The sequence below is a fragment of the Nansenia antarctica genome, assembly GCF_963989245.1.
Source record: "Nansenia antarctica genome assembly, chromosome: 15".
Taxonomy (NCBI): Eukaryota; Metazoa; Chordata; class Actinopteri; order Argentiniformes; family Microstomatidae; genus Nansenia; species Nansenia antarctica.
The window spans coordinates 16,888,174-16,960,262 of record NC_137685.1 but is presented as its reverse complement, the minus strand read 5'-3'; the positions used below and the strand labels follow the sequence as shown (position 1 = coordinate 16,960,262).

The 72,089-nt window shown below is 43.9% G+C and overlaps 1 protein-coding gene and 3 pseudogenes across 4 annotated transcripts in view; all 4 read left to right on the top strand.

Annotated features, from left to right (window-relative positions):
* LOC308171199 (inverted formin-2-like) overlaps window positions 1-7,090 on the top strand; it is an 8,337-nt pseudogene extending 1,247 nt beyond the window's left edge. Inside the window, exons 1-3 of the transcript in view lie at window positions 1-611; window positions 4,697-5,361; window positions 6,940-7,090. The exon at window positions 1-611 is cut by the window's left edge and continues 1,247 nt beyond it. The product of the transcript in view is annotated as an inverted formin-2-like (transcript). The remainder of the gene's footprint in view (window positions 612-4,696; window positions 5,362-6,939) is intronic.
* Window positions 7,091-18,414: 11,324 nt separating this feature from the next.
* Window positions 18,415-24,543, top strand: LOC308171197 (annotated as a pseudogene). Its single transcript has 4 exons — window positions 18,415-18,466; window positions 18,610-19,470; window positions 22,293-22,648; window positions 23,686-24,543. The product of its transcript is annotated as an uncharacterized misc_RNA (transcript).
* A 5,891-nt stretch (window positions 24,544-30,434) lies between these two features.
* On the top strand, window positions 30,435-52,392 carry LOC308171196 (inverted formin-2-like; annotated as a pseudogene). The gene is made up of 3 exons: window positions 30,435-30,564; window positions 31,138-32,773; window positions 52,285-52,392. The product of its transcript is annotated as an inverted formin-2-like (transcript).
* A 10,081-nt stretch (window positions 52,393-62,473) lies between these two features.
* Window positions 62,474-63,896, top strand: LOC308171195 (mitochondrial 10-formyltetrahydrofolate dehydrogenase-like; the record flags this gene model as incomplete). Its single annotated transcript, XM_080546047.1, has 3 exons — window positions 62,474-62,593; window positions 62,833-62,922; window positions 63,618-63,896. The coding sequence occupies 3 exons, from the start codon at window positions 62,474-62,476 to the stop codon at window positions 63,894-63,896; spliced, it is 489 nt and encodes a 162-aa protein (XP_080402173.1).
* Window positions 63,897-72,089: the final 8,193 nt, after the last annotated feature.

Below are 72,089 nucleotides of genomic sequence, written 5' to 3'. Positions count from 1 at the left end.
CCAAAGCCAACAAGTCCCGTATCACATTGCTCCATCACATCCTGGAGGAGGCGGAGAAAACCCATGCTGACTTGCTGAACCTTCCGGATGATCTAGAGATCTGTGAAAAGGCTGCTGGAATAAATGTGGATTCTATTCAGGCGGAGTCGAGCTCACTGGTCAAACGGTTGAAGGGTTCTGAGAAAAAAGTGTCCTCTTCTTCTCAGGAGGATATCAAGCAGCAGTATCTCACTGCTATGAAGGGGAACCTGGAGGCCTGTGAGGAGCTGCAGGAGCTCTTTGCCTCCATCGAAAAGAAGAAGGAAGAGCTAGCAGAGTATCTGTGTGAGGACACGTCCCGCCTCTCACTAGAGGAGCTGTTCAACACCATCAAGACCTTCAGAGGACTCTTCCTTAAAGCAATCAAGGACAACCAGACCTGGAGAGAGCAGGCCATCAAGGCAGAGAAGAGGAAGAAACAGCAAGAGGAGGATGACGCCAAGAGACCGAGGGGGGAGAACGGAAAAATAATTCGTAAAGCCCCCCCAGTTCAGGAGGAGGGCTGCATCAAAGACCACCTGTTGGCTGACATCAAGAAGGGCTATGCACTAAGGAAGAACACCAGGGCCCAGGCAGACAGGGGCAGCCTGCCCTCTAATGACAAGAAAAGGGATAGCACCCAGCCTGAACATGCCAAGCTTGAGCGATCATCAGCCGTAGATACCCAAGATGGCATAGAAGTGGACAAGGTGGCATCAACCATTCAGCAAGGATCGCAGGACAGACTGCCACACACAGGGGAGTCCACATCAGGCCTTCCAACAGGACTCAAACTGGATTCATCAGAGACCATCGCCCCCCTCAATCCTGGATTGGATCCCCTGCTCAAGGAGGGATCTTCAGAGAGAGATGAGGGCATGGCTACTGAATCCGGGGTTGAGGTTAAGGATGTGAACCGTAACGAATTATCCTCTACTGGGGATGCTACTAGGGAAGGAAACACAGAAACAAAGGTGATGGATCAGAGAGGGGCTGATGGAACGGTGGTGGATGGGTGTCCAGTGTCAGCACCTACCTTGGCCACAGTTGACGGAGACATAAAGTCCAAAGAAAAGACGCAGCAAAGGAGTAGGGGTAGATTTCAACCATTATGGCTTGCGGCTCTGTTCGAAGGCCTTGGCTTCCAATCGAGTCACACTCGAAAATGAGCCATAGGGGTAGAAAAAGGAATCGGGATTGGCCCTTAATGTATTCCTCTCTACCGGTGCCATACTCTCACACATCCACCAGGGGGACCAAACACTTTTGAGATTGCCAGTCTCAAACCCTTCCAACCTCAAAGCCAGTGCTAATGCTTTTAGTACTTCTTCCTGCCAATTACAATAAATAAACATCAACAAATCTTTGGAAAAAATAAAAATAAATAAAAGAAAGGTTCCAATATTCTAAGTTCATGATTATTATATTTGGTTAGCATTTCCACCTTAAGAGCTAAGCTGTGCGTAATATCACCTGCCACCTTAAGTGCGCAGTGCATTCAGGACCGCATTGATTCAGATCGGAGAAGAAGTTGAAAGTACCACAAGTTTCTCATGTTACAACTCCAGTCAGTTAGCCAGCGGTGTGACATCAACAGTAAGGCAACAGTAACACTACTGTTATTTTATGAAACTCCATTGTCAGATGTTGTTGTAATTGTTATTTCATTTTTATGAATCTGTAATTATGAGTCAACGACGGGTTTTGCAAGAACCACACATACACCCATTGTAGTGTTTGCAATCATCCTACCCATGCCTGAACTGTACCCTGCCTGAACCCACTAAAGAAACCTGAACACAAAGTCAATCTCCTGTCATGTGTGTCCTGATCGACGCCCCGGGGGCGAATGGAGCATACTCTCATTGAACTATTCACCTTATACAGTCCTTTCCCATAACCTCACTAACAGCCTATTTATTTTCAAAGTTTTATTCTATTTTATTTTATCTGATAAAAGGCATATGAACGGAAATTAGGCTAGCCTATGTGTCACGCCAGAAGCCTACATGTAACCTCTTGCACTTTTCAATAAAATGTTATAAATCTAGACATTGTGGTATTTCTTTATATACGTATCCCAGCCTGCCTATCAATTGTTTCTCAATAAACAGTTATGTTCTCCTCATTGTCTTACTCCCGAGTCCGATTAAGTATGATTTGACAGGCAGCTAAACTAAATGCCTTCCCAACCAGCGAGACCTGGTTATAGAAATGACGTTGTTTTATTGATAAAAAAGGGTAAAACTGGAAAGAGAAAATAGAAAACTCACATTAATCCCAAACAATTTAACAGACTTCAGTTAACGTAATGTGGAGTCCGTTCATTGATCGATGCAGTCTGTTCAGTTCCCAGTGTGGCGCGCGTTCAGCGCTGGACATATGGCATAGCGCGCATGCGAATCATGAAAGCCTATATTATTATATTTATTATATAGCTCGCATCTAATCGTATCGGATGAGAAATAGACATTAAACGGCATATATAGGCTACACAACAGTAATCACCGCGACAAACAGCTATATTATATTTTAATATGATGACCGGAATATCTCACGTTTGTCCGGTAAATTGAAATCTTCCCGGACACGTTGACCGACACCAATTTTTTCTAACGGAAACCCTGACACACACACAATAACTTGTGTACGTTCGTACACAACAAACAAAACCACACTAACAAAAAACAAACAAACAAGCTTCTAACAAAGCTAGATAGCTAACAAGCCAACACCTGTGTGGCTAGCCTAGTAAACACTGACACAGCTTAGCATGTAACTCAGTACACTAGTTAACAAACTAACACGTTTGGCTATGGAATGTGATTACATAGTTAACAAACTAACATGTTTGGCTATGGAATGTAACCTACTACATAGTTAACAAACTAACACATTTGGCTATGCCATGTAACTCACTGTCGGTGTGTCGGCAATAAACATACAAACTTGTACATACACACAGCTTAGTAAACAATGCAGGGGGGTATTCCACGTACGTTGATTAGTATATCAGCGATTAAAATAAAAGCCGCGTTCAGGCAACTCGTGAATGGGATTCAAGCCTCAGGTGATTCCTCGAACGAGGATCAGGCTTATGTCATCAGTGTTCACAGAAGACGAAAAATAAGATGTAAAATAGTGCAATACTGCTGCAATTAACAAGGCGAGGGAAATGGTTTGGCAAGAAATTGCTGACCGATTAAATGCGTAGGTCATACTAGCCCCAGTTATTGTTAAATGTTCATATTTTAATGAATGAATATTTACTACTGTGGTGATATCAGTAGCAGGCTACATATAGTCATATTGTCACGATGACATAGTGGTTTTGACCGCTGCCATAGTATTAAATCATAATTTTAAGACGATGGTTCAAATCCCTCTTCAGACACACTTTTTACTGCATTTCGTTGTCTGAATCTAATCTAAAATCTCATCTAAAAAAGTATGTAGGCTATAAAATGATGGTGTAGAGTAGACTCAGAGGATGTGTCAGAGTTGACTGAAGATGGTGCCGTTGCTGATGACAGCGAGGACACACAAGTAAAACAGCTCCAGATTAACCAGTTTCTGATCAGCCAGATGGAGAATCCACAGACCATGCCAAAGTACCAGAGGAACTAGCAGAAGCCTCAGATCTGTATGACAGTGTTATGGCTGCCACCATAACCGGGACAAAGCAAGTGAATTACTCCAGATCATAGCTCAGCGCTTGGAGGCAGAGAAGACAACCTTGGTAGATGACCGGACAGCAGCACTCTGGCCACAGTATATGGAGATGATTGACCTAGTCCGTGCATTCATCAGATTGGAGAAAACTGGAAATTGGGATCAGCACCTTGATACCCTGACAGACATGATGCCATTCATTCCGGCTGCCTCCGGACATAGCTTGTATGTGAAATATACAATAATCCTATAATTCTATACCCGCACCTGCTAACTGTAACTTGAATACACAGCGAAAATGTGGGCCAAATACAATTCTCTTCGTCGTTGATTTGAATGTGAACGATTGATAGCTTTTCCAAATGTCTCTTAACTTTTTCTAGATCTTTGATGGTATTACAAACATGTATTTGATGACATCATTGGTTATTTATTGTTTAACAGATATTATTATTGACAAAATACTAGTGTTCCTTCTTTATTTTACATAAATGAATATTCAGATCTTTTCCATACCTCCAGAAAATGCGCCAAATAGAAGACACACATCCCCAAGTTAACAAAAGATTTCTGGAAGATGGTCTGCAAGTTGTTCATACGTCAAATTAATACTAGGCTGGACTATCCCCCGACCTTGTAATAGAACAAGCCCTCATGCGAAGTATGAAACACAACGTTTGGTTCTAGTGGATGTGGGTTCTTTCCAACCCTGCAACATCTGAAATCAACAATGCAATGAAAGAAGTGACAGGGGTAAACTATGAAACTAGTGAACAGCACAAGGACCGTTCTGCATCAACACAGGAAAGAGACAACGCAGACACTAAATAAACAGACATCTGAGAGAGACAGTTGACTTCTGACAGAGACCGTTTACTTCTGATAGAGACAGTTTACTTCTGACAGAGACAGTTGACTTCTGAGAGAGACAGTTTACTTCTGACAGAGACAGTTGACTTCTGACAGAGACAGTTGACGTGTTGAGGGTTTCTGACACCGTGAGAAGAGGAGGGAGATGGCGGCCGTGCTGCTCCATGTGCTCGAGCGGCCCGAGCTCAACCAGCTGCCCAAGGCGGTGCAGAACAAGCTCGAGCGCCGCCTCACAGACCTGCAGCGCGAGAACGGCGCCCTCAGAACGCAGCGCGAGCGGCTCACCTCGGACTGGGAGCAGCAGTTCTTTGACGTGGAGAAGCGTCTGACGGACAGCCAGGAGCAGGTGGTGTCTCACACCCGCGTCTACACCGCCCTGAAGTACGATAACAGGCAGCTCGTTGAGGAACTGAACAAACTGAAAGGTCTGGATGATGAATCATCAGGAGAGAAACCAGGAGAAACACAGGGCAAGGCTAAGTATGAGATCGAGGCTGAGAGGAGAGAGCTGGCTCGCCTGCTGGAGAAGAGGACCCAGGAGGTGGACAATCTCACTGAGGACCTGAAGCGTCTGGACGCCAAGCTGCTGGAGACCAACACAGCCAAGGTGGCGCTGCAGCTCCAACTGGACGAGGTACAGTCAGCAGAGGTGTCCATCCAGCACCGTGAGAGGCGTGTGCAGCAGGAGAAGGAGCTCCTGCAGAACCAGAACAACTGGCTGAGCGCCGAGCTGAAGAAGAAGACGGAGGAGCTGCTGGCCGGAGGCAGAGACCACGACAAGCTGACCGGAGCTGGCCGGAGGCAGAGACCACGACAAGCTGACAAGCTGACTTTTTATTTTATTTTATTTTATCTGATAAAAGGCATATGAACGGAAATTAGGCTAGCCTATGTGTCACGCCAGAAGCCTACATGTAACCTCTTGCACTTTTCAATAAAATGTTATAAATCTAGACATTGTGGTATTTCTTTATATACGTATCCCAGCCTGCCTATCAATTGTTTCTCAATAAACAGTTATGTTCTCCTCATTGTCATACTCCCGAGTCCGATTAAGTATGATTTGACAGGCAGCTAAACTAAATGCCTTCCCAACCAGCGAGACCTGGTTATAGAAATGACGTTGTTTTATTGATAAAAAAGGGTAAAACTGGAAAGAGAAAATAGAAAACTCACATTAATCCCAAACAATTTAACAGACTTCAGTTAACGTAATGTGGAGTCCGTTCATTGATCGATGCAGTCTGTTCAGTTCCCAGTGTGGCGCGCGTTCAGCGCTGGACATATGGCATAGCGCGCATGCGAATCATGAAAGCCTATATTATTATATTTATTATATAGCTCGCATCTAATCGTATCGGATGAGAAATAGACATTAAATGGCATATATAGGCTACACAACAGTAATCACCGCGACAAACATCTATATTATATTTTAATATGATGACCGGAATATCTCACATTTGTCCGGTAAATTGAAATCTTCCCGGACACGTTGACCGACACCAATTTTTTCTAACGAAAACCCTGACACACACACAATAACTTGTGTACGTTCGTAGACAACAAACAAAACCACACTAACAAAAAACAAACAAACAAGCTTCTAACAAAGCTAGATAGCTAACAAGCCAACACCTGTGTGGCTAGCCTAGTAAACACTGACACAGCTTAGCATGTAACTCAGTACACTAGTGAACAAACTAACACGTTTGGCTATGGAATGTGATTACATAGTTAACAAACTAACATGTTTGGCTATGGAATGTAACCTACTACATAGTTAACAAACTAACACATTTGGCTATGCCATGTAACTCACTGTCGGTGTGTCGGCAATAAACATACAAACTTGTACATACACACAGCTTAGTTAACAATGCAGGGGGGTATTCCACGTACGTTGATTAGTATATCAGTGATTAAAATAAAAGCCGCGTTCAGGCAACTCGTGAATGGGATTCAAGCCTCAGGTGATTCCTCGAACGAGGATCAGGCTTATGTCATCAGTGTTCACAGAAGACGAAAAATAAGATGTAAAATAGTGCAATACTGCCGCAATTAACAAGGCGAGGGAAATGGTTTGGCAAGAAATTGCTGACCGATTAAATGCGTAGGTCATACTAGCCCCAGTTATTGTTAAATGTTCATATTTTAATGAATGAATATTTACTACTGTGGTGATATCAGTAGCAGGCTACATATAGTCATATTGTCACGATGACATAGTGGTTTTGACCGCTGCCATAGTATTAAATCATCATTTTAAGATGATGGTTCAAATCCCTCTTCAGACACACGTTTTACTGCATTTCGTTGTCTGAATCTAATCTAAAATCTCATCTAAAAAAGTATGTAGGCTATAAAATGATGGTGTAGAGTAGACTCAGAGGATGTATCAGAGTTGACTGAAGATGGTGCCGTTGCTGATGACAGCGAGGACACACAAGTAAAACAGCTCCAGATTAACCAGTTTCTGATCAGCCAGATGGAGAATCCACAGACCATGCCAAAGTACCAGAGGAACTAGCAGAAGCCTCAGATCTGTATGACAGTGTTATGGCTGCCACCATAACCGGGACAAAGCAAGTGAATTACTCCAGATCATAGCTCAGCGCTTGGAGGCAGAGAAGACAACCTTGGTAGATGACCGGACAGCAGCACTCTGGCCACAGTACATGGAGATGATTGACCTAGTCCGTGCATTCATCAGATTGGAGAAAACTGGAAATTGGGATCAGCACCTTGATAATTAATAATTAATACTAGGCTGGACTATCCCCCGACCTTGTAATAGAACAAGCCCTCATGCGAAGTATGAAACACCATGTTTGGTTCTAGTGGATGTGGGTTCTTTCCAACCCTACAACATCTGAAATCAACAATGCAATAAAAGAAGTGACAGGGGTAAACTATGAAACTAGTGAACAGCACAAGGACCGTTCTGCATCAACACAGGAAAGAGACAACGCAGACACTAAATAAACAGACATAGGCAGACATCAAAATACTTGATGATACTTGATTGTTGGAGTCACAAAATCTGTTGCCGGGTATGAACACCTTCAACACCTAATCACTGGTGTGACAGCCCATAATACGGTGAATGTGGACCATTCAAAAGAGGTTGGTAGAAGGGTCTTAAATCTCACAACATAGCTATCTATCTCACGGCATTTGATAACAATGTCGAAGCGAGAGGCGTTTAAAGCTTCGGTCTGCAAAGAGAATGTGGAGGACTTTCTACATTTCGAAAAACTCCACGTAAGTTCTAACTTTGGAAAGATTACACCACGATTATGAACAGCCTTCATTTAAAGGACATGGTAGGGAAAAAGGTGACAGAATATACCTTCAAGAGGAAAGCACATGCAGTCACCATGGATTACAAATCCACAGTCAAACTGAACAAATTATCTGAAAACTTCCAAGTATGAACTCTGTGGGTATCCACCTGCGCTCTGCTCAAAAACAGTGTTTCTCCCAGTGAACAAACCCCAAATTGCAAAAGCAATATGGAACGCAGTCCCTCATGATGGTGCCAGAAAGAGACATCCCGTACTTTACTTTACTTTTATTTATTTGTATAGCACTTATTAAGACAGCAGTCACAAAGTGCTTCACAGTACATTTGGTAGAATATTGCATAACACAGCAATAAACAGCCAGTGTAATTCATAAAAAAGTAAACAAGCATTTCACACAAGCAATAAAACAAATGATAAAATGAACGAATGATAAAATCAATGCAAATATCAGAAGTAAAAAGAGAAAACAACGTATAAAAATGCCATCCTATATAAGTGGGTTTTTAAACGTTTTTTAAAAAGTGGTACAGACCCAGCTAACCTGACAGTGAGGGGGAGGCGATTCCATAATGTTGGAGCTCCAACAGTAAAAGCACGGCCACCCTTTGTTTTGAGCCAGGTGTGTTTTAAGGAGGGATTTAAAAATCTCCAGGGTCTGAGCGGCCCGTACGTGGAGGGGGATGCTGTTCCAAAGTTTAGGTGCAGCAGCCGCAAAGCCTCATGGTCATGGGTAAAGGTGAGCCCATGTGACTGTGGCGTCGTGTTGAAGACAGGCTGAAAGCGATGCAAATGACTCCACCCTGCCCCCACTGTGATAGATGACACCAGTCCAGTATGGAGGGTTACCTGCTGGTTGCCACCTCCAAAGTGAGTTTCTTTAATCTCTCTGCTATATTTACAAGAATAGTTCTCACTATAGTCTACGTCAGTCATGTCAAATTCAAATACACAGGGGGCCAAAATAAAAAATTGTTACAAGTGGAGGGCCGGGCTGGTTCAATGTTTATTAAAACTCGCAATTATTGCACATATTGAACCAATACCAATAACACAGCCTATATTGCACTTAACATTAATCATTAAATTAAATTAAGTAAAACATAAATAAAATCAGTTGCAATATTTTCTCAAGGCTCTTTCAGTAATGAATTGAAAACGTTTTTTTTCTCTTCTTTTTTTTAACAGGTAAACAGCAAAATGTAATTTTCATTCAAAGCTCAATGGCAAGATAAATGCAAAAATGAAACAGCATGCATTAAAAAACAAATCAGTTTGCTGCTCTGATCCTCACCAATGACTGTCTTTTATAATAAAATTAGAAAAGTTAGTGCAAACGTGCAAAACAGTTGCATTAATTTCTTAGGCAACATTTCCCTGGGTCCATTCAACTGGAGAAAAAAATAATAATTCCCTTCAAAGAAATATCAAGTCCAAGTCCTTTCTGCTCACTTGTCTGAGGCTGAGCCCGATACTTGGTGTCTCATCTTGAGTACAAGTTCATTAATGTTTGGGGTCAGGCTCTGAGCTGAGGAAATCCTCAGGATTGAGTTCAGGTGTTCATCAGTAAGATGCACATGCCCAAGATGCTATGTGATATTTTGTTTAGTTTCATTAACGAAAACAGTAGTTCACACACGTATGTGCTGCCAAACATAGACAGCGTGCGAGCAACTTGGGTGCGCAGCTCAGGCATTGTGTCGGGGATGAAACGAGCAAACTCAGCAGCGCCACGGACGCCATTTTGCCTTCAGTGTGTCATTACTCATTACAGCTCCATTTGGAGATTTGCTGATGCACTTTCCACGTCAACTGCAAATGGATTGCTGAGCAGTTGAAGCCTGCTTTTTTGGGCTTCAAAGTCGGAAAATCTCCGCCTGAATTCGGCGGTTTGTCAGCAAACTGTGTACTCGGGAATTGACGGCGATGTTCAGACCTCCACTGTGACTGTGCTGCTACTGCTCATGACTAGTACTGACGTGAGGAGAAGACGCGGGGTCGCGCTCGCTCGCGGGCACTCGGTACGCGCCAATGCACTCGCAGTGCATCTTGGGACTTGTAGTATTATGGTGCTGCGGGCACAGAATACTGCGGGCCGGTTTTAATAGTAATTAAATATCATCCCGCGGGCGAGAGAGAACTCATTCACGGGCCTGATCTGGTCCGCGGGCCTTGACTTTGACACATGTGGTCTACGTGAATAACTACGTCATTCTGGGTCAGGGTTTCTCTCAAACTCCTCAGTCTTTCAAACTGGTGCTTGATATTGTAAATGTGCCTGGAGAAGTTTGAGAGGTGTTCCTGTGTGAGCTCCACCAACTTCTCAATGGAGGTATTCATCAGAGCAACGCATCCGGGTACTTTCCCCTCCCGTAATGTCCACGCCCCTTTTTGGGTGATAGAAGAGTAGAAGTTTGACTGGCGGTCAATGGGAATTTCTGTTCTTTGCTACTTTAATCAGATAAAATAAGAAAACCGTAGTGCTTTTTAGATATTAGGAGCACAAATCCGATGGCCAGTTAGGCAAACTATTATATAGTGTCATTGCCGATCAATGATCGACGTCGTTATATAGAGAAAATGAATGAAATAGGGGTTGATTCATCAGAGCAGTCATACGTCATCTCCCTGTCATCAGGCATTTGTAGTTCTTCAGTTGATTTGCCGTGTAAATCCCCAGATGAGTGTTACATTAGTTTTCTTAAGATAGGATAATAAATAAATCTGTTCAATGGGCATTTGCCAAAGTAGCCTACTGTTAATCAGTATTTATCCTGTATGGTGTATATGAAGATGTTATGACGTTTTATCATGAAAATAATGAACAGCAAGCTAGATCCAAAACTAGGGCCGGTGGAGGAGGGCAATTGTCACATTGGACAGACTACCAAAACAGAAAAATAAAGTATCTTAACGACAGCAAAAGTGATGGATGTCAGAAATACATTACCTGGAGATTCAATAAGGTACTTTTATATGACAGGATATTGGTTAGGGTTATATGACACCTGTAGCGAGATAGATAGAGCCAAAAGTAAAAAGTCGCTAATAAAAAAAGTCGCTAGTAATTGTATGACGCGCCAAACAATCCGCTGAGATGAAAAGTACGTTTTAGAGCATTTATTGAATAGAACAATCAAACTTGGCGACGTACAAAAATAATCCATAAGCGATCAAAACCAGAAAAATAACAAACTATGCGTATAGAATATGCGTATAATGCGGTCAACAAAAATACATCGCTCCCCTCTCTCTCCACTACCGCCATGCAAGGTGCGCAGGTGATTAAATTACCTTGCAATATCACCCCCCATAACCATATTACTTCTCAATACGGTGATCTAGGCAATAAACAAACAATCAAAGTAAACTCACAATAAACCCATTAGCCTGTTATACTAAATACCCCCTAAATCATATTCATACCTCCTACAACACCTCAGGCCTTTAGGTCGGGTGGTTCATCCACATGGATGGAGGCAGACTGAAAGGACACACATTCATTGCCTATTTCATAAATGTTCTCCATATAACGACGTCGATCATTGATCGGCAACGACACTATATAATTGTTTGCCTGACTGGCCATCGGATTTGGGCAGTCTGGGGATTTACACGGCAAATCAAATGACAGGGATTAAAGCAAAAAAAAATCTCCTGACGGAAAAAGAAATTCAGGCCAAATCGGGGCCGGTGGCTTTCCGTGCGCAAAGCGTGCGTGTGATTTTCCGTTCTATGTTCTAATGCTTTGACTTTTCTTTCGAAAAATGTGAACACATTTCCGCGTTGTATAAAATCAATGACACATCGCTAGTCAACTAACACAGCTTGTTTTGTGAGCCTGCTAACAATGTAAAGTAGTGTTCTAGTTAACTAGGTAGCAGTCCAATCCATTTCGCTGCAGTATTTTGGCTTGACTAGCGAGTTTGTGTTGTGATTCTCAACAACGTTGAAACGTAGTTTCACCCTTTTCCATAGTTTTGAATAATAAATGTGTGGACTGACGATGTAGCGCAGCCTAACTTATTCTAATAATTATTTAACATAGTTTTATTGTGATAATTATTCCCCCCTCCTCCCAGACTTACAAGGTCACATTATTATTGGATTGGTTGTTTGCGTGCCGGGTGAAGTTAGCTAAACATTTAACCTGCTAGCTAGCAAGAGACACATAATGTCACTCTCCAAAGGTCTAAAGAGGAAAGTTGACGGTGAAAACAGGGCATTTAAAGAGGAATGGACAGCGAACTATGCGTTCATCCTACCTGGTTTCATCAATGCAAAGCCGTTGTGAGACTCACATTTTACGTGCTCACAATGAATGTTCCCTTCCACCTATACATGCGAGTCGTCCTTTCGTCAATGAATGCGATAAAGACGGACTAGAGGAATCGATTGATGCATAAAAACCTTGAGAACTGCCGGATTAAAGTGACGTCCATAATAATAATAAATAATAATAATACATTAGACTTATAGCGCTTTTCTAGACACTCAAAGACGTCCATATCACCAGATAGCCAACAAATAGTGACCGATGGGAGATGCCAGTTTTCTCATTAAGTGAGATTTAATAGCCTAATATTATTTTTTCTATTTTTAATGAATGGCTCATTGTAATTATTATCCCTAGTAATGTAGCGTGTTTGCTCTGTCGTTTCAGGAGCATATAGGCTAAGCGGATTCAGCTTTCTTTTTTTTTGCGCCGATTTTGTTGTCAATGTTTTTCATAAAATTAAACTGCATTTACTTTGTTACTGTTCACATGTGTGGTGCAGTCACATTCACATAGCCTATAAGTAAACATTAAGTTTGAATGATTTACTGAGCTGGCGTTACTTTTTTCAAACCACACACCGCATGTCGGCTATTTCAGCACCACGCATTGTCCACCTATTTATCACTATGAGGGGTTCAGCGTCAGTGCACCCCGCTCTGTTACTGTCGCATAGTTGTAGCCAATAAAGGCCTATATGTAGGCTATATAGGCTATTATATATCATTTATATACCTAATGCCAACATCAAAATAGATTGTATGCCTCTACAAATCATATTACACCAGGTAAAATCCGTCACAACTTGGAATAAATCCGTCACAACTTGGAATAAATTGACGGAAATCTGTTTTAGCGACGTAATCCCTGAAATTAAGAACTCCAGGTCCCTGATGACAGGGAGATGACGTATGACTGCTCTGATGTCTGAGGCTTGTTTCGGATCCGCTTTTCCATGTTTCACGTCAGGGTGATGCCTCAATAAGTGGTTTCCGTAGATGTGTGGTGTTTCCACAAAATGTAACCTCCACTGCGCACAGCTTGCATATGGCTTTGCTTTTGGCGACTGTAAAAAGTATTAATGTGTGTAGACTTCCTAACACTGTAGGGTATTGACTTCCTACACTGTATGAGGGTGTAGCAGGTTACTTTCTGCTGGGTTAGTATTCTGCGTTGTGTCTTTTTCACGAAGAAACACCGGTTGGATGAGCAGTGGATTTATTCCCTTTAACATAGACACATCAGAAACAGGTGTCACATCAGTTCTCTTCCACCATCCACATACTGTAAAAACTAAATACAATGATGAACACCAACATATTGTGACGTTAGAATTATATCTATCTCAATTTTTGTCAACATTTAGTTTTCTACATAATCTGATCCATTAGGTGTTTATTAATGCCTGTGTGGTGTTATCTTTAAAATGTTGACATTTTTCAGTTAGTAATTAATCAAATACAAAGGTTCCATCTCATAGAACATAATGGAATGTAAAAACTTTGGTGCTCAATATCTCTGAACTACCCTAAATGGAGATAGAACCTTATCATTCTAAGCTCACGATATACTGTATCACGAGGCAACATCGCCATTACAACTGGCACAATGTACATTCTCAAGACCAGCGCGCGCCTCTCCCCTCACGTTCACACGATGGCTAGCTGCTAGCATACAACCTAGTAGCCAGTCTCACTCCTCAATCTTAATCAAAACAAAATATAAGAAGACAATTTCTTCTACACAGCTTAGCAAACACATAAACATCCACATTATATTCTGTGTGTGTCGCAAAAATATTCAACCCCAAAATCTCAAATAACTGACGATGGAGAGAGCAGAAAAAGACTGTGTTACCAGCTCAGAGTAAAACGCGTTCTGAAGTTGGACCATGCGTGTCACCGTAATAGCGCTCCCTAGTGAAACAAAAAAAGGTATGCAATGTAATTAACGGGGTAGGAACCAATAATCTCAATCTCATTTTGGGGAAATTCACAACACAAATAAAATAGCATAATAGACAATATTGACTTGGCTACAAGGGCATAGGCTACTGTATGCTAATTGATCTTGCTGTAACCTTCTGTACTCTTCCTGTAGTTCTGGGTCGGTGTACATTTTGGCTCTGAATTTTGTCAGCCTAGCCTTTGCTAAAGCTCTCTTTTTTTCACCTGCTGACTGTCTGCAATGAAACAGGACATAAAGCAAAAAATATAAACAGTTAGTACATGTTTACTCATTATACACAATTAGACAATAATGAAGTAGCCTATATAAATGTCATCTGTCAACTGTATCATAACACCGCTGATTGATTGATTTTCAACTGCATGAAATACCATAATGTCTATGGTTCACAGAGTCAGGACGTCCAACAGCCAATAGCACAGAGAGGTGTTCACTCCCAGCCGATCCAGGTTTTGTATAAGCTGCTGGGGGATGATTGTGTTTTTTTGTTGAGCTTGTAGCTCCGCTATCATATTTTCTATTCGTGAGACATTGCTGTGGACTAGCTAGCCGACAAACGCACTACTATTGATTGATTATCAATATTGAAGTTGCTTGTTTGCCACTTCTCCACCTGAAATCTAGGTGTAAAAGTATACATGTCCTACAAAGACACTTAGATTTAGATTTAGTAATCTAAAAATTATAACCAAGGACTTTCATAAAACCTTGATACACATTTGAGCTTTTCAAAAAATGCCGGTTGAGAGAGGACGCTGGCGTTGCTTGTTCGCCTCTTCTCCGTCTGACATCTAGGTGTAATTGCAGTATACAGAGTAGATTGTCCTGCAAAGACACTAAAGGTTTTTGCACACCAATGCGTTTTTTTCGCATGCATATTTTTAAATCCGTCATCCGGAAAAAAACGTTACGCACAGAGACCTTGCACACTGACCTCCGATGGCGTTTATTTGTTATATTGACGTTGCGAAATTTCGCAATATGCACTCTACATTCTAAATGCTTAATTTAGCAAAAGGTACAAACAAGTGAGAGCAATAGCCTATAGCTAAAACCTCACACCCCACCCCCAGCCTGTCATTAGTAAGTAGTTCAAACAAAGACATTTCTTTAATTCGACCACTCAATACAATAAAAACCATTTCATCAGTCGTAATTTTTGCTGCATTGAATTGCAGGTTACTCTTCGCTAGTTAGCTGACGTTTGCTAGCTAGCTTGTGTGTACAGCTGTCAGTGGTAAATAGCCTAGTTCAAACAAAGGATTAGACATTTCTTTATTTCTATGACTCAATACAATAAAAACTCTTGTATAATTGTCATCAATCTTAATTTTAGCTGCATTGAATTACAGGTTATTCTTCATTTCATGTTAGCTAGAGGTTAGATTATTAGTTATGATTGACATGGATCCAGGAGATCTGACTTGCATTCAATCCACTCTCCAGTTCGTTCATGATCACACAGCTAGCTACCAGGTCACTGCAATTGTAACCTTTGATCAACTAATGGAAAGCGATGACAATTATTGAAAGTGAAGCACCTGGCAGTCCATTGAAATCTAACTTTCTTCGATTTAATGGGTTCCATGTGCTCATGAGTTTCCTTGGCACGTTGGTCATTTGATGTCAGGCTCTGGCTTGTTGCCAGGGCCATACCTGGTTGATAGAGCACTGAACACCCTACTGGCAGCGAAAACTTTTCAAGTCAAACTGCCTGTTCCAGCAAACTATGCTGTAGACCAGGCCTATTCAATTAGCGGCCCGGGGGCCGCATGCGGCCCAGACGTGACCCCCGATTAGCCCAGCCATAAAAGCAGAGAAAAACGTATTTCGCAAGTGTTCAGAAATTCATGCAGAAATGTCTACAATAGAAGCCTACAGAACGTGAATATAACACTCTAAACAAACTAAGCGGGGAGCTTACAACAACAATGGACAACGTGATGGCTACAATAAATTTTATTCGCTCCACTTCGAGCCTCCAACATTATTATTATTATTATTAACTTGTTCCGCAAGCTGCTGTCAGAAATGTCTGCTGAGATGTCAGCCATGCAGCCAGGACAGAGTGAAGCAGGGGGGGGGGGGGGAGGGGGGATGGTTACGCCAATGATTCAACCTGTTAATTAAGTTTTATTGTTGTTTCATTCGTATGTTTTTTTCTTCTTCTTACATTCCTTGACATTCCTTGGCAGCACAAATACAAATATGGCAAGATAGACAAGATAAATAAAGTTCTGGGAGTTTGTTTAGTGATGATAGAAGTCAAAGGTGGAAGTTAAAAGTAAAGTAATTTTATTTTATATATTTGTGATTGATTTTTGCACTCTGAATCAAAAGCACATCATCAGCACAAAACAAAACAAAAATGTCTGCTGAGCACCACGATCTGCTTTTGCATAACGACGTCAGGTGGCTGTCCAAAGGCAAGGCACTGGAGCGTTTCTGTGATCTCAGAGAGGAGATTACAACTTTCCTCCGCAGCAGCAAGCAAACGAAGGCAGAAACACACTTGAATCGCATACTGGACGACAACTTCATGGCTGATGTCTGCTTTCTGAGCGACATTCAAACACCTGAATGACCTAAATGTGGGGCTACAAGGCAGAGACACAACTGTGATTGATCTTGTGGAACAGGCGCGTTCCAAGTCAAACTGGACCTTTTCGCGGCCGACTTCTGCACCGGCAGAATGCTGAATTTTTCCGACGCTCCACAAATGCGTCTCATCCCCGGCACAAATCACAGATGTGATGACTGTTTTCATTGCGAGGTTGAAAGAGAACTTTGCTGGTCGACTGGATGGACTTGCTCTGCCCTCAGAGGTGATGGGCTTTGCCAGAGACCCGTTCACTGCTGCAATAGAAGGGGACTTATCAACGGCCCCATATCTCTCCATCTAACCAGTGGAACAGGGCAGCCATTCTGTGCCACGGAGAGAGGACCGTGAGGGGGCAGCTAACGCTAACTTAGCTTCGCAGGGGCGCCATCTTGTGTCTGTGGACGTGCACGTCACTGCTCCTTAGCCGTGGAGAAGGACAGTCTTCGCTGCCTCAGTGACGAAGCACAGCAGAAGTCGCAGTTTATTTACCTGTCGGCGGACCGTTCACCTCTCTCTCTCTCCCCCTCACGTGGGTCGGTTACGTTGCCGTCGCAACTGGTGAGTCGTGACGCCCTGTGTGTATCTATCCAGGGTAACTGTCATCGTTATGGTCGGATCAACACACACACACACACTTGTAGAACCCCAACTCTTTCTATGTGTATAATGTGAACAAGTCACGGTGTTGTATTTTTGGTGCTTTACCAAGAAGTTTTGTTTCTACTCAGCTGTTGTAGTATATTTTTGTACCATATTTTGTATGTGATTTGTATTTATTTGTATTCCTGTAGCTGTGAAGATTCAAGAAAATCCATTCGTTTGTAAAGAAATTGGTATCAGTATTTTCCTAACACTGTGGTCCCCTAAAGATGCTCTCCATGGGCCAAAGAATCCCGTTTGTGAATGAATATTTTTGGAGACAGAGTTGAGTGGAAACAGCCAGCCATGTACAAGTAGTTCTGTGTTGTTAAATAGAGGTATTTTGTTCACAATTGCCTTTTTTTTTTCTTCACTGCCTGTTATATGGTTAATTTTATATCTGTATATTATAAGTTCAGTGTGCTTTGTAAATGTTGCCTGCATAACTTTTGAGTGAGCTGTTTCAAGATGCTTCCCAATAGAGTGGTTTTAATGATTCTGTAAAAAAAAAAGAAGAAAAAAAAAAGGGGACTTATCCACCAGAGGAAAGGGAGTGGTGCCTTCCATCGACGAGGGGAAATTCATACTCGAACTTGTTGACATGCAGTCATCCGTAACCATGGCACAGGAGCTTCGCACTAATGGACCTGCGAAGACCACACACACACACACACACACACACACACACACACACACACACATTTAATATCTTTATTTGCGTTCACATTTTACAATAAAATTCTTGAACACACCTGGATGGCAGCAGTGTTCTTCTCTGTTCAACTCTAATAAACATGTTCATGGAACCCCAGTGGAGGGTATCAAACGTAACTGGCCTGCTCTGGTGATGGAGCTAAATGAAGAGGCTGTGGGAGGAAATGCCCAAGCCCAAGGCCTCCTAGGTCAAATCCAGCCGTATAGCTTTATCGCCTGGACTCACGCACTGGCTGATGTGCTACCGGTGATGACCAAATTGAACTTGGTTTTCCAGAAAGACGACGTAAATCTGGCCATGATCCGACCAATTGTTCACGCATCCGTAGCGGCACTAACACAGCTACGAGATGCCCCAGGCCCAGAAGAAGTTAAGTTCCAGGCGGACTGCCAAGACGGCCTGTACAATGATGTCAGAGTGACACATGTAGGTGACCGGTCCGTTCAGGCATTTAAAAATGCCCGAGCACGCTACATCCATCATCTAAATCCATTTGAGTAATGGATGAAGCAATGGACTCATACCTGGGCCCTTCTCCTCCCAGGGGACACAAGGCCTCCCCTCCACCCCCCCCCCCACCACAGCCATGAGGTTCCACACCCGTTGGACAGACAGTTTGAGGAACGCCCCCGCACCCCGGGGACACCCACCTTTTTACGCCCCCCCACCGCGGGGGGGCGGGCCCAGGCGGAGCCGGGCGTAGAGCGCGGGCTGCAGCTGGAGGGGTATGAGTGTGACCCGGCCTCGCCCATCAGCCCTGCCAGGCCCAAGAGCCCCTGGGGTCGCTTTGACCCCTACGACTACCCGGAGGACGCAGACAAAGAATACGTGGGCTTTGCTACGCTGCCAAACCAGGTGCACCGCAAATCTGTCGGGCTTTGACTTCACCCTGATGGTAGCAGGGGAGTCGGGTTTGGGCAAGTCCACTCTTGTCAACAGCCTCTTCCTCACAGACCTCTACAAGGACAGGAAGCTGCTCAACGCTGAGGAGCGTATCACTCAGACGGTGGAGATCACCAAGCACACCGTGGACATCGAGGAGAAGGGCGTGAAGCTGAAGCTCACCATCGTGGACACGCCCGGGTTTGGGGACGCTGTCAACAACACTGAATGGAAGTCTGTGGCGGATTACATCGATCAGCAGTTTGAGCAGTACTTCAGGGACGAGAGCGGCCTGAACCGCAAGAACATCCAGGACAACCGCGTGCACTGCTGCCTCTTCTTCATCTCTCCCTTCGGCCACGGTCTCAGGCCTCTGGATGTGGAGTTCATGAAGGCTCTGCATGAGAAGGTGAACATCGTGCCTGTGCTGGCCAAGGCAGACACCTACACCCCGGCTGAGGTCAAGAAAAAGAAATTCAAGATCAGAGAGGAGATCGAGCAGTACGGCATCAATATCTACCAGTTCCGGCCTTTCTTGACGCATCGCTCGAACAACGTTTGCAACTCAAGATAATCTTGCTGAAATATAATCCTAGGTTTACTAAATTGATGTTACATATCTAGCTGTGTGCAATCGTGTCGAATCAGCCATCACGTAATCGCCCCATCGATTATGACAACGGGCGGTTAAGGGTTAACATACATGCGCCAACTGATATTTTTCAAACTTTTGCTTTTCAAAAACAAAAAACATGGCCGACAACTCTCGGCTCGAGTTATGTTAATAACTTCGAGTTTTCTGCACATTTACACTTGGTTTGGAGTGTGTGGTCACCATAGATGTGCACGTGAATGTGAATAAGATGACCACAAACAGCAACTCTGCTGCCATCCTTAAAGATGTTGTGGCCTATGTTGATGTGTGGTCCAGAAGCAAAACTGAGAATTACTCCAAGTCCATCATCCAGCAGCTGTGCGATATGGGAGCTGAGGTGACAAAAAGATTAAATAAGCGAGTCACCCATGTGGTCTTTCAACACGGCCATCCAGCCACATGGGATAAAGCCCAGAAGACTGGTGTGAGGCTTGTATCTGTTCTCTGGGTGGCCAGATGTAAAGATGACGGTGAACATGTGGATGAAGAGCTGTATCCTGCCTTCAATGATGAAGCCAGTCCTGCGCTCAAGAGAAGGGCACATCGTTCTATGCAGCCAAAAGACCTCCCCGTGCTGACCCCCGAAAATGACACACGCATGAAGAAAAAACTGGACAAGATGATGAGCTTCATCCAGTGCCGTCGTCACCTTTTTTTACAGATGTGTCCACTTTCATCATTGATCACGAGAATGGAATAGTCTACAGCCCTCTGCTGAAAGTGTCTGACACCATGGCACAGCGACTGAAAGAGATGAGAGAGAGAAGAGAGAACCTCTCTCCCACAGCTTCAGAGATGGCAGAGTCCAGATGATCACCTGAACTCGAGCCTTCTCTTGGGAATACACCATCACCCATCTCCCAGCTGGATACGGATTCTGATGACCCATATGTTGGTGCTCAGTCTTGCTCAAAGAAGAAAGATGGAAAGAAGCAACAAGAAGACACTAGTGACAACTGTCCTGGAAAATCCCTGCACAAGAACGACCAGTGGTTGTCACCTTGCAGTGATGTGTCGAGACCAAAATCATTAGATCCAATTCCTTTCCCTGCTTTATCAGCTGAAGACGAAGGCATAAAACAAGACAAAAAGCCAAGGTTGACCAAAATCAAAAGAGCTGGAGTCAAGAAACACATTTCTTCAGAGAGTCCTGATGGTAGCAAGAGTGTGTTTACCTTTGACATGGCTGTTCCAGGAAACTCAAGACGATCAAGCAGAAGTAACAAAGCAAAAGGATTACCATCAGTCAACAAAAAACATACAGTGCAGTCCCCCATAGAAAGTAAATCAACCACAAATAAAGATGCTTGTAGTATTTCTGCATCTCTGTCCGCACAGTCCTTTGCTCTCTCAAGTGACTCAGTGAATGCTTCTTCCTGTCCCAATGAAGATGATGGAGCGTTTGAGGACTACTTTTCTCCAGTTAACAACCCACAAAGGCCTCTTTTGCTCAACTTGCCCTCAAAGACTAAGGTTCAGATCCTCTTTGAACCCAGCCCTGGGAAGAGAAAGAGGGGCAAGAGTGAAACCACAGGGCCTATGTTGGCCCCTGCCAAGAGAAAAAAAATTAAGTGTGAAGGAGACCTCCTGGGAGTCCAACAGAAACAAGGAATTGCCTTGTGATCCTGCCAAACAGAGAGCATTGTCAACACAGATCCCACACCTCTCAAAATGCAGTTTAACAGAAGCCAGTAAAGCTTTAGATCAGCAGGAAAGTCCAATGTTACGGGTGGTGGGGTCTTTTCTGTTGGACCTGTGGTGTGTTGTTGTTTTGTCTATTCTTCTGTTTCAGTGTGTCCCTCCTGCTGGAGTAATCAGTGAGATGCCTGGCAGCTGGGATCATCAATCAATTATCCAATCAGTTCACCACACCTTAGTCTATATAAGTTAGTTTGTTCTGTTCTTCAAGAGAGGTGGCAGCTCTCAATATGTTTGGTATGTAATTTATGTTGCTGGTTATAGTTTTGTTTGATGCCTTTTTGTTAACCTTTTTGTTGTTATCTTTCATTTTCTTTTAGCCGGTTACAGAGTTCAAGAGGTAGGGCACTTAGTAAGATACCTGCAGGTATACATCTGTGTCCTACACCACACGTAGATCACCCATTGTATTAGTAACATCAGCTAGTGCGGCGACACTAACCCTTGTATTTTTTGTTAGGTGCTACGGCACCGGCTATGGGGGTTAGGCTAGGGGGTTAGTTCTGGGGTTGTTTTCTGTTTATAGGTAGATTTAGTTTTCTGGGGCTTTTCCTTTAGTGGTCGCTGCATAGATCAGGGGGTTGGGGTCTGTGTTGTGTCTCGTCTCTGTACCGTGTGTTGTAAACAATAAATTATTATTGTTTAACGGATGCCTGGTTGTCACTGGTCTACTTCATTTGCACGCTCACTGTCATATGTTATGCTGGCGGCCTCCTACCACCAGGGGGTAGGGCGTAACACAGAAGCCAGTAAAGCTTTAGATCAGCAGGAAAGTCCAAATGTCCTACCTCATCACAATGAAAATGATGTGAATTACTATCAGACAACTGGACTGTAAACGGCAGAAACAACACGGACCCCCAGTAATCAGTGGATGTGATGTGTAATTGTTAATTCCCGTCTCTGTTGTCTCTGACTCAATGACTACTACATTCCAAAGAATTGGATCAAATAAATGTTTGAATAATAAAAAAAGAAAAAAAATCTACCAGTTCCCCGACTGTGACTCAGACTCAGACGAGGACTTCAAACAGCAGGACCAGGAGCTGAAGGACAGCATTCCCTTCGCGGTGATCGGCAGCAACACGGTGGTGGAGGCCAAGGGGAAGAGGGTGCGAGGCCGCCTGTACCCTGGGGTATCGTAGAAGTGGAGAACTCGGCGCACTGTGACTTTGTGAAGCTGCGGAACATGCTGGTGCGTTCTCACATGCAGGACCTGAAGGACGTGACGCGGGAGACCCACTACGAGAACTACAGGGCCCACTGCATCCAGAGCATGACCCGCATGGTGGTCAAGGAGCGCAACCGCAAGTCTGCGGAGTCCTCCTCCATCTCTGGGTCTGTGGAGGTGAACGCCACTTCGCTCCACTTCGAGCCTCCAACATTATTATTATTATTAACTTATTCCGCAAGCTGCTGTCAGAAATGTCTGCTGAGGACCACGATCTGCTTTTGCATAACGACGTCAGGTGGCTGTCCAAAGGCAAGGCACTGGAGCGTTTCTGTGATCTCAGAGAGGAGATTACAACTTTCCTCCGCAGCAGCAGCAGCAAGCAAACGAAGGCAGAAACACACTTGAATCGCATACTGGACGACAACTTCATGGCTGATGTCTGCTTTCTGAGCGACATTCAAACACCCAGTTGAATCTAATCTAATTTAATCTTTAAAAAAACGAGCTATTTATGAAGACATGATTGTAATCCATGTATTTATCAAAATATCAAGTTCCATGTTTGTGAATTGTGCATCGACGATTTCAAACAGATATTTGAAGTTGGATGAAGGTTTGAAGCAAATTAAATGCTTCATGAGAGAAATGGGAGGCAAACTAAATCATAGGACACATCATTGGGTACCTATATCGACTATGCCTAATTTCTTTCTTGCATTCTTTTGTGATTTATGTCAGTAGACTAATGGATGCTAATATGCAGCAATCTCTTTTCAATGATTTATTGCTTAATATCAAACTATAGATGGATTGCTAACCGACTGGCGCTGGCAACAATGTTGCAGTAATATGGAATGTTGTCCGGCATGAGAGTTAAAATGCATTATTGCGTCACAATATGCGTCCAGATGTAATTATCACAAGTTTGCGTCACAATATGTAGTTATCATCAAACATCAAGTATGCCAATCATTAGCGGTTAGAACTTCACCGTGAATTTTTGGATGTAGTGATATAGATATGTTATGAACAATTTCTAAAATGTACAATCATTTTGGAGTTTTTGTCAAGAGGTAAGATGTTCTTTTGTTCTTCAAAAATGTTTCAAATTATAATTATATCAATTATATCAAATCCAGGTGATCATCATAAGAAGTTAAAAACTAAAGAGAAAAAATAAATAAATACAGATTCTCTGTTTCTGGATTCAGGATTGTGGTGACATGAGTCTGCCTACTACGAGACCTAGCAGCCCTGGGTGCCCCACTCGGTCTCCTGAGCGTCTTAGCAGCTCTGGGTGCCCCACTCATCTGTGCTTGGAAGAGCCTATCTTCGATGAGTCAAGGTTCACAAAAATCATTGTGCACTCCATGCCTGAGATTGCCCAGCCAGCAGCGCCTGTCAGAGGGGTTAACTTCAGGCCTAAGCCCCTGCTCATCAGAAGAGCCATGGAAAATGCCCCCAAGGTCAACCCTGCCCCCCCGAAGGACCGGGAGAGGCTGCTGCCTGACATCAACCTGACCAGTGCCACTGCCATGCCTGAGATTGCCCAGCCAGCAGTGCCTGTCAGAGGGGTTAACTTCAGGCCTAAGCCCCTGCTCATCAGAAGAGCCATGAAAAATGCCCCCAAGGTCAACCCTGCCCCCCCGAAGGACCGGGAGAGGCTGCTGCCTGACATCAACCTGACCAGTGCCACTGCCATGCCTGAGATTGCCCAGCCAGCAGCGCCTGTCAGAGGGGTTAACTTCAGGCCTAAGCCCCTGCTCATCAGAAGAGCCATGGAAAATGCCCCCAAGGTCAACCCTGTCCCCCCGAAGGACCGGGAGAGGCTGCTGCCTGACATCAACCTGACCAGTGCCACTGCCATGCCTGAGATTGCCCAGCCAGCAGTGCCTGTCAGAGGGGTTAACTTCAGGCCTAAGCCCCTGCTCATCAGAAGAGCCATGGAAAATGCCCCCAAGGTCAACCCTGCCCCCCCGAAGGACCGGGAGAGGCTGCTGCCTGACATCAACCTGACCAGTGCCACTGCCAATGATTGGGATCATAGCAGAAATGCGGCCCAGACGTGACCCCCGATTGGCCCAGCCATAAAAGCAGAGAAAAACGTATTTCGCAAGTGTTCAGAAATTCATGCAGAAATGTCTACAATAGTAGCCTACAGAACGTGAATATAACACTCTAAACAAACTAAGCGGGGAGCTTAAAACAACAATGGACAACGTGATGGCTACAATTAATTTTATTCGCTCCACTTCGAGCCTCCAACATTATTATTATTATTAACTTATTCCGCAAGCTGCTGTCAGAAATGTCTGCTGAGCACCACGATCTGCTTTTGCATAACGACGTCAGGTGGCTGTCCAAAGGCAAGGCACTGGAGCGTTTCTGTGATCTCAGAGAGGAGATTACAACTTTCCGCAGCAGCAGCAAGCAAACGAAGGCAGAAACACACTTGAATCGCATACTGGACGACAACTTCATGGCTGATGTCTGCTTTCTGAGCGACATTCAAACACCTGAATGACCTAAATGTGGGGCTACAAGGCAGAGACAAAACTGTGATTGATCTTGTGGAACAGGCGCGTTCCAAGTCAAACTGGACCTTTTCGCGGCCGACTTCTGCACCGGCAGAATGCTGCATTTTCCCGACGCTCCACAAAAGCGTCTCATCCCCGGCACAAATCACAGATGTGATGACTGTTTTCATTGCGAGGTTGAAAGATAACTTTGCTGGTCGACTGGATGGACTTGCTCTGCCCTCAGAGGTGATGGGCTTTGCCAGAGACCCGTTCACTGCTGCAATAGAAGGGGACTTATCAACGGCCCCATATCTCTCCATCTAACCCAGTGGTTCCCAAACTTTTTCAATCAGGCCCCCCTTGGGTAATTGGAAATATTTTCGAGCCCCCCCTAACCCGGTTCCCACCTAGATTGATATAATTAATTGTATAAAGTTGTAAAAACATTACATTTTCTCTTCTAATAATAACAAGACACATACAGTATATCCAACTATAGTTTTATATTTTATTATGGTTTGAAAAGGAACATAAGTGCTTGGCAAATGATCCTGTGCCACTGAAATATTCAACATATCAACATTAACTAATTTCTACTGCATCACTATTCTTACTCCTCACATTTCTATCACAATTACGATCAATGACTTGTGTGTGCTTGCTTTGCCTTGCAAATCTTCTCAAAGCGGGGTTGTTGTTTTGAGACTGCCACTCTCAGTTCATTCTCAATGTTCAACTTCGACCTGTATTTGCTTTTGATAGCAGCAACAGCAGAAAAGCCTATCTCACACAGGTACGATGTTGCAAAAGGCAGCAGTATTCCCACAGCTTTCTGTCCAATGAGAGGGTAGTCCTTCTCCACTCCAATCCAAAACCCAGCCAAAGTCGTGGATGTGAACTGCAGCCTCATGGTTGACTCTGAAGTCATGTCGATGTACTGTTCCTCTTCCGCAGTGCTGAACATGGCAGGTGGTGGTGCAACAAATGGATCTCTAATCCAGTCGTATTTGGCACTGTCATCCACAGAGAAGTATTTCTGGAAGCTTTGTTTCAGGGCTGAGATGTGCTCTCTCATACATGGAACCACTGTGCTCTGCAGCTCATTGGTCTCGATGAATGCCTTCAGATTCCCAAATGAGTCGATGTCCCCCTGTTCAAGTCTCCTGCCCCACATGTCCAGTTTCCGTGTGAAAGATTGTATCCTGTCTGCCAGATGTGGAAGGTGTGTGTTGTTGCCCTGCAACTGTAGATTCAATTCATTGAGCTTCTCAAACATGTCGCTTAGGTAGGCCAATTTCATGAGGTCATGAAGTCTTCATCATTAAACTTGCTGGCAAGTTCGTTCCCTTCCTCCTCCAAGTAGATTCGGATCTCATCTTTCAGCGATAGCACCCTGGACAGCACCTTTCCGCGAGAGAGCCAACGCGACTCGCTGTGAAATAGCACGGCTGTGTGCTCGGAGCCCATCTCCTCGCACAAAGCGGAAAAAATGCGAGCTTTCAGTGGTCTTGTTTTTATGTAATTGACGGTGGTGATAACATGAGACAAAACGTCATTCAACTCTGGACTCAGCTGCTTTGACGCGAGTGCCTCCCTGTGTATTATGCAGTGAGTCCACACTGCTTTCGGTGCAACGCGCTTGATGAGCGTCTGGAGCCCTCCCCGTTTTCCTGCCATGGCCTGGGCACCGTCGGTGCATATCCCCACACAGTCCTCCCATTTCAGATCGGCTTCACTCAGGTATTTGTCTATGATTTTGAACAGTTCATCAGCTGTTGCTCTGTTTGGGACATAGTTGCAAAATAGCAAATCCTCGCTCAAACCCTCCGCATCAATGTATCTGACATACGCTATTAACAGACAGTCCTTGTTACTATCTGTGGCCTCGTCTACCTGGAGCGCAACGTTGGTCTTTTATTTTCTCAACAAGCTGCTCTTTCATGTCTTCTGAGATGTCATTGATGCGTCTCGCAATAGTGTTGTTTGACAGGGGGATAGCTTTGAGTTTTTGGGCTGTTGCCTCGTCTATCATATGTGAAACCATATCTATTGCAGCAGGGAGTATTAACTCCTCAGCGATGGTGTGTGGTTTTTTAGACTGGGCGATACGATATGCCACTTTGTAGGAGGCAAGTTGAGCATTAGACGTAACAGATGCTGTTTTAACGAAACGGCTCTGCTGACCACGGTATTCTTGGAGTTTTCTCTTGAAGAAATCGAGGGGCTTCTTCACATCAGTCGGGTGTGTGGTCTCCAAGTGACGTTTCAACTTGCTAGGCTTCATGCTTTCTGCCGCTAAAGTTTTGAGACAGAGGACACACCAGTGGCGGCTGGTGCACATTTTTTTGGGTGGGGCACAGCAGTGTGGCGGGGGGGTCTTCTTTCGCGCGCGCAGCGTGCGCGATTTTTTTCCCGCGTGCACGATTTTTTCCCCGCGTGCACGCGCATAAAACACGCACTGGCGTTACAACCATTGTATAATTTCAACTTTCACCCTTAAAATGACCGTGTGGCCATGGAGAAGTTACCCTGTCAACTACAGACACTGAGGTGGAAGAGTGACCGGTCTATGGACGTCGGTACGGTCCAATACCCAGTGTCAGACAAGGAGGAAGTCTAGTCAACAAGGCTAGTACAGGCCTCACAGCTACACTCAGGTTAATAAAGGTAGCAGATGAATATGTGTACTATGTGTCTGTGTGACATGGCTACATCAATGAGCAGAGATGAATGCTGCAGTCAGTAGTACAGTACTATCTATTTCATAGACACATGATGGATGATGATGGAGAGTGATGGTGGTCAACACATCACAGCAGGTCAACACATTCAATGATGTATCACAACCAGACCATGTCAGAAACACAACCAGACCATGTCTGTATCACAACCAGACCATGTCAGAAACACAACCAGACCATGTCAGAAACACAACCAGACCATGTCAGAAACACAACCAGACCATGTCAGAAACACAACCAGACCATATCTGTATCACAACCAGACCATGTCAGAAACACAACCAGACCATGTCAGAAACACAACCAGACCATGTCAGAAACACAACCAGACCATGTCAGAAACACAACCAGACCATGTCAGAAACACAACCAGACCATATCTGTATCACAACCAGACCATGTCAGAAACACAACCAGACCATGTCTGTAACACAACCAGACCATGTCAGAAACACAACCAGACCATATCTGTAACACAACCAGACCATGTCAGAAACACAACCAGACCATGTCAGAAACACAACCAGACCATGTCTGTAACACAACCAGACCATGTCAGAAACACAACAATGCATCAGCTGAGTTAAAGAAAACCAACTCTTACCTTTGATGACAGAACATGAGCCGTGTTTACCCGTACCTCCGCCTTGCCCCGCGCATATTGCTATGAATAGTTCGAACATAGGTGCTTGCACGTTAGGTGCGAGGCTGCTTGGTTAACCCATTAGCGGGAACATTATTAGTTGCACAAAATAGGCTGATTTAATTGACCATGAACATCAGAGACAGACATTACGAATGTTCATTTAAAATACTCCGGAAGCCCGGAAGTCCGGAAAACCGGAAGTCGGGAGTCCTCAGCATAATGCATTGTCTGCAATACAACCGGAGATTTCTTGGCCAGGGCGCACAAATGTGCGTCCTGGCCAAGAAATAGAGACAGCCAATTGGAGCGCTGCTACAGCTCACGTGTAAGCCAAAAGTATTCGTCCTGGCATAGACTTGCATTGACACGGCGCCCCGCGTTCTCCCCCTACGTATTTTAACAGTGAGTTTTACACACACACACACACAGATAAAAATGTGTATTGTATTGGAGGATTTTTAATGAATGCTGATAGGCGCCGACAGAATATCAGCCGCATTTTGTGAATAAACAATGTTTATTTAAAAAAAAAACTTTTACAAATCGCAACTGAAGGTGGAAGTGAAGGTGGGGGCGGCGCCCCAGCGCCCTCTATCGGCCAGCCGCCACTGGGACACACAGTGGTCGTTCCTCCGCACCGACCACATTAGACGTGAAGCCCAGGGAGAGGTATGTATCGTCATACTTTCTTGACTTTGGCTTTGGGACGTTTGTCATGGGCTCCTTCGCTTTTCGTTTAGCTTCTGGCTCTTTCATAAACTTATCCATTGTTGTTGTTGCTGCTAGATAGCTGGAGGAGGGAGTGCGCGCGTCAATGACGTGAATGGAGCGCGCGTCAATGACCGCGAGGGGGCAGCTAACGCTAACTTAGCTTTGCAGGGGCGCCATCTTGTGTCTTTGGACGTGCACGTCACTGCTCCTTAGCCGTGGAGAAGGACAGTCTTCGCTGCCTCAGTGACGAAGCACAGCAGAAGTCGCAGTTTATTTACCTGTCGGCGGACCGTTCACCTCTCTCTCTCTCCCCCTCACGTGGGTCGGCTACGTTGCCGTAGCAACTGGTGAGTCGTGACGCCCTGTGTGTATCTATCCAGGCTAACTGTCATCGTTATGGTCGGATCAACAAACACACACACTTGTATAACCCCAACTCTTTTTATGTGTATAATGTGAACGAGTCACGGTGTTGTATTTTTGGTGCTTTACCAAGAAGTTTTGTTTCTACTCAGCTGTTGTAGTATATTTTTGTACCATATTTTGTATGTGATTTGTATTTATTTGTATTCCTGTAGCTGTGAAGATTATATCCATTCGTTTGTAAAGAAATTGGTATCAGTATTTTCCTAACACTGTGGTCCCCTAAAGATGCTCTCCATGGGCCAAAGAATCCCGTTTGTGAATGAATATTTTTGGAGACAGAGTTGAGTGGAAACAGCCAGCCATGTACAAGTAGTTCTATGTTGTTAAATAGAGGTATTTTGTTCACAATTGCCTTTTTTTTTCTTCACTGCCTGTAAATGTTGCCTGCATAACTTTTGAGTGAGCTGTTTCAAGATGCTTCCCAATAAAGTGGTTTTAATGATTCTGTAAAAAAAAAAAAGGGGGGGGAAAAAGAATGCATAGTATAATTCTTTAAATAGGCCTATCCTTTTTGAATAACCTAAAATGCTTGTCTAAATTGCGAAATGTAGACTATGGCCGCCGCCCATCATAGGCTAATAATAATTATCATCATCATAATAACAATAATAATTATTAGGCTATAATAACAACAATGATGAAAACAACAGGATAACATTTAAACCTTCCTACTTTTCAGTTAATCTGGCTGTTGATGTCATTTTGTCATAAAAAAAAAACAGGCCATCACTGATTCATTATCACTCATTCCGTCCTCTCAGCGCTTGAAGAATATGCCGAACCGGCCATCCAGACCATCATTGGTCATTTTGGCCAAGAAATGACCAGCGATGATGACTCAGCACCAGCCACAGCCCCGGTCATCGATGTTTTTTTTTTTTTTTGCCACAAACGTGCAACAAATTGCCATCGGTGTCATGACAGCGCTTCGTGGTTATGGGGGCTTGCGTTTCTCAACAGCCTGCGAAGTCCTCATCCGAGACTTCAGCGACATTTACCCAGAGTGGGCCACACTGGCCAACATAGCCTGCTTGATTCCCGTCTCCAGTGTGCCTGCGAACCCAATTAAAACTGCGCACCGAAGTCGCCTTGGGGAGGGCAAGGTCACACGGCTAATGCGCATTGCAAGTTGCGGAGAGACACTTTGCACCTTTGATTTCAAGTCCGCAGCTGCACGCTTCAATGCTTTCAAAAAGCAACGTAATAAGTAGCTGAATGATATGAGCAGCCATTGTTATTTTTTTGTTTATTTTCAGAGTTTTTACTCTAGGCTATTTTATTTAAGGCTATCCCCTATCTGAGAAAAGGCATAGGCGTATGCGCATTGCAAGTTCATTTAAATCCTATGTTAGAAAGGTTCCAATATTGAACGTGCCACTCTGCTGGCCCACGACTCACAAATGGACTCCGCTGAACGTTTGATGGAGCGCCTGCTCTCTTCCATGAGACAACAGATCTCAGCCAGTCCCAAGACCAAGACCACCAACAGGGCAATCCAGACAGACTTGCTCGGCAGCACAACCAACCAATCAGACATGGCTTCCGTAACTCCCCCTCCTCCCCCTCCACTTCCTGCTGCTACCCCAAACCCTCCTCCTCCCCCACCCCCACCCCTGCCAGGCACCACTTATGGTGCACCACTTCTGGCACACTGTTGGTGCGCCACCCCTGGTGCACCCCCACCACCTCCTCCTTTACCTGGGATGCCACCTTCTCCTCCACCACCTCTACCAGGGATGGGGCAGGGAGGTCCACCTCCTCCCCCTCCCCTGCCTGGTATGGGCCCCCCACCTCCCCCTCCCCTGCCTGGTATGGGCCCCCCACCTCCCCCTCCCCTGCCTGGTATGGGTCCCCCTCCCCCACCACCCCCTCCCCCAGGTATTGGAGGAGGTATTATTGTGCCCCAGAACGGGCAGTTCTTGGGGGCATCCTACTATGCTCCTCTCCCCAAGGCCAGCCGCTGTCCCACACTGCGCATGAAGAAGCTCAACTGGCAGAAGCTGCCCTCCAGAGTGGTGTCTGAAAGCCAATCCATGTGGTCGTCAGTGCAGTCTGATTCCCTGGAACCTGACTACTCCAGCATTGAGGAGCTCTTCTGTCTGCCAGTGACTAACTCAAAGGCCAAAAGTACCAACACTACGGTCAAACGAGAGCCCAAAGAGATATCCTTCATTGATGCCAAGAAAAATCTAAATTTGAACATATTCTTGAAGCAGTTCAGATGCTCACATAAAGACTTTGTAGCTATGATCCAAAATGGGGACCGTTCCAAGTTTGATGTCGAGGTGCTGAAACAGATGCAGACATACTGCCGGAGAAACATGAGATTGAGAACCTCAAGTCATACCAAGGGGAGATAGAGAAGCTGGCCGGTGTGGATCGGTTCTACCTCGACCTCCTATCAGTTTCATGCTACACCATGAGGATCGAGTGCATGCTTCTCTGTGAGGAGACCGCTTCTGTGTTAAAGATGCTGCAACCCAAAGCTGAGCTGCTGGACGCAGCCTGTGAGAGTTTGATGGAGAGCACTCGCCTTCCAAGTTTCTGCAAGCTCATACTTGACATTGGAAACTTCCTCAACTATGGGAGTCACACAGGCAATGCAGATGGCTTCAAGATCAGCACCTTGCTGAAGCTCACAGAAACCAAAGCCAACAAGTCCCGTATCACATTGCTCCATCACATCCTGGAGGAGGCGGAGAAAACCCATGCTGACTTGCTGAACCTTCCGGATGATCTAGAGATCTGTGAAAAGGCTGCTGGAATAAATGTGGATTCTATTCAGGCGGAGTCGAGCTCACTGGTCAAACGGTTGAAGGGTTCTGAGAAAAAAGTGTCCTCTTCTTCTCAGGAGGATATCAAGCAGCAGTATCTCACTGCTATGAAGGGGAACCTGGAGGCCTGTGAGGAGCTGCAGGAGCTCTTTGCCTCCATCGAAAAGAAGAAGGAAGAGCTAGCAGAGGATCTGTGTGAGGACACGTCCCGCCTCTCACTAGAGGAGCTGTTCAACACCATCAAGACCTTCAGAGGACTCTTCCTTAAAGCAATCAAGGACAACCAGACCTGGAGAGAGCAGGCCATCAAGGCAGAGAAGAGGAAGAAACAGCAAGAGGAGGATGACGCCAAGAGACCGAGGGGGGAGAACGGAAAAATAATTTGTAAAGCCCCCCCAGTCCAGGAGGAGGGCTGCATCATAGACCACCTGTTGGCTGACATCAAGAAGGGCTATGCACTAAGGAAGACCACCAGGGCCCAGGCAGACAGGGGCAGCCTGCCCTCTAATGACAAGAAAAGGGATAGCACCCAGCCTGAACATGCCAAGCTTGAGCGATCATCAGCCGTAGATACCCAAGATGGCATAGAAGTGGACAAGGTGGCATCAACCATTCAGCAAGGATCGCAGGACAGACTGCCACACACAGGGGAGTCCACATCAGGCCTTCCAACAGGACTCAAACTGGATTCATCAGAGACCATCGCCCCCCGAAATCCTGGATTGGATCCCCTGCTCAAGGAGGGATCTTCAGAGAGAGATGAGGGCATGGCTACTGAATCCGGGGTTGAGGTTAAGGATGTGAACCGTAACGAATTATCCTCTACTGGAGATGCTACTAGGGAAGGAAACACAGAAACAAAGGTGATGGATCAGAGAGGGGCTGATGGAACGGTGGTGGATGGGTGTCCAGTGTCAGCACCTACCTTGGCCACAGTTGACGGAGACACAAAGTCCAAAGAAAAGACGCAGCAAAGGAGTAGGGGTAGATTTCAACCCCTATGGCTTGCGGCTCTGTTCGAAGGCCTTGGCTTCCAATCGAGTCACACTCGAAAATGAGCCATAGGGGTAGAAAAAGGAATCGGGATTGGCCCTTAATGTATTCCTCTCTACCGGTGCCATATCTCACACATCCCACCAGGGGGACCAAACACTTTTGAGATTGCCAGTCTCAAACCCTTCCAACCTCAAAGCCAGTGCTAATGCTTTTAGTACTTCTTCCTGCCAATTACAATAAATAAACATCAACAAATCTTTGGAAAAAAATAAATAAAATAAAAATAAAAGAAAGGTTCCAATATTCTAAGTTCATGATTATTATAATTGGTTATCATTTCCACCTTAAGAGCTAAGCTGTGCGTAATATCACCTGCCACCTTAAGTGTGCAGTGCATTCAGGACCGCATTGATTCAGATCGGAGAAGAAGTTGAAAGTACCACAAGTTTCTCATGTTACAACTCCAGTCAGTTAGCCAGCGGTGTGACATCAACAGTAAGGCAACAGTAACACTACTGTTATTTTATGAAACTCCGTTGTCAGATGTTGTTGTAATTGTTATTTCATTTTTATGAATCTGTAATTATGAGTCAACGACGGGTTTTGCAAGAACCACACATACACCCATTGTAGTGTTTGCAATCATCCTACCCATGCCTGAACTGTACCCTGCCTGAACCCACTAAAGAAACCTGAACACAAAGTCAATCGCCTGTCATGTGTGTCCTGATCGACGCCCCGGGGGCGAATGGAGCATACTCTCATTGAACTATTCACCTTATACAGTCCTTTCCCATAACCTCACTAACAGCCTATTTATTTTCAAAGTTTTATTCTATTTTATTTTATCTGATAAAAGGCATATGAACGGAAATTAGGCTAGCCTATGTGTCACAACAGAAGCCTACATGTAACCTCTTGCACTTTTCAATAAAATGTTATAAATCTAGACATTGTGGTATTTCTTTATATACGTATCCCAGCCTGCCTATCAATTGTTTCTCAATAAACAGTTATGTTCTCCTCATTGTCATACTCCCGAGTCTGATTAAGTATGATTTGACAGGCAGCTAAACTAAATGCCTTCCCAACCAGCGAGACCTGGTTATAGAAATGACGTTGTTTTATTGATAAAAAAGGGTAAAACTGGAAAGAGAAAATAGAAAACTCACATTAATCCCAAACAATTTAACAGACTTCAGTTAACGTAATGTGGAGTCCGTTCATTGATCGATGCAGTCTGTTCAGTTCCCAGTGTGGCGCGCGTTCAGCGCTGGACATATGGCATAGCGCGCATGCGAATCATGAAAGCCTATATTATTATATTTATTATATAGCTCGCATCTAATCGTATCGGATGAGAAATAGACATTAAACGGCATATATAGGCTACACAACAGTAATCACCGCGACAAACAGCTATATTATATTTTAATATGATGACCGGAATATCTCACGTTTGTCCGGTAAATTGAAATCTTCCCGGACACGTTGACCGACACCAATTTTTTCTAACGGAAACCCTGACACACACACAATAACTTGTGTACGTTCGTACACAACAAACAAAACCACACTAACAAAAAACAAACAAACAAGCTTGTAACAAAGCTAGATAGCTAACAAGCCAACACCTGTGTGGCTAGCCTAGTAAACACTGACACAGCTTAGCATGTAACTCAGTACACTAGTTAACAAACTAACACGTTTGGCTATGGAATGTGATTACATAGTTAACAAACTAACATGTTTGGCTATGGAATGTAACCTACTACATAGTTAACAAACTAACACATTTGGCTATGCCATGTAACTCACTGTCGGTGTGTCGGCAATAAACATACAAACTTGTACATACACACAGCTTAGTAAACAATGCAGGGGGGTATTCCACGTACGTTGATTAGTATATCAGCGATTAAAATAAAAGCCGCGTTCAGGCAACTCGTGAATGGGATTCAAGCCTCAGGTGATTCCTCGAACGAGGATCAGGCTTATGTCATCAGTGTTCACAGAAGACGAAAAATAAGATGTAAAATAGTGCAATACTGCCGCAATTAACAAGGCGAGGGAAATGGTTTGGCAAGAAATTGCTGACCGATTAAATGCGTAGGTCATACTAGCCCCAGTTATTGTTAAATGTTCATATTTTAATGAATGAATATTTACTACTGTGGTGATATCAGTAGCAGGCTACATATAGTCATATTGTCACGATGACATAGTGGTTTTGACCGCTGCCATAGTATTAAATCATCATTTTAAGACGATGGTTCAAATCCCTCTTCAGACACACTTTTTACTGCATTTCGTTGTCTGAATCTAATCTAAAATCTCATCTAAAAAAGTATGTAGGCTATAAAATGATGGTGTAGAGTAGACTCAGAGGATGTGTCAGAGTTGACTGAAGATGGTGCCGTTGCTGATGACAGCGAGGACACACAAGTAAAACAGCTCCAGATTAACCAGTTTCTGATCAGCCAGATGGAGAATCCACAGACCATGCCAAAGTACCAGAGGAACTAGCAGAAGCCTCAGATCTGTATGACAGTGTTGTGGCTGCCACCATAACCGGGACAAAGCAAGTGAATTACTCCAGATCATAGCTCAGCGCTTGGAGGCAGAGAAGACAACCTTGGTAGATGACCGGACAGCAGCACTCTGGCCACAGTACATGGAGATGATTGACCTAGTCCGTGCATTCATCAGATTGGAGAAAACTGGAAATTGGGATCAGCACCTTGATAATTAATAATTAATACAAGGCTGGACTATCCCCCGACCTTGTAATAGAACAAGCCCTCATGCGAAGTATGAAACACAACGTTTGGTTCTAGTGGATGTGGGTTCTTTCCAACCCTGCAACATCTGAAATCAACAATGCAATAAAAGAAGTGACAGGGGTAAACTATGAAACTAGTGAACAGCACAAGGACCGTTCTGCATCAACACAGGAAAGAGACAACGCAGACACTAAATAAACAGACATAGGCAGACATCAAAATACTTGATGATACTTGATTGTTGGAGTCACAAAATCTGTTGCCGGGTATGAACACCTTCAACACCTAATCACTGGTGTGACAGCCCATAATACGGTGAATGTGGACCATTCAAAAGAGGTTGGTAGAAGGGTCTTAAATCTCACAACATAGCTATCTATCTCACGGCATTTGATAACAATGTCGAAGCGAGAGGCGTTTATAGCTTCGGTCTGCAAAGAGAATGTGGAGGACTTTCTACATTTCGAAAAACTCCACGTAAGTTCTAACTTTGGAAAGATTACACCACGATTATGAACAGCCTTCATTTAAAGGACATGGTAGGGAAAAAGGTGACAGAATATACCTTCAAGAGGAAAGCACATGCAGTCACCATGGATTACAAATCCACAGTCAAACTGAACAAATTATCTGAAGACTTCCAAGTATGAACTCTGTGGGTATCCACCTGCGCTCTGCTCAAAAACAGTGTTTCTCCCAGTGAACAAACCCCAAATTGCAAAAGCAATATGGAACGCAGTCCCTCATGATGGTGCCAGAAAGAGACATCCCGTACTTTACTTTACTTCTATTTATTTGTATAGCACTTATTAAGACAGCAGTCACAAAGTGCTTCACAGTACATTTGGTAGAATATTGCATAACACAGCAATAAACAGCCAGTGTAATTCATAAAAAACTAAACAAGCATTTCACACAAGCAATAAAACAAATGATAAAATGAACGAATGATAAAAATCAATGCAAATATCAGAAGTAAAAAGAGAAAACAACGTATAAAAATGCCATCCTATATAAGTGGGTTTTTAAACGTTTTTTAAAAAGTGGTACAGACCCAGCTAACCTGACAGTGAGGGGGAGGCGATTCCATAATGTTGGAGCTCCAACAGTAAAAGCACGGCCACCCTTTGTTTTGAGCCAGGTGTGTTTTAAGGAGGGATTTAAAAATCTCCAGGGTCTGAGCGGCCCGTACGTGGAGGGGGAGGCTGTTCCAAAGTTTAGGTGCAGCAGCCGCAAAGCCTCATGGTCATGGGTAAAGGTGAGCCCATGTGGCTGTGGCGTCGTGTTGAAGACAGGCTGAAAGCGATGCAAATGACTCCACCCTGCCCCCACTGTGATAGATGACACCAGTCCAGTATGGAGGGTTACCTACTGGTTGCCACCTCCAAAGTGAGTTTCTTTAATCTCTCTGCTATATTTACAAGAATAGTTCTCACTATAGTCTACGTCAGTCATGTCAAATTCAAATACACAGGGGGCCAAAATAAAACATTGTTACAAGTGGAGGGCCGGGCTGGTTCAATGTTTATTAAAACTCGCAATTATTGCACATATTGAACCAATACCAATAACACAGCCTATATTGCACTTAACATTAATCATTAAATTAAATTAAGTAAAACATAAATAAAATCAGTTGCAATATTTTCTCAAGGCTCTTTCAGTAATAAATTGAAAACGTTTTTTTTCTCTTCTTTTTTTTAACAGGTAAACAGCAAAAAAAAGATAAATGCAAAAATGAAACAGCATGCATTAAAAAACAAATCAGTTTGCTGCTCTGATCCTCACCAATGACTGTCTTTTATAATAAAATTAGAAAAGTTAGTGCAAACGTGCAAAACAGTTGCATTAATTTCTTAGGCAACATTTCCCTGGGTCCATTCAACTGGAGAAAAAAATAATAATTCCCTTCAAAGAAATATCAAGTCCAAGTCCTTTCTGCTCACTTGTCTGAGGCTGAGCCCGATACTTGGTGTCTCATCTTGAGTACAAGTTCATTAATGTTTGGGGTCAGGCTCTGAGCTGAGGAAATCCTCAGGATTGAGTTCAGGTGTTCATCAGTAAGATGCACATGCCCAAGATGCTATGTGATATTTTGTTTAGTTTCATCAACGAAAACAGTAGTTCACACACGTATGTGCTGCCAAACATAGACAGCGTGCGAGCAACTTGGGTGCGCAGCTCAGGCATTGTGTCGGGGATGAAACGAGCAAACTCAGCAGCGCCACGGACGCCATTTTGCCTTCAGTGTGTCATTACAGCTCCATTTGGAGATTTGCTGATGCACTTTCCACGTCAACTGCAAATGGATTGCTGAGCAGTTGAAGCCTGCTTTTTTGGGCTTCAAAGTCGGAAAATCTCCGCCTGAATTCGGCTGTTTGTCAGCAAACTGTGTACTCGGGAACACTCGGGAATTGACAGCGATGTTCAGACCTCCACTGTGACTGTGCTGCTACTGCTCATGACTAGTACTGACGTGAAGAGAAGACGCGGGGTCGCGCTCGCTCGCGGGCACTCGGTACGCGCCAATGCACTCGCAGTGCATCTTGGGACTTGTAGTATTATGGTGCTGCGGGCACAGAATAATCCGGGCCGGTTTTAATAGTAATTAAATATCATCCCGCGGGCGAGAGAGAACTCATTCACGGGCCTGATCTGGTCCGCGGGCCTTGACTTTGACACATGTGGTCTACGTGAATAACTACGTCATTCTGGGTCAGGGTTTCTCTCAAACTCCTCAGTCTTTCAAACTGGTGCTTGATATTGTAAATGTGCCTGGAGAAGTTTGAGAGGTGTTCCTGTGTGAGCTCCACCAACTTCTCAATGGAGGTATTCATCAGAGCAACGCATCCGGGTACTTTCCCCTCCCGTAATGTCCACGCCCCTTTTTGGGTGATAGAAGAGTAGAAGTTTGACTGGCGGTCAATGGGAATTTCTGTTCTTTGCTACTTTAATCAGATAAAATAAGAAAACCGTAGTGCTTTTTAGATATTAGGAGCACAAATCCGATGGCCAGTTAGGCAAACTATTATATAGTGTCATTGCCGATCAATGATCGACGTCGTTATATAGAGAAAATGAATGAAATAAGGGTTGATTCATCAGAGCAGTCATACGTCATCTCCCTGTCATCAGGCATTTGTAGTTCTTCAGTTGATTTGCCGTGTAAATCCCCAGATGAGTGTTACATTAGTTTTCTTAAGATAGGATAATAAATAAATCTGTTCAATGGGCATTTGCCAAAGTAGCCTACTGTTAATCAGTATTTATCCTGTATGGTGTATATGAAGATGTTATGACGTTTTATCATGAACATAATGAACAGCAAGCTAGATCCAAAACTAGGGCCGGTGGAGGAGGGCAATTGTCACATTGGACAGACTACCAAAACAGAAAAATAAAGTATCTTAACGACAGCAAAAGTGATGGATGTCAGAAATACATTACCTGGAGATTCAATAAGGTACTTTTATATGACAGGATATTGGTTAGGGTTATATGACACCTGTAGCGAGATAGATAGATAGAGCCAAAAGTAAAAAGTCGCTAGTAATTGTATGACGCGCCAAACAATCCGCTGAGATGAAAAGTACATTTTAGAGCATTTATTGAATAGAACAATCAAACTTGGCAACGTACAAAAATAATCCATAAGCGATCAAAACCAGAAAAATAACAAACTATGCGTATAGAATATGTGTATAATGCGGTCAACAAAAATACATCGTTCCCCTCTCTCTCCACTACCGCCATGCAAGGTGCGCAGGTGATTAAATTACCTTGCAATATCACCCCCCATAACCATATGACTTCTCAATACGGTGATCTAGGCAATAAACAAACAATCAAAGTAAACTCACAATAAACCCATTAGCCTGTTATACTAAATACCCCCTAAATCATATTCATACCTCCTACAACACCTCAGGCCTTTAGGTCGGGTGGTTCATCCACATGGATGGAGGCAGACTGAAAGGACACACATTCATTGCCTATTTCATAAATGTTCTCCATATAACGACGTCGATCATTGATCGGCAACGACACTATATAATTGTTTGCCTGACTGGCCATCGGATTTGGGCAGTCTGGGGATTTACACGGCAAATCAAATGACAGGGATTAAAGCAAAAAAAAAATCTCCTAACGGAAAAAGAAATTCAGGCCAAATCGGGGCCGGTGGCTTTCTGTGCGCAAAGCGCACGTGCGATTTTCCGTTCTATGTTCTAATGCTTTGACTTTTCTTTCGAAAAATTTGAACACATTTCCGCGTTGTATAAAATCAATGACACATCGCTAGTCAACTGACACAGCTTGTTTTGTGAGCCTGCTAACAATGTAAAGTAGTGTTCTAGTTAACTAGGTAGCAGTCCAATCCATTTCGCTGCAGTATTTTGGCTTGACTAGCGAGTTTGTGTTGTGATTCTCAACAACGTTGAAACGTAGTTTCACCCTTTTCCATAGTTTTGAATAATAAATGTGTGGACTGACGATGTAGCGCAGCCTAACTTATTCTAATAATTATTTAACATAGTTTTATTGTGATAATTATTCCCCCCTCCTCCCAGACTTACAAGGTCACATTATTATTGGATTGGTTGTTTGCGTGCCGGGTGAAGTTAGCTAAACATTTAACCTGCTAGCTAGCAAGAGACACATAATGTCACTCTCCAAAGGTCTAAAGAGGAAAGTTGACGGTGAAAACAGGGCATTTAAAGAGGAATGGACAGCGAACTATGCGTTAATCCTACCTGGTTTCATCAATGCAAAGCCGTTGTGAGACTCACATTTTACGTGCTTACAATGAATGTTCCCTTCCACCTATACATGCGAGTCGTCCTTTCGTCAATGAATGCGATAAAGACGGACTAGAGGAATCGATTGATGCATAAAAACCTTGAGAACTGCCGGATTAAAGTGACGTCCATAATAATAATAAATAATAATACATTAGACTTATAGCGCTTTTCTAGACACTCAAAGACGTCCATATCACCAGATAGCCAACAAATAGTGACCGATGGGAGATGCCAGTTTTCTCATTAAGTGAGATTTAATAGCCTAATATTATTTTTTCTATTTTTAATGAATGGCTCATTGTAATTATTATCCCTAGTAATGTAGCGTGTTTGCTCTGTCGTTTCAGGAGCATATAGGCTAAGCGGATTCAGCTTTCTTTTTTTTTGCGCCGATTTTGTTGTCAATGTTTTTCATAAAATTAAACTGCATTTACTTTGTTACTGTTCACATGTGTGGTGCAGTCACATTCACATAGCCTATAAGTAAACATTAAGTTTGAATGATTTACTGAGCTGGCGTTACTTTTTTCAAACCACACACCGCATGTCGGCTATTTCAGCACCACGCATTGTCCACCTATTTATCACTATGAGGGGTTCAGCGTCAGTGCACCCCGCTCTGTTAATGTCGCATAGTTGTAGCCAATAAAGGCCTATATGTAGGCTATATAGGCTATTATATATCATTTATATACCTAATACCAACATCAAAATAGATTGTATGCCTCTACAAATCATATTACACCAGGTAAAATCCGTCACAACTTGGAATAAATCCGTCACAACTTGGAATAAATTGACGGAAATCCGTCGTAGCGACGTAATCCCTGAAATTAAGAACTCCAAATCCCTGATGACAGGGAGATGACGTATGACTGCTCTGATGTCTGAGGCTTGTTTCGGATCCGCTTTTCCATGTTTCACGTCAGGGTGATGCCTCAATAAGTGGTTTCCGTAGATGTGTGGTGTTTCCACAAAATGTAACCTCCACTGCGCACAGCTTGCATATGGCTTTGCTTTTGGCGACTGTAAAAAGTATTAATGTGTGTAGACTTCCTAACACTGTAGGGTATTGACTTCCTACACTGTATGAGGGTGTAGCAGGTTACTTTCTGCTGGGTTAGTATTCTGCGTTGTGTCTTTTTCACGAAGAAACACCGGTTGGATGAGCAGTGGATTTATTCCCTTTAACATAGACACATCAGAAACAGGTGTCACATCAGTTCTCTTCCACCATCCACATACTGTAAAAAATAAATACAATGATGGACACCAACATATTGTGACGTTAGAATTATATCTATCTCAATTTTTGTCAACATTTAGTTTTCTACATAATCTGATCCATTAGGTGTTTATTAATGCCTGTGTGGTGTTATCTTTAAAATGTTGACATTTTTCAGTTAGTAATTAATCAAATACAAAGGTTCCATCTCATAGAACATAATGGAATGTAAAAACTTTGGTGCTCAATATCTCTGAACTACCCTAAATGGAGATAGAACCTTCTCATTCTAAGCTCACGATATACTGTATCACGAGGCAACATCGCCATTACAACTGGCACAATGTACATTCTCAAGACCAGCGCGCGCCTCTCCCCTCACGTTCACACGATGGCTAGCTGCTAGCATACAACCTAGTAGCCCGTCTCACTCCTCAATCTTAATCGAAACAAAATATAAGAAGACAATTTCTTCTACACAGCTTAGCAAACACATAAAAATCCACATTATATTCTGTTACAGTGTGTGTCGCAAAAATATTCAACCCCAAAATCTCAAATAACGATGGAGAGAGCAGAAAAAGACCGTGTCACCAGCTCAGAGTAAAACGCGTTCTGAGCTGGACCATGCGTGTCACCGTAATAGCGCCCCCACGGGAAACAAAAAAAATTATGCAATGTAATTAACGGGGTAGGAACCAATAATCTCAATCTCATTTTGGGGAAATTCACAACACAAATAAAATAGCATAATAAACAATATTGACTTGGCTACAAGGGCATAGGCTACTGTATGCTAATGTATCTTGCTGTAACCTTCTGTACTCTTCCTGTAGTTCTGGGTCGGTGTACATTTTGGCTCTGAATTTTGTCAGCCTAGCCTTTGCTAAAGCTCTCATTTTTTTCCACCTGCTGACTGTCTGCAATGAAACAGGACATAAAGCAAAAAATATAAACAGTTAGTACATGTTTACTCATTATACATAATTAGACAATAATGAAGTAGCCTATATAAATGTCATCTGTCAACTGTATCATAACACCGCTGATTGATTGATTTTCAACTGCATGAAATACCATAATGTCTATGGTTCACAGAGTCGGTCAGGAAGTCCAACAGCCAATAGCACAGCGAGGTGTTCACTCCCAGCCCATCCAGTTTTTGTACAAGCTGCTGGGGGATGATTGTGTTAAAAGCTGAGCTAAAGGTCCCCCGACCTTGTAATAGAACAAGCCCTCATGCGAAGTATGAAATGTTTGAAACACAACGTTTGGTTCTAGTGGATGTGGGTTCTTTCCAACCCTGCAACATCTGAAATCAACAATGCAATGAAAGAAGTGACATGGGTAAACTATGAAACTAGTGAACAGCACAAGGACCGTTCTGCATCAACACAGGAAAGAGACAACGCAGACACTAAATAAACAGACATAGGCAGACATCAAAATACTTGATGATACTTGATTGTTGGAGTCACAAAATCTGTTGCCGGGTATGAACACCTTCAACACCTAATCACTGGTGTGACAGCCCATAATACGGTGAATGTGGACCATTCAAAAGAGGTTGGTAGAAGGGTCTTAAATCTCACAACATAGCTATCTATCGCACGGCATTTGATAACAATGTCGAAGCGAGAGGCGTTTATAGCTTCGGTCTGCAAAGAGAATGTGGAGGACTTTCTACATTTTGAAAAACTCCACGTAAGTTCTAACTTTGGAAAGATTACACCACGATTATGAACAGCCTTCATTTAAAGGACATGGTAGGGAAAAAGGTGACAGAATATACCTTCAAGAGGAAAGCACATGCAGTCACCATGGATTACAAATCCACAGTCAAACTGAACAAATTATCTGAAGCCTTCAAGTATGAACTCTGTGGGTATCCACCTGCGCTCTGCTCAAAAACAGTGTTTCTCCCAGTGAACAAACCCCAAATTGCAAAAGCAATATGGAACGCAGTCCCTCATGATGGTGCCAGAAAGAGACATCCCGTACTTTTCTTTACTTTTCTTTATTTGTATAGCACTTATTAAGACAGCAGTCACAAAGTGCTTCACAGTACATTTGGTAGAATAGATAGATAGATAGATAGATAGATAGATAGATAGATAGATAGATAGATAGACTTTATTTGTCATTGCTACAGTACAGGTACCAAACAACGAAATTTAGGAGGGGAGGCTCCCCTGGTGTTTAGGAAAGGAAAAAGAAACACATTTTAGAAAAAGCATAGATGCATAAAATCACAAGAAGGTAAGGAGCTGGTTTACATCAATGGAGGCTATGTACACAATCCACTGTACTATACTGCACAGATAGTCAACTAGGGTTGTCATATTTCACAAGAAAGTATTTTTTCACATTATTTTAAAGTGTCACAGTTTGCAGGCTTGAAAATGTACATGTTTGTGCCTCAGCACTAGCTGCCATACAATCCGTCCGGACTGTCCTGGGCCCAGAACTTAGGCCTTTTCTGTGTTCAGGGCCTTGACGGCCCTGTGGTAGAAGCTGTCCTTCAGTCTGTTTGTCTTAGCGGCCGGGGTCCTGTACCTCCTGTTCGAGGGCAGCTTGACAAAGTGTTCGTGCCCAGGGTGGGTCGGGTCCTTGGAGATCTTGGAGGCCCTCCTGAGACAGCGTGTTTTGTACAGCTCCTCCAGAGAGGGGAGCTTTCAGCCTGTCTTCAACACGACGTCACAGCCACATGGGCTCACCTTTACCCATGACCATGAGGCTTTGCGGCTGCTGCACCTAAACTTTGGAACAGCCTCCCCCTCCACGTACGGGCCGCTCAGACCCTGGAGATTTTTAAATCCCTCCTTAAAACACACCTGGCTCAAAACAAAGGGTGTTTGTAGAATATTGTAGAATATTGTTTGTAGAATATGTTTGTAGAATATTGCATAACACAGCAAATAAACAGCCAGCGTAATTCATAAAAAAGTAAACAAGCATTTCACACAAGCAATAAAACAAATGATAAAATGAACGAATGATAAAATGAATGCAAATATCAGAAGTAAAAAGAGAAAACAACGTATAAAAATGCAATCCTATATAAGTGGGTTTTTAAACGTTTTTTAAAAAGTGGTACAGACCCAGCTAACCTGACAGTGAGGGGGAGGCGATTCCATAATGTTGGAGCTCCAACAGTAAAAGCACGGCCACCCTTTGTTTTGAGCCAGGTGTGTTTTAAGGAGGGATTTAAAAATCTCCAGGGTCTGAGCGGCCCGTACGTGGAGGGGGAGGCTGTTCCAAAGTTTAGGTGCAGCAGCCGCAAAGCCTCATGGTCATGGGTAAAGGTGAGCCCATGTGGCTGTGGCGTCGTGTTGAAGACAGGCTGAAAGCGATGCAAATGACTCCACCCTGCCCCCACTGTGATAGATGACTCCAGTCCAGTATGGAGGGTTACCTGCTGGTTGCCACCTCCAAAGTGAGTTTCTTTAATCTCTCTGCTATATTTACAAGAATAGTTCTCACTATAGTCTACGTGAATAACTACGTCATTCTGGGTCAGGGTTTCTCTCAAACTCCTCAGTCTTTCAAACTGGTGCTTGATATTGTAAATGTGCCTGGAGAAGTTTGAGAGGTGTTCCTGTGTGAGCTCCACCAACTTCTCAATGGAGGTATTCATCAGAGCAACGCATCCGGGTACTTTCCCCTCCCGTAATGTCCACGCCCCTTTTTGGGTGATAGAAGAGTAGAAGTTTGACTGGCGGTCAATGGGAATTTCTGGTCTTCGCTACTTTAATCCGATAAAATAAGAAAACCGTAGTGCTTTTTAGATATTAGGAGCACAAATCCGATGGCCAGTTAGGCAAACTATAATATAGTGTCATTGCCGATCAATGATCGACGTCGTTATATAGAGAAAATGAATGAAATAGGGGTTGATTCATCAGAGCAGTCATACGTCATCGCCCTGTCATCAGGCATTTGTAGTTCTTCAGTTGATTTGCCGTGTAAATCCCCAGATGAGTGTTACATTAGTTTTCTTAAGATAGGATAATAAATAAATCTGTTCAATGGGCATTTGCCAAAGTAGTGTGGTATTCTGTAGTAAGAAAGTAGTTAGGAAAGAATGAGACCGGGAGACACGCTTCTGTTCTTCACTTCGCACTTTTATTCAACTCTCCTTCTTCACATCCGGAAGTGCATCTATCACTTCCGTCACTGCATACATCACTAGCATACTAGCGCCCACTGGCGGTATAAACAGGACACAACATTTCCCCCTTTCTTAAAGGAATTACAGTACTCAAAGAATGCAATATTCTGTATACTGGTGTCAGTACAATTGAAATAAAATGAAAACTAAGGAAATGAAAATGAATGAATCAGCAGAATGAATAACAACAGTAAACAGTTTATGACAGTGAAACATGAAATGAACATTCACTTTTGTCATTGCATTGTAGGACCTTTTTGTACTAAGTTAGAACCGTGTTCTATCCTACCCTTTTAGTACGTTCTCTACGGCACAAAGTCTACCAGCCACCTAGGTGGGTTTCTGACTCTAAGGTTCCTTCTTGGACCTGGTTCATTAAACACATTCTCTTTCTCGGGCACCATGAACTCCTCTAGCTCAATCTCCTTTTCACCACTGGTGCCAGACAGAGCATCCTTGGGGAAGCGTGTAAGCTTGGATGCATTCCATTTTCGACCATCACTGAGCAGGTATGTATTCTGTCCTGCTTTACTAACTACTGTCAGCGGTTCTGTGAATCTTGATGATCCCTTTTTTACATGCTCCGGTCTGCGGACACGTACGGTGTCATTCACTTGGAACATGGGCACTTTCGCTCCCCTCATTCTGTCTGTGTACTCCTTACTCTCCTGTTGCTTGCGTCTCACTGTCTCCTGCACTTTCTCATGTGACTTAATTTGTTGTGAGACAGGGAGGACATTTAGTTTTGTACGCATCTTTCTGTTCCTCAGCAACTCAAAGGGAGTAGCTCCTGAAGTAGCATGCGGCGTAGCGCGATAGTTCAGTAAGAACTCTGTTACTGCATGTTTCCATGGCTTGTGCATTCTCTCAGCCGTCTGAATACACTCTTTGAGAACTCGATTAAATCTCTCAATAGCCCCGTTGGCTCTTGGATAATAAACACTGGAACGCAGGTGCTTTATCTCTCTCTCTCCCAGAAAGCTTGCAAAAGCATGGGAAGTAAACTGACATCCGTTGTCAGAGACCAGGAAGGAAGGGTTACCTTCACGACTAAACACTGTAGTCAAGAAGCTAATAACCGCCTCTGTAGTTACAGTAGAGACAAACGCCACCTCTGGCCACTTACTGTAATAGTCTGTGAGTGTAATAGCGTAACGGCAGTCCCATGTCGCACAGTCAAAGGGACCAACAATGTCAATGGCCACCTTCTCCCATGGTCCACCTGGCAGTTCCACTGGGGTAAGTGGTGCAGGCGCAGTTTTGGCTGTTTTGTCATTGTATTGACAGGGTACACATGAGCCTACTAATGTCTGGACACATCTGTCCATTTGCGGCCACCAATATAGCTCTCGTAGTCTCTGTTTAGTACGCACTATTCCCTGATGCGCTTCATGAGCTAAATTTACAACTTTAGACCGTAGTGTAGTAGGAACCACCACACGGTCGGGGCCTCTCATGACAAGTAGTTCATCCACAGCCAGTTCATCTCTCACTCTGAAATATGGAGCAAGTTCCTTTGTCACATTCTTACTGCATTTTGGCCAACCTTTCTGTATCTGCTGTCTCAGTTGAGTCAGTTCAGGACAGGCCTCACAGGCAGCAGTGAACTCGGTCACAGATATGGCATGTGAGGAACCTGTGAACACAGTAGCCACCATGTCTGGCTCCTCCTCCACCTCTCCTGTCGAAGGCAGAGGGAGTCTGGACAAGCAGTCAGCAGTCACATTACGTTTCCCTGGATGGTAAGTGACATCATAAGTAAAGCATAGTAGACGTGCAGACCATCTCGCTATTCTCAGACCTGCGCGACCCGTACCCCTGGAAGTGAGTAGGGTTGTCAACGCTTGGTGGTCTGTGCGTAGGACAAAACGATGTCCCCACAGGTAGGTTCTCCACCTTTCCACCGCCCAAACGCATGCCAGCGCCTCACGCTCGACGGTAGAGTACTTTCTCTCTGCAGGAGAAAGTGTCCTGGACGCAAAAGCTATGGTTCTCTCTGTATTGTCTGGGTGAATCTGGCTCATTACAGCCCCCAATCCATAGTTAGAAGCATCGGTAGTGACATAAGTAGGTAACTCAGGATCATATAATGCTAAGGTAGGACTCTCAGTAATCAGTCTCTTAACCTCAGTAAAACTGGACTCTGCATCCGCTGTCCATTCAAACTTAGTGTCAGTAGATTCCCTGAGTGTAGCACGTAGCGGTTCCACCACAGTAGAGAAGTCAGGTATGAATTTACTATACCACGATGCAAGTCCTAGGAAGGACCGCAGGGAGGATGTGTCGTGCGGGGCAGGCGCGTTCGCCACAGCACTGACCCCGTCTTGGTCAGGATGAAGACCATCTTTGGACACAGTGTGGCCCAGGAAGCGTAGAGCTTTCTGGTTGAACTTACACTTGTGCATGTTCAGTTTAAGTCCCACTTCATTTAGAGCATGTAGCACTCTCCGTAGGCTGACATCGTGATCCTGCTGTGTGATGCCGTAGCAAATCACATCATCCAGGTAGGCCTGTACGCCTGGCAGGCCTGTCAGTACAGTCGACATCATTTTCTGAAAAGCTGAAGGAGCAGAAGCGAGGCCAAATGGCACTCGGCAGAAACGAAAGAGACCCTCATGCGTGATAAACGCAGTTAAATCACGGCTATCTGGATGCAATGGCAACTGGTGATAAGCAGAGGCTAAGTCTATAGTAGAAAAGACTGTGGCTCCACGGAGCTCAGCGAACAGTTCATCCATGTGCGGTAAGGGATGACAGTCACTGATGATTGCCTTATTAGGTTCTCTGAGGTCAACACACAGGCGAGGCTTTCCTCCCCCCTTTCTCTGGGTCACAACTATAGGGGAAACCCATGGAGATGCGTCTATACGTTCTATAACGCCTTTTTCCTGTAGATCTGCGAGCTCATCGGTCACAGCCTGCCTCACTGAGAACGGAAGCCTCCTCAGTTTCTGCTGTACTGGCACAGCATCTGGTTTAACCTGTATTTTGTGCATAAAACCTTTTGCACACCCTAACTCCTGTACTAGAACCTCTGGTTCGGTCTGTGGAGTGGTACTCTGTACAGTAGGTGCTCGGAGCACAGTAGGAGAGCTAGCAGAGCTAACAGTAATAATTTTGTTACCCTCAATGCACATCTGCAATGCTACAAATAAATCTAGGCCCAGCAATGCATTTCCTGATTCAACCACTATCAATGAACCTGTAACTGAATGTCCATTATGAACAACTGTAGCATGCATGCAACCTTTAACAGGAATTTTCTCTCTGGAGTAAGTAAGCAGATTCACTGTAGGCTCAGCAAGGACACATGTATGGAAAAGTGTCTGGTAAGTACTCTCTGGAATAATAGAAACAGATGAGCCTGTATCCACTATCAGCTCAACAGCATGGGAATGATAATTTGCATCAACTCGTACAGTACACATAATTTTATCATTCACGACGGCCCCCTGCATGTAAAGCACAGTAACGTCATTCACCACTACCTCACGCACCTCTTTTTGAGCCGATCTACACACCTTGGAAAAATGTCCAACTTTTCCGCATGTATTGCAAGTCACCTTAACCGCCGGGCATGTAGGCTTGTTAGCTAAGTGTCCTGTGGATCCGCATCGGAAGCAGGCGCGCTGATTCCCAGTTGTAGCTGGCTGGCTGTAGACCGTGGCAGGTGCAGTCGTCGTCGGAGCTTTCTTCTTGCCCTTGTCGAACCTCCTCCTCGTCGGCTGTTTCTCGATGGCTCTCACCGAAGCTGTAGCTCCAGAGAGAACGTTGGAGTTCCGTAGTCCAGCCTCGATTTGTAAGGCCATTGAAGTAGCTTTGTCCAGAGACAAGTCCGATTCAAGCAAAAGTCTGTCTCGTATGCGTGTATTAGCAACACGCTCAATCAGTTGATCACGAATCATTTGTTCCTCCATGGCACCAAATTCACAAGCTGCAGCTAGCTCGCGTAATGAAGCAAGGAACTGATTAACCGTCTCGTCAGGACCCTGAGCTCTCTGTCGAAATTTGTGACGTTCAGCAATCACATTCACCTTAGGAACAAAGTACTTTTTCAATCCATCCACGGCAGAAGTGTAGGTAACACCCGTCTCCTTTAGAGTGTAGAACAGTCTTTGTCCTTCGGTCCCAAGTGCATGGAGAAGAATCGCGCGCTTTCTTTCCTCCGGCCATTTTTCTCCGGTAGCATCAATTACGAGCATGTAATTTTCAAACATTCTCAACCAAGTCGGAAAAGAAATAGCAGGTTCGCCTGGCACAGGCATGAACGGTGTAGGTAAGGGTACGGAAATAGCCATCCTCGTCGCCAAAAATGTGGTATTCTGTAGTAAGAAAGTATTTAGGAAAGAATCAGACCGGGAGACACGCAGCTGCTGTTCCTTCGCACGTTAATTCAACTCCATCTCTTCACATCCGGAAGTGCATACATCACTTCCGTCACTGCATACATCACTATCATACTAGCGCCCACTGGCGGTATAAACAGGACACAACAAGTAGCCTACTGTTAATCAGTATTTATCCTGTATGGTGTATATGAAGATGTTATGACGTTTTATCATGAAAATAATTAACAGCAAGCTAGATCCAAAACTAGGGGATATGACTTCTCAATACGGTGATCAAGGCAATAAACAAACAAGTAAACTCACAATAAACCCAGCCTGTTATACTAAATACCCCCTAAATCATATTCATGCCTCCGACAACACCTCAGGTCTTTGGGTGGTTCATCCACATGGATGGAGGCAGACTGAAATTCTGTAATCCTACTTTGATTGTTTGTTTATTGCCTTGATCACCGTATTGAGAAGTCATATGGTTATGGGGGGTGATATTGCAAGGTATTTTAAGCACCTGCGCACCTTGCATTGCGGTAGTGGAGAGAGAGGGGAGCGATGTATTTTTGTTGACCGCTGTTAGAGCAAATTATCAATAAAGGCAGCCTGTTTCGTTTCAAGATGTATTAGAAATGATATTTAATATTTTCCTCTATAGAAGGAGGAAGTTTACAGGTTCGTCAGACGCATCTGAAGATTCAAAGTTCCTCGTAAAGTCAAGATCATTCATTACATCTCAGTATTTATGCACTCAGGTACCCTCAGGTAAGAGGTCCGCCCTCGAGTGAGGTCTAGAGACCAATCATGAGCAATGGGTGTGGATTTGTACATCGAGGAAGATGATGGGGGATGAAGGTTAAGGGGGAATCGGCCCCCACTTTCTCCTAGAGACACAAAGGTGAAAAAGGAACACAATGGCTACAACTGGTTTAGTCTGGTCTTAGAGTACTGGGTCTGGGGAAACACAAAAGTCCAAAACTGCTCTAGATGGCTTAGTCCATCTAGGTAGAAAAGAGAGCAATCAGGTCTTTGTAATCATTTAAATATGTCTGTTGTCTAGCCAATGTCAAGCTTCAAGTAGAGAAACTGGTTTCATTTTGTGTTTACAACAGGAAATCAGTTTCGATAGCTTTCTCTAGATATTCAATTTTCTGTTGTGAAGTATGAATCTTAAATGTAGAAAAATGTCTTATTACATATAATAGTTTTCTCTCACACCGCATTATACGCATATGACACAGATGAACCACTGATGAACCAGATGAGACACTGACCTCATGTCTTTTAGCTTGCTTTTATAGTTGTTTTTATTTTCTTAATATTGCTGTGAATATGTGAATATGTTTTTCTGTTTTTGCACCTTCAGAAGAACCACATTTTCATTGTATAGGCAACTGTACAAGGACAATAAAGTGTATTCTTTCAACCCTTCCAACTTCCTGAATGAGCAGGGAGAGTTTGAGAAGCCTGAGGCCTTCCTGCCCTTCTCTGCAGGTATATAGCGCAAAACAAAGTACATCGCTATAGATAAATGTTGATGATGGATGGAAATAAATGGCTGATTGAGCTTTTTTCTTGTTATTGTTGTTAATGTTTCAGGGCCTCGTATGTGTCTTGGGGAAGGACTAGCTCGTATGGAGCTTTTCCTGATTATGGTGACGCTTCTGCGACGCTTCCAGTTTGTCTGGCCTGAGGACGCAGGGGAACCTGACTACACTCCTGTGTTTGGAGTTACTCTGTCCCCCAAGCCCTATAGACTAGGTGTAAGGCTGAGAGGGAACCAGTGAGGGGGAAGAGGTCAGGTATAGTCTGATATTATCGATGTGATATAGTTAAACCCTGTATGTTGTTGTTGTTGTTGTTGTTGTTGTTGTTGTTGTTGTTGTTGTTGTTGTACGTAAATCTATTGTACTTGCTATTGTGTTTTACACAAATAATTGTTGCTGTCAGTTTTGCTTTGTATAACCTTGATTAAGATTGATGGAACACTTGGCGCACTGTGTGACAAAATGTTGGTTCAAGTAAATATGTCTTCCTCCTTCGTCTCCTTCCTTACATGCGTTACCATTGAAGAGCATACGTTGTTAAAATGTTATTGGACTGGTATGCAATATTTTTGTAAAATAAATAGTTAGCAAACATTAGTTTAACATAAGTTATGTGGAATGTTTGGCTTGCTGAATTCTTAATAAAAGTATTTATAAATGATTGTTCTGCAGTTGTTCCTCGTCTCTAAAGCATCTTTCACACAGGTCACAACCAATGAATCGAGACTAGCAACCTGTCTTGTACAGTTGCAATCAAAATTATTCAACCCCCAATTGCACATTAGGTTTATTGGCAAACTATTTCTCAGCTGTTTGCAATAAACAAATTACACAATAACTGTTTAAGTAGTTCAATGAAACTAATATTACACGTTTAAAAAAAAATCCAAATTCAACACAAAATTCTACTTGAGTAGGCTACAGCTCAAGCAGGAGTTGAAAATGTGAGAAAGATGCGGTGCCAACAACAGATTAACATTGCTATTAAAATCGATTTTCTCGGACCTAGCAAAAGTGAACCCTCGCATATGGAGTATACGGTTTAGCAATCGGTTTTGCGAATCACATTATTGCATTACAATTTGAATATTGACTCAAATAACGCAGGCAAAAGTGGCAAATGAATATGCTATTTTGGGATTGTATAGTCATTTGCACATTAGAATGAACTTTAGAATTTTGTCAGCTACAAAGCAGCGCATGACTTTGAAAATTAAATGTCAAATGGCTTTGCATTATAATTTTAATATTGACAGTGAATGTGCACATCAGGTACATGAAAATGAAAATGAAAATCATTAGAATTGCATTTGAATTTGAATATTGTCTGAAAGAATGCATGCAAAAGTGGAACATGCAATTGCTCATATTGCATTAGCATTTGAGTTAAGTCTACTATATGCTTCCATACCTTGGTAGCCTAGTGACCATGTCGTTGCTCATTGATAGTACAGTATCGTGTCCTCACTCTCCATAAAATTGGATAGCCTGGTTATATTACCCCACATTAACCACTGTAGCCTACTGTCTATTCATTGACATGTACATACTTTTATCAAGCTGAAGCAAGCATATTTTCTTCAGAATAGTCATTTATTAGTGACGTTGATTACTGTGAAGTCAATGCGGACGGTGGTCAAGTTGTTAATGTAGCCTCGCGCTACGTGCACTGAATATGAATGTAAAAAGTAAATATATTTGCATGAATATCAATATGTACAGTAAAGATATATCTATACAGTGTGATGCGTACAGGACAAGGACGAATAAGATATGTGCAGTGCGCACGTATCCTTTGTGCACTCCTTCATAATACATGAGGCAATATTTCTTATGTCGGTGGAAATGGTATCCATTTCAAAGCGTTTCTCCTCTTTCATACTTCTGCCAGCGGAGGCGCAGTTGATAATTTCTCCAGTTTCTATGCGTACGCATGGCTGCCAGTGTGCTTAGAGGTGCGCACAGTTTCACAAGATCTCGCCTCTTGGGGTATCGATGATCATGAAATGCATCTGCGTTTCCTGGGGCCTCATTTATAGAAAGTACTTTGGATCAAATTTGATCTTACCCGTGTCGTACGTAGAAAACCACGTCAAAGTAGTGATTTATAAAATTTCAACGTGAGTCAATTTGACCGTGGAAACGATCGTAGCTCTACGTCAGGTAATTGACTTGACGTACGCACATTACCTACTGGTTATGCGGAGTTATTACAGGCATTTTTCGGAGTTCTGTCTGGCTTTTGACTGACCATTTATATGCAACGTTTGCAGGAAAAGTGCTATACAAATACAAAGTTATTATTATAGGCAACTATGGGCGTCAAAAAGGGTGGTACAAGATGCTCGTTCACGTGCACAACATTTTAGAGTTGATTGTGATTCATAAATGGAAGCAGGTGTGGGACTTGCAAATGCCACTGGCGTGCGCACTGTTTTATTAATCCGAATGTTGGTGTGGGTAAATGTTCTTGCTTTGCGTAGGTACGCAAGCCGTTTACGCCAGTTATACGCAAAGCTTTATAAATGAGGCTGGTCCCATAGGCTACATGAAGTCAACAATCAGCTCAGGAACACAAAATTGAGAAATATGTAGAGAAAGATAAACAGTTTAATGTATACATCTTCCACTGTATCCAAAATATCCCAAATATAATGCTTAATAATGTCCGGGAGCCATGGGGTTGAACCAGCTTTTCTGCTGTTTCTTGTTGCATCAGCCATGACTGCAGCATCCTCACTCAAATGAGAGGACGTGACAGAGTTAGGACGTGACAGAGTTAGGACGTGACAGAGACAGCCACTGAGACAGCCACTGAGACAGCCACCGAGATAGCCACTCACACGGCAACTGACACAGCCACTGACACAGCCGCTGACACAGCCACTGAGACAGCCGCTGAGACAGCCACTGAGACAGCCACTGAGACAGCCACTGACAGCCACTGAGACAGCCACTGACACAGCCACTGAGACAGCCACAGCCACTGAGACAGCCACTGAGACAGCCAATGAGACAGCCACTGAGACAGCCAATGAGACAGCCACTGACAGCCACTGAGACAGCCACTGACACAGCCACTGAGACAGCCACTGACTCAGCCACTGAGACAGCCACTGACAGCCACTGAGCTTTTTTTTCTCCTCCCTGATGATCTGGTTGGTGGACGGGACCTCCCTGATTGGCTGGTTGGTGGAGGGAACCTCCCTGATGACATGGTTGGTGGAGGGAACCTCCCTGATTGGCTGGTTGGTGGAGGGAACCTCCTTGATGACATGGTTGGTGGAGGGTACCTCCCTGGTTGGCTGGTTCATGGAGGGAATCTCCCTGATTGTGAGACAGTTTGACCTCCAGACACTTCCTCCTCAGGCTCATGTCCAGCCTGGGCTCTTGCTTCTCCTGCAAAGCCCTCTGGGAAGGGTTGGTGTCACCAGTACTAGCCGGCTGGGGCAGGATGACCGTTCTCAGGTTAGGCTTTGTGTTCAGGTTGGGGTTAACCTGTGGTCTGCTCTTGTCCCTCAGCCGGCTGTCCCACAGAGAGAACACAGAGCCGGTCACATGGCCCATGACCCTGCTGTCTCCCGTGGCCAGCGAGGGCACCAGAAGAGGCGTCAGGTCTCCCACGTACCTGGTGACCCGCTGGGGGAAGCCCCAGAGACGATGGCTGAGTTTGCCTCGGACGTGCGACTCCAACTTCTCTCTGGTCTCCTGAGAGATGAAGGGGACGGAGGCGGCCCGCAGGAACATCATGATGGGCTTGCCCTCCGTTGCCGTGGTGACAGGCTGGCACGGAGAGTTGGCCCGTGGGCAGGAGGCACTCGTGCCGGACTCCAGGGGGCGTCTGGGGCGGCACTGGGCCTCCGGGGGTCCACGCCTCCACTGCACGACCAGCCGGCCCGGTCTGGGGGTAGGGCTCTGGTTGAGAGTGGCGTGGGTAGTACTCTGCTCGGGGCTCTGGTTGAGAGTGGCGTGGGGGTTAGTGGTCAGGTCTTGTTTGTGCTGGTTGTGATGGAGGTCCGGGTCAGAGTCTTGAAAATCCAGAGTAAGCAGGGGGTCACGGGTCGTGTTCTCAGAGGAACTGTGACAGGCACTGGAGTCTTGCTGGCAGGCTGAACTTTTTGACTGGAAGAAGTCTGGCACGCCTGGACACCTGTCCCCCCCCCCTCTTCTGTTCCTATGGCGACACGTTCTACAGGGCCTCTGAGAGCAGCAGCTGGACGACTGAGCCGAGGAGGAGGGCCAATTGGAGCAGGAGGCGGAGTCAGAGGAGGAGTCAGAGCCCAGGTGAGTATCCAGCTTAAACTCCAGGATGTCCAGCATCTTCTCCAATCGCTTTTTTTTTATTTGGTCTGTGAGCTCCTTCAACAGCTTTCTGCAGGAGGACAACAAACAGGGCTCTCATTCTGGCTAACACAGCAGGCATTTAGTCTGTTCATGTTATCATCAAACCACTTTAGTTTAACAAAGAATTATGACAAATCATAATTAATGACACTTACATTTTTTGGTCAATTGTTGGTGTCGAGATTTCCTCCTGTTCAAATACAAAATGGGAATATAATGTAAGTATTAGCCTTTTAAATACACGCAAGCCCTAGCACACAGCCTTAAGACACAGCCCTGACACACAGCATTAAAACACACAGCCCTGACACACAACCCTAATCATAACACACAGCACTAGCCCAACGGTGCTTTACGCTCATTAATATTAATATTGACGCGCAGTTTACCTCACTTGCCGGGAGCGCGCCGGTGCCACCTTTCCTCCGGTTAATCATCCAGCTCAGGAGCCAGAGCAAGGAGAGGATACACACCATGAGCTGCAATCCAATGACCGCATCGAAACCTTGAAGCTCCGAGCTGGGAACCAACCTTGGAACCGAGCTTGGATCCAAGCTTGCAGACGACTGCAAGGGCACGCGGAAGCGCACGAATTTGGTTGAAGTGGCTGACATGTTAACGGTCCGGTAACATCGCCATGGCTATAGATAAGTAAGCGCAGTCTGTCGCAATACGTGTACTCTCTGATAGATACAGCGTGTCTGAATGTTGTTAATGATTGTTATGGGCTATATATCAATGTATGATGACGTTATGTTATTATTACGTCATGGCGTCACCAGGACAACAACATGTATTGTTGATTGTTGCATCATTGTTTGCCCAAAAGCAATTCATTACGCTGTGTCTTGCATATTGTGTTTAAATGACCAATACAATTTTATTTCATATTTTATTGCACTGTAAATAATATAGCTCTGCGACTCCTTCCATAGTAATATCCTTTCAGTCTGATATGCATTGTTGCTAAAACCGTATACTCCATATGCGAGGGTTCACTTTTGCTAGGTCCGAGAAAAATCGATTTTAATAGCGATGTTAATCTGTTGTTGGCACCGCATCTTTCTCACATTTTCAACTCCTGCTTGAGCTGTAGCCTACTCAAGTAGAATTTTGTGTTGAATTTGGATTTTTTTTTAAAACGTGTAATATTAGTTTCATTGAACTACTTAAACAGTTATTGTGTAATTTGTTTATTGCAAACAGCTGAGAAATAGTTTGCCAATAAACCTAATGTGCAATTGGGGGTTGAATAATTTTGATTGCAACTGTACAAGACAGGTTGCTAGTCTCGATTCATTGGTTGTGACCTGTGTGAAAGATGCTTTAGAGACGAGGAACAACTGCAGAACAATCATTTATAAATACTTTTATTAAGAATTCAGCAAGCCAAACATTCCACATAACTTATGTTAAACTAATGTTTGCTAACTATTTATTTTACAAAATATTACATACCAGTCCAATAACATTTTAACAACGTATGCTCTTCAATGGTAACGCATGTAAGGAATGAGACGAAGGAGGAAGACATATTTACTTGAACCAACATTTTGTCACACAGTGCGCCAAGTGTTCCATCAATCTTAATCAAGGTTATACAAAGCAAAACTGACAGCAACAATTATTTGTGTAAAACACAATAGCAAGTACAATAGATTTACGTACAACAACAACAACAACAACAACAACAACAACAACAACAACATACAGGGTTTAACTATATCACATCGATAATATCAGACTATACCTGACCTCTTCCCCCTCACTGGTTCCCTCTCAGCCTTACACCTAGTCTATAGGGCTTGGGGGACAGAGTAACTCCAAACACAGGAGTGTAGTCAGGTTCCCCTGCGTCCTCAGGCCAGACAAACTGGAAGCGTCGCAGAAGCGTCACCATAATCAGGAAAAGCTCCATACGAGCTAGTCCTTCCCCAAGACACATACGAGGCCCTGAAACATTAACAACAATAACAAGAAAAAAGCTAAATCAGCCATTTATTTCCATCCATCATCAACATTTATCTATAGCGATGTACTTTGTTTTGCTCTTTATACCTGCAGAGAAGGGCAGGAAGGCCTCAGGCTTCTCAAACTCTCCCTGCTCATTCAGGAAGTTGGAAGGGTTGAAAGAATAGACTTTATTGTCCTTGTACAGTTGCCTATACAATGAAAATGTGGTTCTTCTGAAGGTGCAAAAACAGAAAAACATATTCACATACCGGTATTCACAACAATATTAAGAAAATAAAAACAACTATAAAAGCAAGCTAAAAGACATGAGGTCAGTGTCTCATCTGGTTCATCAGTGGTTCATCTGCGTCATATGCGTATAATGCGGTCAACAAAAATACATTGCTCCCCTCTCTCTCCACTACCGCAATGCAAGGTGCACAGGTGCTTAAAATACCTTGCAATATCACCCCCCATAACCATATGACTTCTCAATACGGTGATCAAGGCAATAAACAAACAATCAAAGTAGGATTACAGACTTTCAGTCTGCCTCCATCCATGTGGATGGAATGGAATGGAATGGACTTTATTTGTCATTGCTACAGTACAGGTACCAAACAACGAAATTTAGGAGGGGTGGCTCCCCTGGTGTTAGGAAAGGAAAAAAAAAAAAAACCTTTTCTGTGGGCCTTTTCTGTGTTCAGGGCCTTGACGGCCCTGTGGTAGAAGCAGTCCTTCAGTCTGTTTGTCTTAGCGGCCGGGGTCCTGTACCTCCTGTTCGAGGGCAGCTTGACAAAGTGTACGTGCCCAGGGTGGGTCGGGTCCCTGGAGATCTTGGAGGCCCTCCTGAGACAGCGTGTGTTGTACAGCTCCTCCAGAGAGGGTAGGGGGGGCGCCGGTGAACCACCCAAAGGCCTGAGGTGTTGTCGGAGGCATGAATATGATTTAGGGGGTATTTAGTATAACAGGCTGGGTTTATTGTGAGTTTACTTGTTTGTTTATTGCCTTGATCACCGTATTGAGAAGTCATATGATGAGACACTGACCTCATGTCTTTTAGCTTGCTTTTATAGTTGTTTTTATTTTCTTAATATTGTTGTCTTTATTTGCACTTGACACCACGGACCTCATTGTCTCTTAGCTTGTTTATAGCATTTTCGCTTTTGAATTTTTCTAGTGTGTAATATTTGTGATATGTTATGTGTATAGGTTTGTGAATATGTGAATATGTTTTTCTGTTTTTGCACCTTCAGAAGAACCACTACAATTTCATTGTATAGGCAACTGTACAAGGACAATAAAGTCTATTCTATTCTATATTCTATACGCATTGTTTGTTATTTTTCTGGTTTTGATCGCTTATGGATTATTTTTGTACGTCGCCAAGTTTGATTGTTCTATTCAATAAATGCTCTAAAACGTACTTTTCATCTCAGCGGATTGTTTGGCGCATCATACAATTACCAGCCAGACCCTGGTTGCGTCTCTCAGCGACTTTTTACTTTTGGCTCTATCTATCTATCTCGCTACAGGTGTCATATAACCCTAACCCATATCCTGTCATATAAAAGTACGTTATTGAATCTCCAGGTAATGTAGGCAATTTCTGACATCCATCACTTTTGCTGTCGTTAAGATACTTTATTTTTCTGTTTCGGTAGTCTGTCCAATGTGACACTTGCCCTCCTCCACCGGCCCTAGTTTTGGATCTAGCTTGCTGTTCATTATTTTCATGATAAATTGTAGCTAGCTAGCTATAACATCTTCATATACACCATACAGGCTACTGATTAACAGTAGGCACTGATTAACAGTAGGCAAATGCCCATTGAACAGATTTATTCATTATCCTATCTTAAGAAAACTAATGTAACACTCTCATCTGGGGATTTACACGGCAAATCAAATCAAAGATCGACACATCCCTGATGACAGGGAGAGGACGTATGACTGCTCTGATGAATCAACCCCTATTTCATAAATTTTCTCTATATAACGAAGTCGATCATTGATCGGCAACGACACTATATAATAGTTTGCCTAACTGGCAATCGGATTTGGGCTCCTAATATCTAAAAAGCACTACGGTTTTCTTATTTTATCTGATTAAAGTAGCAAAGACCAGAAATTTCCATTGACCGCCAGTCAAACTTCTACACTGCTATCACCCAAAAAGGGGCGTGGACATGACTACCCGGATGCGTTAGAATTGCATAGAGAGTTTGAATTTTGTCCGCTGTAAAGCGGATGTGTTTCCTAGAACATGTAAATGCAATTGCTGATCACATTATTGCATTACAATTTGAATATTGACTCAAATAACGCAGGCAAAAGTGGCAAATGAATATGCTATTTTGGGATTGCATAGTCATTTTAATTTTGTCAGCTACAAAGCGGATGTGTTTACTAGAACATGTAAATGCAATTGCGAATCACATTATTGCATTACAATTTGAATATTGACTCAAATAACGCAGGCAAAAGTGGCAAATGAATATGCTATTTTGGGATTGCATAGTCATTTGCACATTAGAATGAACTTTTGAATTTTGTCAGTTACAAAGCAGCGCATGACTTTGAAAATTAAATGTCAAATGGCTTTGCATTATCATTTTAATATTGACAGTGAATGTGCACATCAGGTACATGAAAATGAAAATCATTAGAATTGCATTTGAATTTGAATATTGTCTGAAAGAATGCATGCAAAAGTGGAACATGCAATTGCAATCTCATATTGCATTAGCATTTGAATTAGGTCTACTATATGCTTCCATATTAAAAAGCTCCTCTTCCTGTTTTAACCAGGACAAGTTTCTGCTTTACTTTTAATACTAAGCAGAACAGATGTGTGGATAGCAACAGAGATCTGGAGGTTTTTAAATTTCCCTGGCCTTCCCCCCCACTTAGCCATTGTTATGTCCCTGGCTTTTATTGTTTTATTGTTTTTAGTCCTTTTATCTTCTCTTCTTTTAAATTGTTATCACATCTTGTATTGTGTTGCATTTTATTTAATATCCTGCACTTTACCTGTTTTACATCTGTGAAGCACTTTGGTTCAGCTGCTGCTGTATGTAAATGTGCTATGTAAATAAAGTTGACTTGACTTGACTTGAGATTTGACGATTGAAACCTGTATGTTATTTTAACCTACAATCAGGGAATATTCAAATATGTATAGGAACTTAGTGTGATTTTGAGATCCTAACCTGGGCAATGTTGGAAGCAGCTGGCAGGCATAAGCAATCAAAATAACTTTTCCTGTACAAAATCGCCGCCCTGTGGTTGAAATAGATATAACATTGAGCATATCCATGTGTCAGGGTGACTAATCATGGTGACCTGATTGGTTACCATAAAACTTGCTATGACATTACAATTATGGCATTATAATTATCCATAAAAGGCATCATGTACTAATGCTTAGCTGTTGCAGCCGGGCATAATAATATGATCAATGACTGTGTTATAAGTAACATTTACATTGACCTTTAGCAGACCTTTAGCAGACGCCTTTATCCAAAGCAACTTACGTCTAAAGTAAGTGAATCATCTATACATCAGTCATCATAACAAAAACAAATATATACATTTACAGAGAGGCACAATTGCAGACAATGGCATTGTAAATTGGGGGGTAGGGCCATGTGTGACATTCCAAATATAAACACGTACTGTATTAAATACTGTATTAAATACATTTTAATAGAATCAGTGGCGGCCTACGGCCATGGGAGACATTCCTAACATTGACACTTATCAAATGTATCTCAATGGAGGGATAGGTTACTGTGTCAAAGTATCACAATCGGTAAATGGCTGTATTGGCTGTATGTGATATACTGAATGGTAAAGATGTGTTTACACAAAAGCACACCGACACTCGTGACATCTCAAACAGCCAGCATGTTTTGTCTCGAGAAAGATGCATGAAGCATGAACATGGAAATGCCAAATGTCACCGTCATAACACTTGAATAGGTTCACACATATCCATTCCATGCCGTTGGGGGGGCTGAGTATGCATGGTTGTTCACAGGTGGAGGCGGTGAGGTTGATCGCAGCGCGGAAAGCACCAAAGATCACCCAATCAGAGGAGGGAGCCACCTATGAGGGCATCCAGAAGAAAGACAACGCAAAGGTACTGAAGACCTAGTCCTGGACAGAACACTCTAGACTGCTCCTGCCATCTTGCTTTTCCCACAAGTACTACTACAATGCTATCTGGAATTCCATAGAAATTCGGTGATGTCAAATCTATTATGACCAGACGTACTTACATTTGTACTTACTCACTAGGGTTTCTGCTGTGTATATTGGTCCATTGTTAGAATGAGATGTACAATTGATCAGTATTTTTGCATTTTGTCTGTGATGTAGATTGACTGGAACCAGTCAGCCGAGGCCCTTCACAACTGGATCAGAGGTCATGACAAAGTCCCCGGTGCCTGGGCTGATGTTGATGGACAGGTAAGAATACGCCCACAGTGGGGCGCTTGGGTGGCGTAGCGGGTTAAAGTGCTGACCATGTAACCGCAGGGTCCCGGTTCGATTCCGGCCGGGGACATATCCTGCATGTCATCCCTTCTCTCTCTCACCCATCCTTCCTGTCATAATCTCTATCTGTCTCTGTCATTAAAAAGAAAACCATGAGTGGGACTGCCCCACTCAGAAAAAAAAGAATACGCCCACAGTCAGTCTTATAGTGGAAATCCTCTGAGACAGAGACTGAATCACAGTAGTTGAAAGTGGCCTCTCCCTCTCCCTCATCAGCACTGAATACGCCCACAGTCAGTCTTATAGTGGAAATCCTCTGAGACAGAGACTGAATCACAGTAGTTTAAAGTGGCCTCTCCCTCTCCCTCATCAGCACTGAGACAGAGACTGAATCACAGTAGTGTAAAGGGGCCTCTCCCTCTCCCTCATCAGCACACAGTCAGTCTTATAGTGGAAATCCTCTGAGACAGAGACTGAATCACAGTAGTTTCAAGTGGCCTCTCCCTCTCCCTCATCAGCACTGAGACAGAGACTGAATCACAGTAGTTTAAAGTGGCCTCTCCCTCTCCCTCATCAGCACTGACTTGAAAACACAAGAGGTGAACGGGAGTACTGAGATGCACCTCAGAAACTCATCCCACTGTTGTCATCCCAACCTTCCTCTGTAGAAGATGACGTTCTACGGCTCCACTCTGGTAAACGACGGCACCGCTGCTAACGGACAGCCCCTGGAGATCCCTGGTGCCAGCCGACCTGGTCTGGTCACCAAGGTAGGCCCGGTGCTGTTTGGCAGCGATGGCAAGATGGTAAGTTGCCAGATGTTACACAAACATCATTACGACGCACTGGATATTACCAGAGTTTCACTTTTGGGGGATTGTCTTTGGCTTGTTTTTCGCACTTTCTTCCTCATTATTCAAGTTAAGATTCCTCTGAATAAACCATAGCCATTCGTTCCATTCGCTTTTGTGAGACTCTAAACTTGTAGTATACCTACATGCAACCATACTACCTGACCATGAAGTATGCAAATAGGTCATGACTTTTATAGAGGCCATGTGTGCTAGGCTAACCTCTTGGTGTAGCGGGCCATGTATGCTAAGCTAAGGCGTGCTAGGCTAACCTCTTGGTGTAGCGGGCCATGTCCCAGGCTAGGCTAGACTAACCTCTTGGTCTAGTATGTATATGTATGAGTTAGCATAAAGGACATGTAGATAGAGAGAGGAGGATACTGCTGCTTTAGATCATTGGGACACACCTGAACTGGCTGGTTGATTCACGGGATATATTGAGATAAATAACAAATAAATGGCCAAAAGGACATTCTGAAAGTATGTGAAATGTGTTAAAAAAAAACAATGAAAACTAACTTGCCTTCCTCATAGCTGGTGTTGCACTTTTGGCTGAAATAACCTCAATTAAATCTCTGACACAGTTTTTTCCCATTCCTCCATGCAGAGTTATTCCAGATGTGTTTGTGTTTGAGGGGTGTCTTGTCTTGCATAAACAGGCCCGTTTCAAATCACCCCACAGCATCTCAATAGGATTCAGATCCGGGCTTTCACTTGGCCTGTTCCAGAACTCTCCATTTCTTTCTTTTGAGCCGTTCGTTGGTGGATTTACTGGAATGTTTTGGGTCATTGTCATGTTGCATGGTCCACATCTGCTTTAGCTTCAATTCTGCATGGTCTCACATTTTCCTCAAGCACCCTGTGATACAATATAGAATTCCTAGTGGATTCTATGATGGTGAGCAATGACTTCTCCAACAGCATGTTTGGATACTGGATTCTGATTGGCTAGTAACAGTGGTAAATACCCCCCAACTCCCTTCAGTTCAGCTCCGACCGCATTTCCAGTATCAATGCGCCTCCCAATCAATCTGATTAAGAACACCTGTGCTGACTCCGCCCACTGTTTAGCCAATAGCAGTCTACCAATCTGGAGTGTCATTCCAAGGCACCAATCACGAACAAGTTGGCTCAAAGGCAAGTGAACGTGGCCTATTGCAATCGTTAAATGTTGTTTATGGGACTATATTCTGTGGCGGAAGGATATATGTATTCTGAAATGGGTGTCAAACGAAGAAGTGATAAAACGTGCTGGTAGAGAGATGGTAAGTTAGCACGCAGATCAGAAAGAGAAGATGGAAGTACATCGGCCACGTGTTGAGGAAAAGCCCGGATGACCATCAACGCACAGCCCTCAGATGGACCCCTGATGGACGGAGAAAAAGGGGACGACGCCCCAAAGAAACCTGGAGGAGAACCGTCGAGAGGCAGCGGGACATGCCGGGTCTGAGACCCGGGGAGGCGGCGGCCGCTGTGGCGAGGGACAGAGACCGGTGGCGAGGGACGGAGACCGGTGGCGTAAACTCGTTGGAGGCCCTACTCTTCACACCCGGGGGGTATTCCATCAACGTCGCTAAAGGAAAATCCTGGCTTATTTTTGATAACTTCTCGCGAGACTTTAGAATATGCCTGGATATTTTTAGGAACTCTCGCGAGACTTGTCAGACTAAACCTGGATTTTCTTTTAGCGATGTTGATGGAATACCCCCCTGAAGAAAAGTCAAGTAAAAGTCAAGTAAGTCAAGAAATGATTAATGATTGTAAATAAATGAATTTAATGTTACAACTTACAACTGTGTATTTTTAATAATGTTACATCTGTGTATTTTTTATATTATGTGGTAGCTTTTGTTGAAAAGCAATTAACCATTCGAGGGCAGGGGGTTGTGGAGACATTTACCACTGGTACAGGGTACTCCACAACCCCCTTCCTCTCATGGTAAGTTGCTTACATTTCCACCCCCAGGCTTCACAGCTGCTATGAGGTTCTTGTGCTCAAATGCTGTCTTTGGTTCGTACCAAACAAGTCTTCTGTTACTGTGCATAAATACTTCATCCAAAACACATTGTTCCAGAAGTCATGGTGTTTGAAAATGCTTGGACGGGCCTGACCTGGCCATGTTGGCAGTTGTTTTAAATGTTCTCCACTTGTAAATTATTTTCAGGACAGTGGAATGGCTGATTTCTAATTGTTTGGAGATCTTTATAAATCCCTTCCCAGACTCATACACATCTACAACCCTCTTTCTGCAGGCCTCAGAGAGCTCGATGTATCTCTCCATGGTGACACCACTCACTTCAACAATCAAGAGCAAACCAAACTAAATGTCTGAGGTTTAAATAAGACAGGCTCCTCCAAAATCCTCTCTAACAATGTTCTAATCATTTACACACAGAGTAGCAATACACAAAGTAGCAATACATGTGGGGGGTGTCTTGTTTTTGCTCACAAGAAAATTGCATTTCCATTACCGTATTTTCCGCACTATAAGGCGCACTTAAAAGCCTTTAATTTTCAAAAAAAACGACAGTGCGCCTTATAACCCGGAGCGCCTTATATATGGATCAATTGGTTAATTTGTTGATCCATACTGGTTGTACACGGCGCTCAAGGCGCTCTGTCAAAATGTTTCAGTACGACTGGTAAACTACAAAGCCGCACCGCTTGCAGCATTACGGTAATCAGTAAACACCGGTATTCATAGCTTTCAGTCACGTGGTTTCTTCCCTAGCAACCACCAACCTGACGGGCAAAAAGTATCATAGCAACATCGCTCAACATGGCGAGTGGACGCAAACAGTTCATAAAATACAAAGGTTCCATCTCACAGAACATAATGGAATGTAAAAACTTTGACGCTCAATATCTCTGAACTGCCCTAAACGGAGATAGAACCTTATCATTCTAAACGGAGATAGAACCTTATCATTCTAAACGGAGATAGAACCTTATCATTCTAAACTCACGAGTTATCTTCTGTTGATGGATTTGACTTAGTAATAATGTCATACAGAATATCCGTCAAACGAAACGAACTCCTTTTAGGTTGAGTCAGTTTTATAAAGTGTGTGAGTGTGTGAGTGTCTCCTGGCCCGGTCAGCTGGGCCGTGTCCCTGGCCACATCTGACGCGTCTGAACACCTGACTACCTGAACACTACCGTGCACTTGTCACTTTTGGTTCCGACAGCACGTGTAGGCTAGTCGCCTGGAAGCATGGCCAAAAAGCAGCGTGCGTCTGGGTCGCTATGTATCGTGAGCTTAGAATGATAAGGTTCTATCTCCGTTTAGAATGATAAGGTTCTATCTGCGTTTAGAATGATAAGGTTCTATCTCCGTTTAGAATGATAAGGTTCTATCTCCGTTTAGAATGATAAGGTTCTATCTCCGTTTAGAGCTTGTTAATTACACACAACACAACGCCACCACCAAACAGGTGGCTGACTCCTGCTAAACAATAGCCCATATCCTGATAACAAAAATACATTTAAAAAAAAAAAAGACGGAAAAAAAACACTTGAGTAAAACGCATAGACGTTGAATAAGTGTAAGCTTCGATGTCGATAATAATAATATAATAATAACATGTATTTGTATAGCACTTTTCCTGCAAACGTCGCAGCTAACAGGCACTTGGAATAATGTGTAGGCATGCATATTCAAGTGAAATATTATTGACTCAAACCCTTACACGATGGTCAACATAAATGAGAACAGACTAATTAATCATTGGTTCGAGTAGTGCAATTTATTTGTAATCTCACATTGCACACACATCTAATACTGAATGCACAATTAGCTACAACAAAAACAGAGAGACAACATCGAATGACAATCCATACATTAATTGTGTCAATAATCATTTAAACCAGTTTAATATCAACCAGTCAGTCATGTTCAATCATATTTTCGTTTCATTGATTTAAAGTACTCCTTGCTTGGGCTTGATGAGTCCTGACACGTGAGGGTGCGACACAGTTTTTCAACCACCACCACATTAGAAAACATTTATTGTTTTGTTTGATACACGTTTTGGTTTGATACAAGTTATTTTGTTTGACAACTTTGTTTGATAACTTTGCTATCGAATTCCGATCGGGGATAGGCCCGACCCAGAAGTGACACACATACAAACTAACATTTACATACGCATACATACCACACCACACCAACATAATATATTATATTACTTTCGTTTGTTACTTTTATTTGGACTTTGGATTACAAGACCACTTCAATTCATGGAAAGGTCCAGAGTCTTTGCAAACGGAGGAACTACAAACAAACAGGTGCGTTGAAACTAGTGTTGTTCCGATACCATTTTTTGATCCCGATACCGATACCTGACCGTGCAGTACGTGCCGATACCGAGTACCGATCCGATACCACGGCGTTTGAAAAAACAAAACAAAAAAACATGTTTTTTGAGCCGCATACTCACCTCGATGTAAAATTATTGCTAACACTTAGTCTGGCACTGCTCAAAACCTTTGTAAAACAGGAAAAAATACCAACAGAGAGTGAATGCTATAGAACTTTTTTTTATTGTCTACCTGGTATGGTGACAAGAAAATCAACCCCTTATAAAACCTGAAATGTGGCTCTCACAGATGCCAATCAGTGCAATATCCATTTAAGATATAAAACAGTCGTAGTAGTAGTGCAACAGCAAGTGAACATTTACAAACAAAATAACTTAAGTACTTTAAAAAAAAAAAAAAAAAAAAAAAAGTTTGTACTCGCAGATACCGATACCAGCATTTTTGTGCGTATCGGTGGCCATGCCGATACTAGTATCGGTATCGGAACAACACTAGTTGAAACCAACACCCACTCATGCCAGGACGATGGCTAATTTGATAATTTGACAGACATGATAGCCATCACATTAAGTTGAAAAACTCTCGCAAGTTGAGGAACTCGCGCAAATTGGAAGCACTGGGAAATGTTCGCCAAGTTGGACATACCTTTCATGTTGTGTTTGAGACGAAGCAAGACTGCTCGTTTGGAAGGACATTGGATGCGTATGTATAGTCACTCATTTGTTACGTCCACAAGAGCACATACCTCAACACAACACACATCTCACACTTATCATGGCCAAGCATGAATCTCTGGTGAGTCTCTGCCTATCTCCTCGCCGGTTTGTACACCCGATTGCACAGCAACTATCTGGCATGATTGTTTTCTAACCAATGCTACTGTGTTTCCTGGTGCTCTGCAACTTCACGGGCAGTGCCTTTTGCCCGTCAGGTGGGCGTTTCCGCTATGCTGTGACGTCACATGAAAGCTATGAATAGGAGATGTATGTGTCCAAGCTCCCCCTGGCACCCTGGAGAGGGCCACAGGAAACCCTGTTGGTGTGTTTATCTCACTTTACCTGGGCACTTTTAGGTCAGGCTCAGTCGTCCATCTAGATAATGTGGCGCTCTACACTGGAGAACAACAACTGGGAAAAGCAGCCCCATTTAGATGTTACCAATTCTTTACAATTTTTCAAAGGCAGCTTCCACTGTTGGTCTAGGCCTAATGTTGTTTCAATTATGCCCTGGTTGACATGTCTACATCTCTCATAGGTCAGTTATGTCATTAGGTGGCCTACTGTAGTTGACACGGTTAGGAAAGCTGTTGTTTTTGGGTGTGCTTGGTTTAACATAAGAGACCAGAAATGAGAGCTCAAGTGCGGAAAAGGAGTAATGGAAGAGGAATGTGAACTGGCATGGAGAGAGTGAAGGGAGAGAGTGAATCTTTCCAGCTGGGAACAACGGACGGAGGGGGGAAAGGGAAAGGGGGGAGTGCTTGTCTTGTCTTTTTCAGTCAAGAGAGAGAGTGAGAGAGATGAAGAGAGACAGCCTACATCTGTTTCCATATGAAAAAGTGTGTGTATATGTGTGTGAGACACATTGACCAATTCACTGTTATGAGTAAATGAGGTTAGTGTGAACCCCCCACACCCAGAGGCCTGACTCTTGCCAGGTCAGAGTCAGGGAAGCCTGCCATGGTGTCATGGGGGCCTGCCAAGGTATCATGGGCCAGAACTTTGGGGAACACGGTGGGAATGGGGCTGCCTGGGTTTGGGCTGAAAAACCATACTGATGTAGTTTCACGTCTCTCTCCCCCGAATGCCTCAGATCTGCAGTCCACAGTTTGTCTGTCTGTCTGTCTGTCTAACCTGGGAATGCTGTCTCCCTTCTGTTCAGATGCAGACCTGGCTTCATCGGACCCCTGTGTCAACGCTTGGACCCCTGTCATCGGTCGCCGTGTTTAAACGGAGCTGCCTGCAAGAGCCAAGTAGCCAACGGAATCCCACAATTCACCTGTGTGTGCCAGAGAAGGTTCCGAGGTACTGTGCCTGTGTGGATCTTAAATGGTGCTTTCGTAATGGCTGAGGACAAAAGGCTTGATTGGAAAGAGTTTTCATAATGAGTCATTGTACTCCTCTATCCACAGGTCAAGAGTGCTCCCTCATAGACGCATGTGCCACCAGCCCCTGTGCCAATGGCGCCCGCTGTGCCAACTGGAATAACCAATATAACTGCTCCTGCCCACCCGGGTTTCAAGGAAAGAACTGTCGCAATGATATTGACGAATGCCGCAAGCTCGGCGTGTGCCTCAACGCAGGCCTCTGCTCGAATACCCACGGGTCCTTCCGCTGCCAATGCCCACCTGGGTACAGTGGGCGCACCTGCGAGGTGTCTTCCTTGCCCTGTGCCCCCTCCCAGTGCCTCAACGGGGGCACCTGCCGCCAGACAAGCGATCACACCTATGAATGTGCCTGCCTGCCAGGTAAACAAGCTTCTAATGCATTCTTTTACACACACACACAACTTCCTGTACTTACAGATGTTTCTAACCACGGAGCTCTGCTTCCCACAGTCACCATAAACCCCAGGGATTCCCACCTCAGCTCTCTGCTCCCGGGGTTTCCCATGCAAATGACGTAGTTGTCCGTGCTGGTGGGATTTTACTCCCCTGTCCCAGGTCCACTTCCTGTCTGCTATTAATAGCTGCTGACAGCGGTGGGAGAGAGCGTGGGCCGCTGCTGCAGCGCTCTGCTCGCTACAGGAGGAATTTGCTTTATGGCCCTTCTGGTTTCCCTCTGGGGAGCTGACAGGAAATGTCTCTCGCTGGAGAGGAAGTCATTGAAACTGTGAGCTATGATGATAAAACAAGCTCTGGTGCGGAGCAGTGTCAGACCCTGGCGCTGCCACTGTGGGAAACGCCATGAGAACATGTAAACACTTAGACAGCCACTGAACCTTTTTACTGGCCACTTTGGCTTTTACCTTAATGACTGTGGGAACCCCCCCCCCCACTCTTGCTCTCTCTCTCACTCAGGGTTTGAGGGACACAACTGTGAGACCAATGTGGATGACTGCCCGGGACATAAGTGTATGAACGGAGGCTTGTGTGTGGATGGAGTCAATACCTACAACTGCCAGTGCGCACCAGAGTGGACAGGTATGATCTTGTCCGTGTGTGTGTGTCTATGTGTGTTTGTGTGTTGGTTTTGCTTCTACATATATATTTTTTAGAAGACTTTGGGATTGTGTTAATGTTCACGTATGTGTTTGCAGGCCAGTACTGTGCCGAGGATGTGAACGAGTGCCTCATGCAGCCCAACGCCTGCCACAACGGCGGAACGTGCTTCAACACCATCGGCGGCCACACCTGCGTGTGCGTCAACGGCTGGACGGGGGACGACTGCAGCGAGAACATCGACGACTGCGCCACCGCCGTCTGCTTCAACGGAGCTACGTGCCATGACCGCGTGGCCTCCTTCTTCTGCGAGTGCCCCGTGGGAAAGACAGGTGAGTCCACTGGAGTCTTGCTGTGTCTTCACTCAGCAGTGATCTGGTTAGAGTGTCAGTCCTGTGTGGGTCTTTGTATCTAGACGATATATGTGTTCACATACACAGTCTGACTGACGTGGGTCTGTCTCTCTCTCTGTGTGTGTGTGTGTGTGTCCCAGGTCTGCTGTGTCACCTGGATGATGCCTGCGTCAGTAACCCCTGTAACGAGGGTGCTGTGTGTGACACCAACCCCCTGAACGGCCGAGCCATTTGCACCTGTCCTGCTGGCTTTGTGGGCGGAGCGTGCAACCAGGACATGAATGAGTGCTCCATTGGTAAGTGCGCCCCCCCTCTCCCATATCATGTAGCATTGCTCTCTTCTGCACTATAATATGTTGATTCTACCCCTCACCTGCTCTGTCTATTGTGTTGGAGTGAGTGACACTGACTCCTGCTCCTCTGCCTCTCAGGCGCCAACCCCTGCGAACACTTTGGGA